The 62,071-nt window shown below is 39.9% G+C and overlaps 1 protein-coding gene, 3 long non-coding RNA genes and 1 other non-coding gene across 5 annotated transcripts; all 5 read right to left on the bottom strand.

Moving 5' to 3' along the window:
- Nucleotides 1–1,683: 1,683 nt before the first annotated feature.
- On the bottom strand, nucleotides 1,684–5,799 carry LOC111025090 (uncharacterized). Its single transcript, XR_015787272.1, has 5 exons — nucleotides 5,087–5,799; nucleotides 4,609–4,908; nucleotides 4,484–4,521; nucleotides 2,069–3,843; nucleotides 1,684–1,958 (listed from the first exon to the last, which is right to left on the bottom strand). It is a non-coding gene; the product is annotated as an uncharacterized LOC111025090 (long non-coding RNA).
- Nucleotides 5,800–10,114: 4,315 nt separating this feature from the next.
- Nucleotides 10,115–10,701, bottom strand: LOC148208597 (uncharacterized). Its single transcript, XM_088119123.1, has 2 exons — nucleotides 10,227–10,701; nucleotides 10,115–10,122 (listed from the first exon to the last, which is right to left on the bottom strand). Exons 1-2 carry the CDS (start codon nucleotides 10,699–10,701, stop codon nucleotides 10,115–10,117), a joined length of 483 nt encoding a protein of 160 aa, XP_087975249.1.
- A 2,658-nt stretch (nucleotides 10,702–13,359) lies between these two features.
- On the bottom strand, nucleotides 13,360–40,712 carry LOC148208595 (uncharacterized). The gene is made up of 2 exons (XR_015788184.1): nucleotides 40,498–40,712; nucleotides 13,360–13,672 (listed from the first exon to the last, which is right to left on the bottom strand). It is a non-coding gene; the product is annotated as an uncharacterized LOC148208595 (long non-coding RNA).
- Nucleotides 30,029–30,135, bottom strand: LOC148208596 (small nucleolar RNA R71). Its single transcript, XR_015788576.1, has one exon. It is a non-coding gene; the product is annotated as a small nucleolar RNA R71 (small nucleolar RNA).
- LOC111025089 (uncharacterized) lies at nucleotides 38,397–40,097 on the bottom strand. The gene is made up of 2 exons (XR_002603446.2): nucleotides 38,715–40,097; nucleotides 38,397–38,627 (listed from the first exon to the last, which is right to left on the bottom strand). It is a non-coding gene; the product is annotated as an uncharacterized LOC111025089 (long non-coding RNA).
- Nucleotides 40,713–62,071: the final 21,359 nt, after the last annotated feature.

Genomic DNA, 62,071 nt, shown 5'->3' with positions numbered 1-62,071 from the left:
GAGTTATTTGTTTTTCCACTGTAATTTTTAAAATAAAGGTTTAAATGTCCCTCAAAAGTAAGTAAGTAGATGCGAAACATATAAAACGCTGTTAATCCTGCTGTGGAACAGGCTATTATTGCGAAAATCGGTGAATACAACCAACTATCATTAAGAATTTCATCTTTGGACCAAAAGCAGGCAAGGGGGAATACCACAAAGAGAAAGGGTACCTAATAAAAAAGCATTTTTTGTAATTGGCACATGCTTTGTTAAATAAGAACCATATTCTGACTTTTATCTGGAGAATATCCAACAACGGATTCCATTGAGTGAATAATTGACCCAGATCCTAAAAACAACAACGCTTTTGAATAAGCATGAGTAATCAAATGAAATAAAGCAGCCCGATAAGACCCTATACCCAAGGCTAACATCATATAACCCAATTGAGACATTGTAGAATAGGCTAAACTTCTCTTAATATCTTTTTGAGCAAGAGCTAAAGTAGCTCCAAATAGTACTGTTATTATACCTATCAAAGCTATTAGATTCATTATGTAAGGTATTACTATAAAAAGCGGAAGAAGCCGAGCGACAAGAAAAATTCCCGCTGCTACCATCGTAGCAGCATGTATAAGAGCCGAAATGGGGGTAGGGCCCTCCATAGCATTAGGTAACCATACATGAAGAGGAAATTGAGCGGATTTAGCAACTGCACCTGCAAATAATAGGACCGCGCACAAAGTAACAAATAAGAAATTAACCTCACTATTATAAATCAAGTTATTGAATATTTTAAACAAATCGCGAAATTCAAAACTCCCCGTCGTCCAATAAAGACCTAAAATCCCTAATAATAAACCAAAATCCCCCACGTGATTAGTTACAAATGCCTTTTGACAAGCATTCGCCGCAGTAGGTCGGGTGAACCAAAAACCTATTAATAGATAAGAACACATTCCAACCAATTCCCAAAAAATATAAATTTGTATCAAATTCGAACTAGTCACTAATCCCAACATTGATGTATTGAACAAACTCATATAAGCAAAAAATCTCAAATATCCTTGATCATGAGACATATAATTGTCACTATAAATAAGAACCATAATTCCAACAGTCGTGATTAATATTGCCATAATACAAGTAAGTGGATCGATCAAGTAGCCCAACTCTAAAGAAAAATCATTATTGATAGTCCAAGACCATACATATTGATAGATATAATTACTATTTATTTGATCAATAGATAGATAAACTGAAAAAATCATAACTATACTTAACAATAAAACACTCGGAAAAGACCACATACGTCGAAGGTTTTTTGTTGCCGTCGGAAAAAGTAGAAGTCCGACTCCTATTAAGATAGGAATTGGAAGTGAGATGAAAAGTATGATCCATGAATATTGATACATATATTCCATAAAAAAAGTATATTTAATTCCTAATTAATTTTTCTGATTCACTAGCTCTTATCTCTTTTCAAAAGGATCAGTATTTTTCTGAATACACTATTATTGAAGTATGTTGTTTTCTGTACATAAAATATTCAGCCAAAGCAACTCTTGTATAAGGGGCAAGGTATTGTAATGTAGCCGGAGAATCCGTCGTTTCGGCTACTATAATAGTGTATTCCATTGCCCCCCTTTCCTATAAAGTAGTCACTACTTGAGCCACAGAAGATGCTTTTTGACCAATAGCTACTATGAATTCAACAACAAATTTATTGAATAAAACTTTATTGAATATTCATTTGTTTTTACACAAAATACAAACTACGAGTTTAGGGCAACACACCCAACAGGCAATCCATGGCTCGGGCATCTTCTCAGTAATTCCTTAAAACGCTCCCAAGCTTCTTGAACTGCTTCGTTCTTGGTCAACGTGTGGCACTTTGCCAAAAATTTCTCCGTCAGTCTGCCCAAGTGTTGATAGAATTTGGTTCTAGTATGTTTAGCCAAGTCCTTGCACCATCCCTGAGCAGAAAAGGAAACATTTTTAATCTTAGTACATCCTCAGAGACACCAGGAAGTTGAAATGCATTAGCTATTTCAATAAAGAATTTGAGATGGGAGTAAGGATCTACGTTAGTCAATCCTCCGAACTGGCCGATCGTCTGTAACATTTGGAACATGACTGGCTTGAGCTTGAACTGTGCGACTTGGGGTACAGGATTATTTATCCCTGAATTTAGGTTGTGGAACGCATGAGTGACATAATTTCGCATGGGTACATCTCGGTTGTCTGTTAGAAGGATCAGATTGGGAATTTCTCGTGCTCAGTTTGCTGCTCCTTCACCTACCATATCTCCATTTATAGGTGGACTTTGTGGCAGTGGAGGATCTTGTGGATTTCTATTCATCTCGATGATCTCTTCTTCAATTTTTACTTCTTTCGCTTTTTTATTTTCACGATCTTTTCTCAACCTCTGCTCACGCCTTATCCTCCCAAGGGTTCTTTCAATCTCTTGATCAAAGGTCAACCACCCAGACCCTGTGCTCATACACAACTCCCTTAAAGGTTAGATATAACAAAAAGTCCAATGACAAAGGTATGCAACAATCACACATGAAACAATTCACTTGAAAAGAATATGATTTGAAAACTTAAGTCCCCGACAACGGCGCCAAAAACTTGTTGGGACTTTCTCTACCTTTAAAAAAGATTAGAAACTCGTGCAAGTGCACACGGTCACAAGTAATACTCGGAAGTAATCCAAGGTCTAATCCTCAGGGACTTGTTGCTTTTCAAAATCAAGTAATGCAATTGTGATTTAGGAAGAAAAATGTGATGAAATGTTGTTGTTTGGGGTTTTAACTAACAAGCAATTTAATGAAACTCAACCTCCTTGTCTCCTACCTTAGTTTTGATACAAAACATGGAAAACACACTATGTTGGGAAAATGCATCAGGCGCAATTCCTTACCTTTCTTGGGATTTGAGTTTTACTCTTTCACTACCACTTTTGGTTACTGTAGAGACTAGGGTAACCTACAATCATATTCCTATGTGTGATTACAATCCTAGAAAATGTCTACCAACTCTGCATTATGGGTCAGAGGGCCTATGTCTGGGACCATGTTTTATGTACTTATTCCTAAGTCACATCTCATATTAGTTTCGTATTATTTTACCTAACTCACCTTTCCCAAGGTTGGGCTTTAGTGTATAAATCAAGTTCCCACTGGCCAAATGGAAATAGACGTAAAGAGAAGTTTTTAGAAACCAGCCCAAAAAAGTGTCAGGCTCAATCTGGCCAAAATCCCGAGCGTGTTGAAAATTAAATCATTTGACTAAGGCATTCCACAAGGAGGTTGATAACTAATTTAGAACATAATTAAATGAAAGTAAATCCACGAAAACATAAAGAAAGTATTTTTCATTGAATTTAAATGAACAAATAAGCTGTACAAGGAGTTCTAGCTTGACCATCTTCTCTCTCGAGCGTGAGGGGAGTTGAAACCCGCTAAAGAACTTTAAAATAATAGAATGAACAAATAACGGAAGTAAGAACTCGAATAAAAGCAATACGAAAGTTAAAAGCGTGAAAAACGAAGAAATGAACAATTAGAACATGAACATAAACCCTAAAAACATGTTCTACAACTAGAGACCGTCTAAAAGAAGATGAAATGAAGCTTGGAAGGGATGGAATTCTGATGGATGGATGACTCCCTTTTATAGCACCATAGGTTGGTTGAAACTCCCCTCCATTTTAAGTGGAAAAAGGGTTGAGATTCACCTAACCACCTCACTTAGACTTGGACTTACGGTTTTGAACATGTGGGAAATGTCCTCCTTGCCCTTCATTAATCAAAACGTGCGTTTTGACAATTTGTCCTCCAAAAATGCGCGAGCAACCTTGCAGAAACAGAATTATGTTATTTTCTTCCAACTTTAACCGCATTTATCTCATATTTTTCCTAAAGTACCATAGTTTGACTTTTATGCAGAAATAATCTATGCATGTTCTACTGTAAGAATATGTGGTTCTTTTGGCAAATAATAATGGGAAAGGGGTAAAAAACGTGTTCAAACAGGGCACCGACACATATTTATGCAGTAAAAAGTCAACTCTAACAATAACCGACAAGTATAATACATGCATTATGTCCAGATATCATTCCATAACACTAAGCTACAACAAGCCAATACATATTATCAAACTAGGAATAACCATAAAGTGTCATCCAACATATCCCAGAAAATCAACAAACCAATCACACTAAGAAAACATAAGATCCAACAGTGGATGCCTCACAACATCCTAGCTAATCACAACTAATCTAGCTTAGCAACCACAGTCAACAATTAAGAAAACCAAGTCCAACATTGACAAATATAATAGTATCATTTTCAGAGTCACGCACAATAAGACACAAAGCCTGCATCGATTAATAAAACACATACAAGTTGAGAATAATGAAAAACAATAACTCAAAGACTTATTCGATAACATCAACACACAATCACTCACGCACCCGCCGCTGGTACTACTTACCCACTGCCACGCTCCTAAATCTTGCATCGATTGAACACCTATGCATAAAGAGATAAAAGACAACCAATTAACACCAACTTTCCATTATAAAAAACAATTCTAAGGAGGTTCAAAGGTTCCATTACCACGAAATTGACATCTATTGGGAGTGGGTAGCTTAGATCTAGTTTGAATAGGTGTAGGTAGCGCGAATCGGGGCTAGAATGGAAGTGAGTAAACGCGGAACACCAAGGACTATGTTTTTTTTCTTTCGACATTTTTACAGCAGCAAAACACAAGGAAAACGCCTCGACAGCCACTGTCGTCGCCACAAGGGTGTGGATCTCCCAAATTAACTTGTTAAGGGTCATTGGTTGTCACCGAAAAATCGAGAGAGCAGCAAAACACTGCCGCCAGTCGTACTCCACCACAAACCACCACAAAAACTGTAGTAGAAAGGTGTCGACCGTCCCGTTATGTCGTTGTTGATGGAAAAAATACATACATGCGCAGCGGAAGTGAGCAAGAATCGAAATAACAATCTAGATGCATAATACAACCTAGGATTAAACATGCATGATCATACATTATGATGCTTAGAGATAAGTAGAGAAAAATACAAACCTTTGTAGCTTTTCAAAAATCTTCAAATAGCTCCAATGAAGGACCACCAAGAGATCTTCCTAGCTATTCTCAAGGCTTGGAATAGAGTGGTGGGACTCTTTTTAGAGAAGGAAAAAATTAGAGAAAAGTGGGGCTAAAAGCAGTTATGTAAGCTTTTTGAAAACACATAAAATAGCCAAAGGTTCCAAGAGCTTTTGATGTTTGAGCAAAAGCCTTCTTAAATAGGCAAATTACATGCAACTCTTGCATGTCAAAGTTCACCAAAAGCTTACAACACATATTCCACTCATGCATGGCATGACTAAGTGTCAAAATGCATGTCTAAGTTCACCAAAAGCTTACAACACACATTCCACTCATGCATGACATGACTAAGTGTCAAAATGCATGTCTAAGTTCACCAAAAGCTTACAACACACATTTCACTCATGCATGGCATGGCTAAGTGTCAAAATGCATGTTTAAGTTCACAAAAAACTTACAACACACATTCCACTTATGCATGCATGGCTAAGTGTCAAAAAGTGAATTTTTGAGATTATTTAAATGTTCCACTCAACAAGTTAGTGAAATTTTCCACCAACTTGGTTAAAAACATTATTTTAATCTACTTTAGTCAACCTTTGACTTTCTCTGGTCAAAGTCAACTATTTGACTTTTTCCAAAATCCGATGTTTGATGAAATCCATGCCTCCGATTATGAATCCGCATTCATAATTTTAATATTTAAATTCTATTTAAATATTTTGTCCAAATTTCTCAAATTGATATCATATATCAATTACTTAATCATATCTCATATGATTAACCTAATTCGTACGATTTGAATTATTCCTTAAAATTATTCCAAGTTTATTCCTATATGAGCTAGCCAGGGGACCTTATGGACCTACAGATCATGAGCTCCAACGATTCGAGATTAACTGATTAAACTCTTTAACCTAGTTAACCAACAATCGTTAACTACGCGGTCACTCCACTAAAGCCCGTAGCTGCACTCTCCTCACTGTAGATATATTATGTCCATTTGATATAACCATGATCGGTAAGTCGACCCTTCACAGGTTGTTCGTAATTACAGCTGGGTCAAAATACCGCTTTACCCCTGTAATTACCTCTTGTTCCTTAAGCCCCACTAATCCTTTGATGAACAATGATTTGTAGTCCAACTATCAAATCAAAAAATCCTCTCAAACCTTTTGATGAGGGTGGCACCAATTGTTCAAGACCTGGATTCAGCCCTTAAGAGAACAACCTCTCTACTATCCCAAAATTGGGTAGAAGTGAATTCCTTCTTGCAGCCTATGTCCCTAGCTATCTACTGGGTCTTACCCCTGAAATGGGAGGCTTATTGAGCCAGCGCTGTTGAGCTGCTCTCACCCATGCAGATCTAAGGATAATCCCGAGTAAACAGAAGTTCATAGTTAACTCAGGATTAAGATCGAGTTACCTAGGCCATCAAAGTTGAGATAGTCAGTTTCAAACAGTAAACGATGTTATAAAGTAAAAGTGACTATCTCATGGTCCGGTCTTTTGCAAACTCTTTGCACGGGACACCCTCACTCGCATGTCTTCACATGAACGAATTAGGATCACATCGTTTGTACTAGCTACAAAGTGGGCCGCATCCATAGTGTCCCCAGAATAAGGCGCCCAACCTTATTCCTATACTATAGACCATTTAGACTATTAACTCAAACTTGATCCATATTTATGTCTCTTACATAGAGTTTGAGTCTCAGGTAACAATCTAGGATCTTTTATTTTATTGGATTTAGATATAGTAAGAACATTTTATTGGATCAATAACTACTTATTGATTAAAACCTTCAATAACAACTTTATTGAATGATAAAAGTATATCTGTCATTTTCAAACTACTAAAACCCAACAAACTCCCACTTGGACTAAAACTCCAATGGTACATTTTATTGAGTTTAAGTGAGAAAATACAAGAAGATTGGGCATACATCAGATACACGCCGAATTATTCTCCCACTTATCCTACTTTACAAAACTCGTAGTCCTAGACTCTCTAGGTGACCCTCAAACACTTTAGCCGAGAGGGCCTTAGTAAATGGATCAGCAAGATTCTCTTCCGAGGCTATCTGAGTGACGACCACGTCTCCCCGGTTTACTATCTCCCTTATGAGATGGTATTTCCGCTCAATATGCTTTGCGCGCTTATGGCTTCTAGGTTCCTTGGAATTTGCAACTGCTCCATTGTTATCACAAAAGAGAGTGATGGGCAGATGTATGTCTGGAACGACTTCCAGATTAGTCAAGAATTTCCTGAGCCACACTGCTTCCTTTGCTGCTTCACAAGCAGCTACGTATTCAACTTCCATTGTGGAGTCTGCAATGCAAGTTTGCTTTACACTTCTCCACACTACTGCTCCTCCATTCAAAGTGAACACTGATCCCGATGTAGATTTTCTAGCATCTTTATCGGTCTGAAAATCAGAGTCAGTGTATCCAGTAAGGATCAGATCCTTAGCACCATACACGAGCATATAGTTCCTCGTTCTCCTAAGATACTTGAGGATATTTTTAACGGCAGTCCAATGATCATATCTTGGATTAGACTGATATCTGCTGACTATCCCTACTGCATAGCATATGTCAGGTCTAGTACATAACATAGCATACATTAAGCTTCCAACAGCTGAAGCGTAGGGAATATGTCTCATCCCCTCAATTTCTTGAGGTGTCTTAGGACACTGTTCCTGAGACAGGTGAATTCCATGTCTAAAAGGTAATAAACCTCTTTTGGAATTCTGCATCTTATATCTAGACAACATTTTGTCGATATAAGTTGCTTGAGACATGGCTAGTGTCTTGTTCTTTCGGTTCCGAACTATTTGGATCCCTAGAACATGCTGTGCATCTCCCAAATCTTTCATTTGGAATTGCTTAGCTAGCCATTTTTTAACGTCAGACAGAAAACCTACATCATTCCCAATGAGTAGGATGTCGTCAACGTACAAAACTAGAAATGCTACAGTGGAATTGACGATTTTCTTATATACATAAGGTTCGTCAACATTTTGCTCAAAGCCATAAGATTTGATCGCAGTATCAAATCTTATATTCCAGGACCGAGATGCTTGATTCAATCCATAAATGGATCTCTGAAGCTTACAAACCTTTTGTTCTTGGCCCTGTTCAATGAACCCCTCTAGTTGGACCATATAGATACTCTCTTCAAGACTTCCATTTAGGAATGCTGTCTTGACATCCATCTGCCAAATTTCATAATCATAAAAAGTGGCGATGGACAAGAGTATCCTAATCGACTTTAGCATGGCAACATGAGAGAAAGTTTCCTCATAGTCAACTCCCTCTCTCTGGTTGAAACCCTTTGCCACAAGTCGAGCCTTGAAAGTCTGTACTTTCCCGGTATGGTCTCGTTTTCTCTTGTAGATCCATTTACAACCAATTGGCTTTACGTCATTTGGCTGATCTACAAGAACCCAGACCGAATTGGAATACACTGATTCCATTTCAAGGTCCATGGCTTTTATCCATTGGTCTCGGTCCACATCATTCATCGCCTGTTTATAGGTTGATGGATCATCTATGCCGTCATCTGGTATGACGATTTGAGTTTCAGTTAAACCCAAGTAACGGTCAGGCTGAAGAACAACCCTCCCACTACGTCGAGGCATTCTCAACTCTTGAGAACGATGTGACTGACCATAAATGTTAGTTCCATTAACTACTTTAGTTGATGAACTAGCTCTTTCTGCAGTGTTTTTGGACATCTCATTCAATACTAGCCTACTGCGAGGTTGATGACTCCTAATGTGGTCTTCCTCTAAGAATGTGGCATTTGTCGACACAAATACTTTATTCTCTTGAGGATTATAAAACAAACCACCTTTTGATTCTTTTGGGTAACCTACAAATAGACATAATTTTGAACGTCGTTCCAATTTCTTAGGGTTTTGCACCAACACGTGTGCTGGGCAGCCCCAAATCCTAAAGTGACGTAAACTACCTTTACGCCCTTTCCATAGCTCATAAGGTGTATCAGAAACACTCTTAGAGGGAACATTGTTCAAAATGTAGACAGCGGTCTCTAATGCATGTCCCCAAAAGGAATCAGGTAATTGAGCATAGCTCATCATAGAGCGAACCATGTCTAACAAGGTTCGGTTTCTTCTTTCAGATACACCGTTCTGTTGAGGCATATTAGGTGCAGAAAGTTGTGACTGAATTCCATGTTCTATCAAATAGTCTTGGAATTTCAAGTCCATGTACTCTCCACCTCGATCCGATCGAAGTGTCTTTATTGATTTACCTAATTGGTTTTCAACTTCTGCCTTATATTCCTTGAACTTTTCAAGGGTTTCAGACTTGTGATGCATTAGGTAAATATCACCATACCTAGAATAATCATCAATGAAGCTGATGAAATATTCATACCCACCTCGAGCTCTTACGTTCATCGGTCCACAAAGGTCTGAGTGAACGAGCTCTAAGGGTATCGTGGCTCTAAGACCTTTTCCAGTAAAAGATCTTTTAGTCATCTTTCCCTCAAGACAGGACTCGCACGGTGGTAAGGAGTCATCTTCTAACTTATTTAGAAGTCCACTCTTAACCAGCTTCCCAATCCTATTGAGATTTATATGTCCAAGTCTTAAGTGCCATAAAAAAGCGTTAGAAGAAACCTTTTGTCTTTTATTATGAGTTTCGACAGTTCTAAACATCTCAGTCATAAAGATAAAATTTGCTCTGGTTGGTCTTAACTTATATAAGTTGTTTTCGATTATAGCAGAACAAATTTGAATACCTTTTCTGAATATGAACGCTTCATTAATTTCAAAGGATATTCTATACATTTGTTCTAATAAACATGAGATAGATATTAAGTTCCTTTTCATAAGAGGAACATACAAAACATTTTCTAGTAAAATGTATCTATCGTCAAAAAACAACTTTAAATCTCCCACTGCTTTGGCTGAGACAACATCTCCAGTTCCAACTTTGAGAATTATCTCGCCATCTTCCACCTTCTTCCAGGAACTAGTTTCCTGAAATGAGAAACAAATATGGTTAGTGGCTCCTGAATCAAGTATCCAGGTGGAAGTATCATACTCCACTAAACATGTTTCAACAACTAGTAAATCGTATTTACCTGTCGTTGCTTTCTCTGCTGCTTCATCAATGGTGGCCCCGTTCACTTTAGCAGTATTGAAGTGGACCATCATGTCCAGGACATGTTCTCTAACAGAGGTCCCCTCCTTCATATGCTCATTGTAAACATATTTAAGTGCCTCGTGCCTCAAGGTCGATGAAGGTTCCCCAAACATCGCCTTTAATGAATCCATGATTTCCTTTGCAGTCATCAAGGGTTCATGTTTCTTCGCCAATACATCAGTCATGCTGGCAAGAATGTAGACACGGGCCTTATCGTTGGCCTTGACCCATCGATCAAATGCTTCCCGAACATTTCGGTTGGCATTTGCGACAGGGGTTTGTGGACATTCCTCAGTTAAGACGAATCGTAGGTCATCGACGACTAGTATCGTATTGAGATTTTTTTTCCACGTTGAATAATTGACCCCGTTTAGTTTTTCCGAAGCTAAGAGTTGAACTATTGGGCTATTCATGCTGAAAAACAAACATACTTTATATTAGTTTCTAAATCCAATTTTAAGTTTAGCAAATTCTAATAAAGTACCCAATTTTTATTTATATTTGCAACGATACTTCAATGGTTTAGAACAGCCTCCACCGAGAGGCAGTCAACCATTCCTCCATTGAATTAAGACAATCTTGACCAAATGCTAATACCAGAATAACTGTTATTCCTATAGCCTTTAGTTATCGTTTGGTTTGGTCAAGAATATACTAACTCTTAGTAATTCTTGTAAGTGTGACCTTCCACTTTTAGACTTCTAAGATTAGGATCAATATGCTCCCGAAATTGGAAAGTCAAAATTGAAAACGAATCTAAGAAATCCTATCCTTTTAGGAGTTCGCGGTGTTCCGAATCCTATAATACCACCCTCCGATTGGTAAGGTCGCTCCAGGGCAGACATGCAGGCGCATTATAGGACTATCACGGTGCGACCTAATGGAAGAGACCGTAGGATTTTGTTGACACTAATCCTTCACCCACTTACTATGAACTACTTCCCCTATTCACCCTGTTCATAACCCATGCAAACACTCTCCGAAGGGAGGCCGCTCCCACGGCGGCACGAAGCCAAGCATGGATCTCACGCTGTGAACTCTTAGGGACGCTAGAGCTAATAGTACGTTACTAATCTTCAGCTGAAGTGTTCTAGACGGTTTTAGGGTATATTCACTTTAGGCATATATTCAGGCTAAATAAACATATCCTAAGTCTAGGTGATTCATCCAAATATAACTCTTATATTGGATTTAAACCTACGATGTCTAGGTGATAAACCAATTTTATTACCTCACACCGCTCACGCATGCTCATGAAATTGGTTAACACAACTCAAGAACCGACTCAATCTCTAGGTAGGGGGTGTTCCGTAAACCGTCAACTTAAATACCCCCAGCCTTAGACAAGATTTTATCGGGTGAGTGTTCATGTTTTACCAATTTATGAGTAACGACCTAGTTTTTGCCTATGAAAACTTTTGCATCGGCCATTTAACCCTAAGTGAGCATGCATATTATCTTTATTATGGATTTTAATGTCTATCTCTTTTATAACACTTATAAACTATAGGCATGCTCCATAACCATACATTCAAATCATAATTTGAATCTATCATGCATACTATACATTATAACTACTTATAAGATATCTCATGCATGATACATGCTTAATCCTATGGTGGGATTTTAAATCTAAATGGCATACATTATGCACATTCAATATAAAACGTTTAATTCATACATTCATAATGCATAATTATCAACAATTAAATTGGACCGGTTTTGGCATCCTTACAACTAAATTAAACTAAATTATTACAAAACAATTTTGTAGAAACTTGAACCGGCCTTGAACCTCTTCAAACCGGACCTCCAAGAACCCAAACCGGCTTGAAACAGCACGAACCGGACCAAAAAGGGAGGAAAACCGAACCGGGTTGAAAGCTTTGTCCCAGGCGGGTTTGAAGCTAAATTTCAACCTTTATCTCTTTGAATTTGACCAATATTACAACCTAATTCCAACTCTAATGACTTCGGAAAAAAAATAATAACAAATAAAAGGACATAATTACAAGCCAAAATTAAGAGGATTGCCAAAACCGTAATATATCCAATTTAATTCAACCACAACATTCATCAAATGAATTTGTACCCACCATATGCAAATGAATGTTATTCTAGATGCTCTGATACCACATGATGGAAAAAATACATACATGCGCAGCGGAAGTGAGCAAGAATCGAAATAACAATCTAGATGCATAATACAACCTAGGATTAAACATGCATGATCATACATTATGATGCTTAGAGATAAGTAGAGAAAAATACAAACCTTTGTAGCTTTTCAAAAATCTTCAAATAGCTCCAATGAAGGACCACCAAGAGATCTTCCTAGCTATTCTCAAGGCTTGGAATAGAGTGGTGGGACTCTTTTTAGAGAAGGAAAAAATTAGAGAAAAGTGGAGCTAAAAGCAGTTATGTAAGCTTTTTGAAAACACATCAAATGGCTAAAGGTTCCAAGAGCTTTTGATGTTTGAACAAAAGCCTTCTTAAATAGGCAAATTACATGCAACTCTTGCATGTCAAAGTTCACCAAAAGCTTACAACATGGTGGCCCCGTTCACTTCAGCAGTATTGAAGTGGACCATCATGTCTAGGACATGTTATCTAACAGAGGTCCTCTCCTTCATATGCTTGTTGTAAACGTATTTAAGTGCCTCGTGTCTCAAAGTGGATGAAGGTTGCCCAAACATTGCCTTTAATGAATCCATGATTTCTTTTGCAGTCATCAAGGGTTTATGTTTCTTTGCCAATACATCAGTCATGTTGGCAAGAATGTAGACACGGGCCTTATCGTTGGCCTTGACCCATTGATCAAATGCTTCCCGAACATTTCGTTTGGCATTTGCAGCAGGGGTTTGTGGACATTCCTCAGTTAAGACGAATCGTAGGTCATCGACGACTAGTATTGTATTGAGATTCTTTTTCCACGTTTAATTGTAACGCCCAGAATTTCCCACACACTTCTAGGTCACGTTAACTACCCAACTGCCTAAACCCGATCCCAAACACGAGGTGTCAACTCCCTGTACTATACATATATAAAACCAAGCTTCACCTCTCATCAATTTAACAATGAATCAATTCTATAGAACATCAATCAACAACATCCATGGACAGCCTCACGAGGCAAATTTATTATTCCAACTAGACAAAACTCAATGAATGGTAGAAAACTAAAACAAACATCTATCCCGAAATAAAATAAACAACAAGTGGGAACCTCCCAATTATTCAGATAAGATCAAATAGTTTATCGACCAAAATATAGGGTCTTAACCATCTAAAACTTAAGCTAAGCAAAAGTAACTACGCAGCCTATGGTCCTCGCTCGTCATGTCTCCTCCGTCTCATCACCATGGTCGCCAACAAATCCTTCACCTGAAACAATAATTGCAGCGGGGGGGGGGGGGGGGGGGGGGGGGCTGTGTATATAAATATACTCCGTAAGTAGCCCTCACCAACACACACACACATCATGCTCAACAAAATCATGAAAACATTCATAGTCATGCTCTTCATCACATTATGCAATCAAACATAGGCACACTCTATAACATTCGGCGACAACCACAACCATGAACAAATTAACTACCGACCTCGAGTCTCCCTAACATCTCAAGTACCTCTACGATTATCACAGCTATCCTAGCCCTCCACAGTTCAATTCTTCGAGTAGAGTCGGCCCCTGACCATTTTTACCCAGAGCCCCGACACTACCGCATCGGCCCTCGACCATTTTTACCCAAGGCCCCGATGACTTCACCATTTATCGGCCCTTGACCATTTTTACCCAAGGCCCCAATAGCTTTCCTCCCAAAAGACTCCTCGCATCAACCCTCGACCATTTTTACCCGAGGCCTCGATACTCAATTAGTGACGTATCAGCCCCCGACCATTTATACCCGAGGCCCTGACACTCACACATTCACTTTCTCCAAGAGTCCAACTCTCACCAGAGTCTTACCATATACTTTCTTAAGCCATGACCCATGCTTCTTTCAGCTCTCAAACACAATTCAGTATGCTTCCACAACATAAACAACATTCTAATGATGGAATGATAAACCAATCATGCTTTCAGAATATGACATTTCTTAACAACAGCTCCACAATGAGTTTTGTCAGAACAAGCATAACCAAACAAATTTTAAACAATTAGAGCCCAACACAGTTCACCCAAAACACTTAATATCCAACATCAATATTCAATAAGCATTGCTAGATATAATAAACACACGAAACACGCCGAACAATTCATACATATTCAAACAACAAACATCCCCACAGCAATTCTCAGCAGTTTAGCAAAGCAGAAATTACACCATTATCACCGACAAATATTCAACAATACTCCAAGAATACAGATTACCACAACCGAGAGCTACCTAACACGTCAGCGTATCAAAAATAATATCGAACATCACAAAAACAGCACATTAGAGGCCATCTGACACACATTGATGCACGCACACGCTCCTTGTCTACTTACTCACAACCGCGCCCTTAAGTTTTGCGTTGATCTCACACCTAAGCACTAAAACATAAAAATACAGCAAGTTACGTACACTATTCAGCCTTCGAAATCAATTGAAAAAGGGTTCAAATGACTCATTACCACCAAAATCGACTTCGTAGGGGTGTGGGTAACTTAGATCTAGCTCGCCAAGGTGTGGGTAGCCTAAATCGGGCTTCGAACGGTTGTGGGTCAATGCCAAAACGTATCGAAACGAGGAAATCGCTGCAAACTGCTACTGCTCGGGTGCTGGCTGTGAGATTCGAGGTCGTCGGAGGGAAACACGTCGGATCGGTCGCCGATGCTGTCCGGTCCAACATGCCGCCGTCCGTCGCTATACCTACTGTAGCCGTTGGAACGCCGTGGGTCGCCGATCGCCGCTGCTCGAACGCCGCCGAGGAGAAGGTCGCGTCGCCGCTGCTCAACTTTTATTTATATTTGCAACGATACTTCAATGGTTTAGAACAGCATCCACCAAGGAGCAGTCAACCATTCCTCTATTGAATCAAGACAATCTTGACCAAATGCTAATACAAGAATAACTCTTATTCCTATAACTTTTAGTAATTCAGGTAAGTGTGACCTTCCACTTTCAGACTTCTAAGATTAGGATCAATATGCTCCAGAAATTGAAAGTCAAGATTGAAAACGAATCCAAGAAATCCTATCCTTTTAGGAGTTCGTGGTGTTCCGAATTCTATAATACCACCCTCCAATTGGTAAGGTTGCTCCAGAACAGACATGCAGGCGCATTATAGAACTCTCACGGTGCGACCTAATGGAAGAAACTGTAGGATTTTGTTGACAGTAATCCTTCACCCACTTACTATGAACTACTTCCCCTATTCACCATGTTCATAACCCATGCAAACAGTCTCGGAACGGAGGCCGCTCCCAAGGCGGCACGAAGCCAAGCATGGATCTCACGTTGTGAACTCTTAGGGACGCTAGAGCTAATAATACGTTACTAATCTCCAATTGAAGTGTTCTTGATGGTTTAGGGTATAATTTCACTTTAGGCATATATTCAGGCTAAATAAATATATCCTAAGTCTAGGTGATTAATCTAAATATAACTCTTATATTGGATTTAAACCTACGATGTCTAGGTGATAAACCAGTTTTATTACCTCATACCGCTCACGCATGCTTATGAAATTGGTTAACACAACTCAAGAACCGACTCAATCACCAGGTAGGGGGTGTTCCGTAAACCGTCAACTTAAATACCCTCAGCATTAGACAAGATTTTATCGGGTGAGTGTTCATGTTTTACCAATATATGAGTTAACGACCTAGTTTTTGCCTATGAAAACTTTACATTGGCCAATTAACCCTATGTGAGCATGCATATTATCTTTGTTATGGATTTTCATGTCTATCTCTTTTATAACACTTATAAACTTTAGGCATGCTCCATAACCATACATTCAAATCATAATTTGAACTTATCATGCATACTATACAGTATAACTACTTATAACATATCTAATGCATGATACATGCTTAATCGTATGGTGGGATTTTAAATCTAAATGGCATACATTATGCACATTCAATATAAAACATTTAATTCATACATTCGTAATGCATAATTAAATCAACCATTAAATTGGACCAGTTTTGGCATCCTCACAACTAAATTAAACTAAATTATTACAAAACAATTTTGTAGTACCTTGAACCGGCCTTGAACCCCTTCAAACTGGACCTCCAAGAACCCAAACTGGCTTAAACTAGCACGAACCGGACCAAAAGGGAGGAAAACCGAACCGGATCGAAATATTTGCCGCAGGCGGGTCTGAAGCTAATTTTCAACCTTTATCTCTTCCAATTTGACCAAAATACATCCTAATTTCAACTCTAATGATTCCGGAAGAAAAATTACAAATAAAAGGACATAATTACAGGCCAAAATTAAGAGGATTGTCAAAACCGTAATACATCCAATTTAATTCAATCATAATATTCATCAAATGAATTTGTACCCACCATATGCAAATGAATGTTATTCTAGATGCTATGATACCACATGATGAAAAATATACATACATGCGCACCGGAAGCGAGCAAGGATCGAAATAACAATCTAGATGCATATTACAACCTAGGATTAAACATGCATGATCATACATTATGATGCTTAGAGAAAGGTAGAGAAAATTACATACCTTTGTAGCTTTTCAAATTTCTTCAATTAGCTCTAATGAGAACCACCAAGAGGTCTTCCTAGCTATTCTCAAGGCTTGGAATAGAGTGGTGGGACTCTTTTTAGAGAAGGAGAATTTGAGAGAAATATGGAGCTAAAAGGAGTTATCCCAAAAAGCTTACAACACATACTCCACTCATACATGGCATGACTAAGTGTCAAAATGCATGTCTAAGTTCACCAAAAACTTACAACACACATTACACTCATGCATGCTTTGGTTAAGTATCAAAAAATGGATTTTTCGAGATTATTTAAATGTTCCACTCAACAAGTTAGTGGAATTTCCCACCAACTTGGTTAAAAACATTATTTTAATCTTCTTAGTCAACCTTTGACTTTCTCTGGTCAAAGTCAACTATTTGACTTTTTCCGAAATCTGACTGTTTGATGAAATTCATGCCTCCGATTATGTATTCGCATTCATAATTTTAATATTTAAATCCGATTTAAATATTTTGACCAAATTTTTTCAATTGATATCATATATCAATTTCTTAATCATATCTCATATGATTAATCTAATTCGTACGATTCGAATTATTCCTTCAAATTATTCCAAGTTTATTCCTATATGAGCTAGCCAGGGGACCTTATGGACCTACAGATCATGAGCTCCAATGATCCGAGAGTTTAACCTGTTAACCAACATTCGTTAACTACCGGGTCACTCCACTAAAGCCCGTAGCTACACTCTCCTCCCTATAGATATATTATGTCCATTTGATATAACCATGATCGGTAGGTCGACCCTTCACAGGTTGTTCGTAATTACAGCTGCGTCAAAATACCGTTTTACCCCTGTAATTACCTCTTGTTCCTCAAGTCCCACTGATCATCCAATGAGCAATGATTTGTAGTCCAACTATCAAATAAAAAAAATCCTCTCGAACCTTTCGATGAGGGTGGCGCCAATTATTCAAGACTTGGATTCAGACCTTAAGAGAACAACCTCTCTACTATCCCATAATTTGGGTAGAAGTGAATTCCTTCTTGAACCCTATTTCCCTAGTTATCTACCTGGTCCTACCCCTAAAATGGGAGGCTTATTGTGCCAGCGATGTTGAGCTGCTCTCACCCATGCAGATCTAAGGATAATCCCGAGTAAACAGAAGTTCATAGTTAGCTCAGGATTAAGCTCGAGTTACCTATGCCATCAAAGTCGAGATAGTCAGTTTCAGAAAGTAAACGGTGTTATAAAGTAAAAGTGACTATCTCATTGTCTGGTCATATGCAAACTCTTTGCACAGGACGCCTCCACTCGCATGTCTTCACATGAACGAATTAGGATCACATCGTTTATACTAGCTACAAAGTGGGCCGCATCCATAATGTCCCTATAATAAGGCACCCAACCTTATTCCTCTACTATAAACCATTTAGACTGTTAAATCAAACTTGATCCATATTTATGTCTCTACATAAAGTTTTAGTCTGACGTAATAGTCTAGGATCCTTAGTTTATTGGATTTAGTTCTAGTAAGTACATTTTATTGGACGTATAACTACTTATTGACTATAACCTTCAATAACAACTTTATTGAATGGTAAAAATATATCTGGCATCTACAAACTCTGAGTTTTTGGACATAAACTCAACAGCGCCGCCATAAATGGTCGAGTTTCTACGACCCTATTACTATCGAAGTGTCGTGGGTGCTGCAAGGGAGTCACCGGAGAGTTGCTAACTTCATGGGTCCACCATTCACCGCCGGTCCAGGGCTTACACGCGTCGCTGACGATGGAGGCTGGGAGGCGATGGAGAGAATGACTGAGGTTATGCTGAACGCACTCACTAAGCGTGGTAACAATTCTATAGATGCAAGCGCACACCTGTCAGAGTAATATAAAATGGATGGAGTATCCAAGTATCGATCCTCAAGGACTTCTAAATAAATTCCAAACTCTAAAGTTTTAATGAATAGTGAACGTTGAAATGAGTGATTCTTGTAAAATGGGAAGTGGTCACAAATAATGGTTTTGGATTTGGGATTTGGTCTTATAATGGTAAAACCTAGCCCGAATTACTTCAAGTTAGCCAACAAAGAATCAAGGATACGCTAAGGACGATATGCATTTTACTTTAGGAACCAACGACTACGCTTTTCACTTGACTTATGTCTAAGCAAGTTCAAAGTCCTAAGACATTCCCTAATATGTCTATTATGAGAGATATCTTAGTTTTAGGATGGAAATAGTCGCAACCTCGGGTTAAGGTCCTATGTCTAGGCTACTTAACCGGAACCCTTATGTCTAAGGCGCTCCTCTCCTCGGTTTAACCACTCAACAATGCAAATAAGCAACCTTTTCAGTATTGACTTGTTAAGACTTACAGTGGCCTTCTCTAAATCCTAACTTTTTGGGAAAACATGTTGAGCAATGAGTGGAAAGCAAAAACACTACTTCTTAGCAACCTTTTTTAGAAATAAAAGGCTAACTATCCATAACCGGGCTAAAGACGGGAATTTAGAAAGACATATTGAAGAAAATACAGCAAGTAAAATGGTTGAAATTGAAATGCATGTGTGAAAAACAAAAGTTAACTAACGGAGAGTTTTGCCCTTCTCTTTCAAGCAAGGGGGAGTGTCACGTGCTCTTTCCTCCAAAAACACAATTCTCTTAACTAAAAATAAAGTAAAAGGCAAAGTAAAGATAAGCTAAGTGCTGGATTTTTATAAATTTGAATAGGTAGAAAATAACTAAGTAACAACGGAAACAAAACAAAGCTCAATAAAGGAATGTAAAGTGCTCGGGATTTAAAAACTAAAAGCAACTAATGAAAGCAACTCACAAGTACTTAGAAAGCAACAAAGAAACACTAAGAATGATCAAGAGAAGGAAGCAAGGCTTGATGAATTTGGTGGAGAAGCTGCTGGAATTTATAGTTGTGCAGAATTGGTTAGGTAGATCCTAAAACGCTGGTGGATCACCCATTTCCAACTCCTTTGACTGACCAAATCATGCTCAAACTGATAGTGGAACACTTCTTCTACACGTATGCATCAGTTGGAACCACCAAAACGCATTGGAAGACGCATTTCATTAAGGGCAAAGTTGGAAGAAAACCAGGATTTCTGCAGCCTACCAGGCGCCTGGCGCCTCCAATGAAGGTTTTTCCGTCTTTTTGCTTCTTTTGATTAATTTTGTAACGCCCCGCGTTCTCTGACTTGTCTTTTTAGAGATAAATAGTGTCTTTGGATTTTTTTCCCCTAAGCTGATAACCTTAATTCTTGGATTTTATAATTTTGAAATTCTAATTTTTGGTTAAAGTAGAATTAAGTTTAATTTCATTGGATTGAGATAATTTAAGTTATCGACCTGTGTAGGAGATTTTTAATTAAATCTTAAATTCAGGGGTTTTAGGATTTTTCTTCATAAATTCTACTTTTCTTTGAATTATTATTCTTGGGTTTTAGAGTTTAAGTTAACTATTTTGTTTAAGGTCGTGGGTTTTATTTGTTTTTTTTAAACTATAATTATTGGGTCATTGTTTTATTTAGTTTGGCCACCTTCAAGGATAAAGGTTTGGGCTTTTAGGTTAAACAAGTTAAAGAAAATGTTGGAAAACAAAAGAAACCCTAAAACACCTTTTCTCCTCCCCCTTCTTCCTCTCCTTATCCAGCCGCCCCCCCCCCCCCCCCCCTCTTTGATTTTCGTCCAACTCTTCCTCGATCTTCCGCCGGCCACCCCTTCTCCGACAAACGACAGTCCCTCACGAACGGAAACAGCAACAGCGACACGACTCTCCACCACGAACCAGCAGCGGCGGCAGCTGAACCTCTCCACGGCCACCGCACCTTCGACGAACGGAAACTCCGCGGCCACGAATGGCGATCTGTGGTGGGAGCTCGTGACCTGCGACGGTGCTTACCGGACAGAAGATACCCACGACGAACAGAGAAGTTTCGGCTCCTCCTCCGGCGAACTGCAACGACCAAGATCTGTCAGCGCCGGCTTCTTGCAACGTCTCCTCGCGGCGGCGCACGACGAACGGTCAGATCCACGGCAGCCCCGACGACCTGCTGCTACAGCCTCAACCCCGGCAACGTGCGCAACTCCCGACGGCTGTCTCCGGCGAATAGCAGCTCCGGCGACTCGTTCTTTTTGCAATCCCGACGCAAACAGTAGCAGATTCGCGAGGATATCTTCGTTCTGATACATTTTGGCATTGACCGACACCCACACGGACCTTGATTTGCGTTACCCATCGCTTTTAGACATCGGGACGGCAAGCCTAAGGTCTTTTGAACTCAGATTGGGAGCCCGAACCCCCTCGACGTCGACCCACTCCTAACCAAGAGGTTTTAGGGTGAGATAATAGGAACCCTTCGGTGAACTTGGTAGCGCATTAGAACTTTGTGGTAAGTAGTTTCTTACTGGAGGGATTGGTTGTTGTGTGCTGATATGATATGGTTGTTTGTTCGTGTGCCCATTTGTGATACTTGCATGTCGCTTGTCGTTGTTATCATTTAGTAAACGTCATTGTTGATAAAACTGTTGATATATCTTGGGAAAAGTATGTGGTTGTGTGAATAAATTGTAGCCAGGTAATCCTGGATGACTATGATTGAATTGCTATTATGTTCTAATTGGTTTTCATGATGAAATTTGTATACCGGTACTATAATCTGTTGTTTCGAAAGCGTATTGAATATTTATGAGAAATCGGTTGTGTTTGATGTATGCTGCGTATTTATCAATTATATTTTGGGTTAAGTGGTTGTTTGTGCTTTTTCTGTGAACGATGCCTGCTGGAGCTGTTGGATCATGTTGGACTATTTTAGATTGATTGGCTTTTACATATGATCATTTTGGTGTATCGCATATTGGACTGTTATGAGATTGTTGATGCATGAGGCATGGCGTAGTAGCAAGTAGGACTCTTATGAGAATTTTGGGACATAACAAAGTAAGTAGCACGGGGGCGCGTGTGTGCATTGATGTGTGTTAATAGAAATTGTTCTTGCTGATTTTACATTATAAACATGTTTCTCTTATTATTTTAATTGTTGGACAGGTTTGTGAGGTCGATGCTGTTATTGTAAATTGCGGTTATTTTATATATTGGATATGTATATGACTGGTATTCATGTTTGTTGTCTGCAACTTTAGGAACTTACTGATATTGTATGGTTGGTTGGAAGTGATTAGGATTTGTTATGTTGTGAAAAGCATGTTATGTGAAGAATGTCATAGGGTTGTTTGTTGAAGCTTTGTGTGCGCTATGCTGTGAGCAGGTTGGTTGTTATCAAACTTTGTGTTATTGAGACCCGTGATGCATTGAAATCTTACTAGTGGTTGTGTTGTTGTTGGGCTTTGTGGTGGTTGGTGTTATTAGGGAAGTAGTACTGAAATCCTGGTTGGAGGCTAGAAATGATATGTGGGTTATGAAAGTTACGAAGTGAATGGGTGAGTGTCAGGGCCTCGGGTATAAATGGTCGAGGGCTGATACGTCACTAATTGGGTATCGAGGCCTCGGGTATAAATGGTCGGGGGTCGATACGCCAATATTGGATAAAGATGAGCGTCGAGGCCTCGGGTATAAATGGTCGGGGGTCGATGCGAGGAGTCTTTCGAAAGGAGAACTATTGGGGCCTTGGGTAAAAATGGTCAAGGGCCAATAGACGGTGAAGTCATTGGGGCCTCGGGTATAAATGGTCGAGGGCCGATGCTGCAGGGTCGGGGCTCTGGGTATAAATGGTCAGGGGCCGACTCTGCTCGAAGGAGTTAACTGTGGAAGGCTAGAGTAGCTGTGATAAGCGTAGAGGTACTTGAGATGTTAGGGAGACTAGAGGTTGGTACTAGTAGTTAATGTGTTCCTGGTTGTGGTTGTCACTGAATTTTATAGAACGTGTCTATGTTTGAATGCATAATGTGATGAAAAGCATGACTGTGATTGTTTCATGATTTGGTTGAGCATGATGTGTGTGTGTTGATCCTTTAATAAGCATGACACGTTGTTCCTTGATAAGTATGCTGTTTGTGCGTGACCTTTCAGATAAGGGCTGCTTACTGAGTACTGTGGTTGTACTCATCCCTCTTTTTCCCCTCCAATTCGCAGGCTAGCTCTTGGGATGGTGATGGCGAGAAGGAGGCTTGATCAGAAAGACCATTAGCTATGCTGTGTGCAATTAAATTTCTTTTAGTTAGGATAGTTGTGGCCATTTAATGTTGTAGTTGAGTTGGTAGTGGTTGGTTTTGTTTAGTTTTATTGTCTAAAGGATGTCGTAAGGTTGCCGATTCATTGTTCTTTTAGAGCATTAATTTTGTTAGCCTCTTGAACTATGGGATTGTAATCCACTTAGGATATTTATGAATACATTTGTTTAAGTTGATCGTACTTGAATTAGCTTTTGCTTCATTGCCATTCAAGATGTTAATATTCATTTAGTGGATGGTTTATAGTTAGTAAGGTTTCCTTGAAGGGTTTGGTTAATGTGAAGTCGGTATTAAATGGTTTATTTGTATAGGATGTGAGTTTCTCTTAAAACATTAGTGTTGTTGTTCTAATTGTTCAAGCTCTCGTGAGTGTTGGAAATCAGAGTAGCGCAGCAGAAGCGTGGTAGTTTTATTGCTTAGTGTTGTTGTGAAGAAAATTCTCTTGTTTATGTGAAAATTTTAGGTAGGCTTAGTAACGGTCCCTGTTTGGAAATGGTGAAATTCTTGGGGCGTTACAAATTTGCACTCCCAAATGGTCCTAAAATGTCATAAATACAATATAAGCCAACCACAAACCATCATATATGAATTTTGCATGAATTGGAACTCAAACGACCGAGAAAAAGTCTGAAACAAAGTTAAAAGATAGTGAAAACAGCATCTAAAACCTTCTTTTTACGCATGTAAACAAGCGTAATCAGAGAACACCAACAAGGAAGGGGGTCGGCTATAAGGCGTTGAGGAAGGAGAAGATGGACTAGGCTTAGGGTTTCTTTTTCCTTTCTCTTTGTTTTCTTTTCTCTTCTCTTTTTGTTCTACTTTTTTTTTCTTTTCCAAAACATAAAAATAAATAAACCAAAACTATGTTAATGTCCTTATAAATAAGGAGAACTTTTTCTTAATCCTTTTGTTAAAAGGAAAATTACTCAAACAAAAACTTGGGAAAATAATTTAGGAGAGTAACTTATATTTAAAACACAATAATAAAATCCAAAAGAATTAAACTTAAACACAATAATAACTTATATTTGAAAACTTAATTTAGCTTAACTAACAGAATTAAACTTCAATTATAATTCACCCAAAATTAGAACTCCAAATTAGAAATCCAAGAATTTAATTATCAGTTTAGGGGAAAAATTTAAAGAACCAATTTAAAACTTAAGATAAAGATAACTTGAAAACTTAGGATGTTACAGACTACCCACTTTACAAAAACTTTCTTCCTCTAAAGTTGACTAGTCACACAATTCTAAACACTAGGGTGTTACAGGCTACCCACCTTAAGAACTTTCGTCCTTGAAAGTTGACTAGTCAGTGATCCTCGGTGTTTGTCCAAAATCTTCTTAGGCTGCTTAGCTGCTTCCTTGCAACAACTTTAATAAGGAAAATTTCTTGCCTCTTGAAAGTTTTAGTTTCTCTAACCAAGATCTTAATAGGTCCTTCTCTAGTCATGAGAGTTTTAAGCTACCTGAGCTAACTCAACTCACTGTCTAAACATTTGCTGGTCGTTGTTCATCTTTTTGCCTTTATAGGAGTTGTTTAACTCTTGATGGACTTCACCTAAAGCGCTTTTCTCACTTTCACTATTTAACTGACAACTAACACTAAGCCTGAGGTATGAAGACCTACAATGAACAATCCAATGGTTCAAATTTAACTTGCTTACCAATACAAGCAGAGGCCCAACGTCTAATTCTCCTGGTGAACATCAAGTCTCCCTTTGACTTTAAAGCAAATCCTAAACTCTGATGGGTTCAAAGAATAATAAAGAACTTTTCTACACTACTTAAATAACGAACAACAAATAATCCCACAGTTCCAACTCCAAGGTCACTCGCCAACACGTAATAAGGAACAATGAAATGACTCACCTTGAGCCACCACACAAGCAAAAACTCAACAAACTAAAATACCTCCTACAACGACAAAACCAAGGGAAAGGGAAAGTCCCAACAAGTGCTTAAAAGATATAAAACTTAGGGAAAAGAGTTCCTTCTACCACAACCTCCACATCTTTTACTTCTTCTTGAGTGAGTGCAAGGACGTCTTCCTTTTGTCCACTCCTATGCACTGGTGCCACTGGAAGCATCTTTTGAGATGTGGTCTAGGTGTTCGAACTAATCATCGAACATTCTCTAACATAATGGCCCACCTTCTTGCACTTGAAGCATACCCTTTTTTTCCTCCAGCATAGCCCAGTATGACGTTTCTGACAAAATGAGCACAATGGGCGAGTACCTTACTCTTGTGCCTGTTGCCAAGGGGCTGAAGAGGTTTGATCGGGGAGTGACGAAGAAAACTTCCTCTTAACTCCCGAGGATGGATCAACATTCTTTTGAGATAGTGCTTCCTTGGGAACGTCTTTATCCATAAACAAGGCACCCTATTCGCCGCAACGCAAGTGGTTGGTTCCCTGAAGTCACTGACTTGCTGACTTCTTAGCGTAGTCATTTGGTACACTTTTTTATTTAAGAAAATGGTACTAAGTTACTAGCAAGGTTGTTAAGTGAAATAGTACTAGATTACTAGCAAGGCTACTAGTACTAGGTTACTAGTCAGTTGGTTCCCTTGGGAACGTCCTTATCCATAAACAAAGTCTTTAATCAAAGGCAACAACCAAAGACTTCTACAAGAAGCACACATTAGTTAAGCACAAAACTATCTATGCATCTAAGGGAGACTCTTATGCCTAGTAAAGCATCAATAACAACAATACATAAGACAAGCAAAGCAAGCATAAGCAACTCCTGTAAATTTTGAGAGTATAACAAGTCTATAAGTCAATAATCCAATTGTAAGATAACAAGCTCACGTATCTGGTGATGGAGAGGAGACTAAGAAAGATCATAACACTAAACGACCTAGGTTTTAGGCCAGTCTACAGGACCAACTCCGCTCTGATACCAACTGTAACGCCCCCGAATTTTGATAACTTACACAAGGAACATTACTAAACTTATTTGCTCTATACTTTCTCCCAAGGCATAAAGGCCACTAAACGAACCTAATAATTTAACGTTTTATTTACTAATTCAGCCTTTTTATTTGCTCAACATAAACCTATGAACACTACACTTAACAAATGAACGAAACAACTTGTCTTCCATGGACAAGAGACACATAACTCTCCTATTTAAGTCCAAACAAAGCTAAATCGAGTAAACGAGGATAGACCAACAACCTACTCGACAAAAGCATAACCCTGCAAGATGATAACAAATCAACTAAGCAATTAAATCCACCATGCTAGCACTATGCCACTCTGATAATAACATCAAAGTAAAACAATGAATCCATTCTTCAACCTTTCCAAGTTAGCAAATCCAATACCATTAAACATACTCCCTAAGCTTCTCAACAGAACCAAAGGCCCCAGGAAAAATATATTTTTGGCCCCTGAGGTTTGAGGTAGGTGTCTACTTGGTCCTTGAAGTTACAAAATGAACACTTTTTGTCCCTCAGGTTTGAGGTAGGTGTCTAATTGGTCCCTGAAGTTTCAAAACGAACACTTTTGGTCCTTGAGGTTTAAAGTAGGTGTCAACTTAGTCCCTGAAGTTTTAAAATGAAAACTTTTGGTCCCTGAAATTTGAGAAATAGTTCTAAATGCTCCATCATTTTTCTTACCTTTAATTAACTAATATTAAAATGACGTGGCAAATTACAATTAAATTGTTTTTGTAGTTGCTGATGTGGCAAACTATGTTAATTAAATAATATATGTGTAGGTTATGATACTTTTCTCTCCTCTCCTCATCTCTTCCTCTCTCTTTCTCCTACCATTTTCTGATGACCACCACGTCTTTGCCGCCACCGTCCATCATTTATACCGGACATATATTATTTAATTATATAATTTGCCATATCAGCAACTACATTAAACAATTTAATTGTAATTTGCCACGTCATTTTAATATTATTTAATTAATAATAAAAAAAGATCAAGGATCATTTAGAATTATTTCTCAAACTTCAAGGACCAAAAGTGTTTATTTTAAAACTTTAGGGACCAAGTTGAAACGTACTTTAAACTTCAAGGACCAAAAGTGTTCGTTTTGAAACTTCAGGGACCAATTAGACAACTACCTCAAACTTTAGGGACCAAAAGTGTTCATTTTGAAACTTGAGGGACCAAGTAGACACCTAACTCAAACCTCAGGGACCAAAAATGTATTTTGCCCCAATCTTTACAAGAGTCCAGACTTAAAAGAAAAGTCATTTAAAACATTCTAATAACTCCTTGAACTTCACACAAATCAATGCTCAAAACAGAAGACATAAACTAAATCAACAATCACTCCTAACAACTTATTTTACACAACTTAAAACTAAACGGAAGCTAGTTATGGACCTTCTTCTCGAGTCTCCTTCGCACCATCACCATGATCGTAACTCGCAACCTCACTTGAAACAATAATTGCAAGGAGGCTGAGTATATAAAATACTCTGTAAGTAGTCCTTTCTAACTAATCACAAACAACAGGCTGAGCATACTGATTACGCTTGTTTACATGCGTAAAAAGAAGGTTTTAGATGCTGTTTTTACTTGTTTTAGTTTTGTTTCGGACTTTTCTCGGTCATTTGAGTTCTAATTCATGCAAAATTCATATATGATGGTTTGTGGTTGGCTTATATTATCTTTATGACATTTTAGGACCATTTGTGAGTGGAAATTAATCAAAAGAAGCAAAAAGTAGGAAACATCCTCATGGGAGGCGCCAGGCGCCTGGGAAGGTTGCAGAAAACTGTTTTTCTTCCAACTTTGCCCTTAATGAAACGCGTCTTCCAATGCGTTTTGGTGGTTCCAACCGATGCATACGTGTAGAAGAAGTGTTCCACTATCAGTTTGAGCACGATTTAGTCAGTCAAAGGAGTTGGAAATGGGTGATTTACCATCGTTTTAGGACCTACCTAACCAATTCTGCACAGCTATAAATTCCAGCAGCTTCTCCACCAAATTCATCAAGCCTTGCTTCCTTCTCTTGATCATTTTTAGTGTTTCTTTGTTGCTTTCTAAGTACTTTTGAGTTGCTTTCATTAGTTGCTTTTGGTTTTTAAATCCCGAGCACTTTACATTCCTTTATTGAGCTTTGTTTTGTTTCCATTTGTACTTAGTTATTTCTACTTATTCAAATATATAAAAATCCAGCACTTTGCTTATCTTCCCTTTGCCTTTACATTATTTTTAGTTAAGAGAGTTGTGTTTTTGGAGGAAAGAGCACTTGACACTCCCCCTTGCTTGAAAGAGAAGGGCGAAGCTCTCAATCCCGAGAAAAACTCTCTGTTAGTTAACTTTTGTTTTTCACACATGTATTCCACATTCAACCATTTTACTTGCTGTATTTTCTTCAATATGTCTTTCTAAATTCCCGTCTCTAGCCCAGTTATGGATAGTTAGCTTTTTATTTCTAAAAAGGGTTGCTAAGAAGTAGTGTTTTTGCTTTCCATTCATTGCTCAACATGTTTTCCCAAAAAGTTAGGATTTAGAGAAGGCCACTGTAAGTCTTAACAAGTCAATACTGAAAAGGTTGCTTATTTGCATTGTTGAGTGGTTAAACCGAGGAGAGGAGCGTCTTAGACATAAGGGTTCCGCTTAAGTAGCCTAGACATAGGACCTTAACCCGAGGTTGCGACTATTTCCATCCTAAAACTAAGATATCTCTCATAATAGACATATTAGGGAATATCTTAGGACTTTGAACTTGCTTAGACATAAGTCAAGTGAAAAGCGTAGTCGTTGGTTCCTAAAGTAAAATGCATATCGTCCTTAGCATATCCTTGATTCTTTGTTGGCTAACTTGAAAATTCAGGCTAGGTTTTACCATTATAAGACCAAATCTCAAATCCAAAACCATTATTTGTGACCACTTCCCATTTTACAAGAATCACTCATCTCAACATTCATTATTCATTAAAACTTTAGAGTTTGGAAATTATTTAGAAGTCCTTGAGGATCGATACTTGTATACTTCATCCATTTTATATTACTCTGACAGGTGTGCGCTTGCATCTATAGAATTGTTACCATGCTTAGTGCGTGCGTTCAGCATAACGCCAGTCAAGTTTTTGGCGCCGTTGCCGGGGACTTTAGTTTTAAAATTATTTTCAAATTCTTTTAGTTTTTATTTTTTTGAATTGTTGTTGGGTGTAATTTCCATCCACCGTTTTTGTTCTATATTTTTGGTCGTTTATCTCACAAGGGTAAGTTAAAGTGCATGACCACAAGATCTTTTCTTCTACCCCTTGACCCTGAGATGGAGCGGACCCTTCGAAAAACTCGAAAGGAGCAAAGACTTCGAAAACAACTAGAAAAGCAAAAAGAGAGAGAAGGTGAAATCAGTCCTGAAAGTGAGGTAGAGAATACGAGCACATCAATGGCAGATATTCCACCTCGTGATCCGGTTGATCCACCTGCTGTTAACGGTAATATGAGGGATCATGCAAGAAATGATGAATTCAACCATATCCAGATGGCGGACAACAGAGACGTGGCAATGCGAGAATATGCCGCCACGGCTTTTCAGAACTTTGATTCAGGGATAGTCAACCCTATTCCAGCCCACGCAAACTTTGAGCTTAAACCAATATGTTCCAAATGTTGCAGACAATTGGACATTTTGGAGGACAGGAACATGAGGATCCACATGATCATCTGAAATCATTCATTCAAATTGCAAATGCATTTCGATTACCTGGTATAATAGACGATACTCTTAGACTAACACTTTTTCCATTTTCTTTGAAGGACCAAGCTAGAGCATGGCTCAATGCATTTCCATCGAGATCCATCACCACATGGGGGTTGTTAGTGGAGAAGTTCTTAACAAAATTCTTCCCACCTACTCGCCACGCTGATATCAGAGAGGAGATCATCTCCTTTAGACAGTATGATCGTGAACCTGTTCACGAGGCGTGGGAAAGATTTAAAGAACTAATCAGGAAATGTCCGAACCATGGCTTGCCGGCATGCATCCAGATAGAACATTTCTTTAGAGGTTTAGATCATCCTACTAAGATGATGCTAAACAATGCTGCCAATGGAGCCTTTACAAAGAAGACATTCAACGAGATAGTCGAAATCCTAAATGACTTAGCTTCACACAACGAACTATGGTGTTCGCAAAGATCTAGGGCAGCACCAAAGAAGCAAGATCCAGCTAGAGTTTTGGCTCTGGACATTGCGACCTCGATGCAGAAAGAGATGGTTACAATGAACCAGAGGCTGAAAGAGATGGCGTTGGGAATAAAGAATCCATTAGCGACGCCAACACAACCTGTGCAGTCGGATTATTGCACTCCTGCCCCTGTTTGCCAAGTCAACGATCTCATTTGTTCATTTTGCAGTGAAAACCATATTTATGATAATTGTCCACATAATCCTGCTTCCGTTTTTTATGTAGGACATGGGAACAATAGGAACTTTAACCCATATTCGAACACCTACAATCCAGGTTGGAGGCACCACCCTAATTTCTCATGGGGAGGTCAAGGAGGTTCGAGCGGTTTTAATCAAGGGAGCCAGCAGAACAAGCAGCCCTATGTTCCACCTATACAGCAATACATCCCGCCACCGCAACAGCAACACAATCAGAGAACACAGACTCCACCAGTTCAAAATAACAACTCAAATCTTGAGAATATGATGAAGGAGTACATGGCCCGAACCGATGCAGTGATACAATCCCAAGTGGCATAATGAGGAATTTCGAGACCCAATTGGGACAGCTCGCCAATGAATTGAAGAATAGACCACAAGGTTTTTTTCCAGGCCATACTGAATTACCCAAACGAGAAGGGAAAGAACAGTGCAAAGCTGTCACCCTTAGGAGTGGACTGGCATATGATGGACCAACAATGCCAACAACAGATGTACAGATTCCGTCCACTGAACCAACTGTAAAGATACCAGAAAATCCAACAACACCAGAAAAAGAAAATTTAGAAAAGGTAATGAGGACACCCCGAGTGTTCCTCCACAGGTACAACCTTCTTTTACCCCTACTCCCCCGTTTCCACAAAGATTAGTTAAGAAAAATAATGATTCCCAGTTTAGAAAATTTTTAGATATTTTAAAACAATTGCATATAAATATACCATTAGTAGATGCTCTAGAACAGATGCCAAATTATGCTAAGTTTTTGAAAGATATGGTTTCTAGGAAGAAAAAGATAGGAGAGCATGAACTGGTAGCCATGACAAAATGTAGTAGTGAAGCTGTAGGCAGCCCGCTACCCATGAAATGTAACGATCCTGGCAGTTTTACCATTCCATGTTCCATAGGAGGAAAAAACTTAGGCAGGGCATTATGTGATCTAGGCGCTAGCATTAATCTTATGTCATTATCAGTTTTCAAATCTTTAGGCATAAGAAAAGCTAGACCTACTACGATTACCCTCCAACTAGCACATAGATCTATCATAAGACCTGAGGGAAAGATAGAAGATGTTTTAGTCCAGGTGGACAAATTCATTTTCCCTGCGGACTTTATCATCCTAGATTGCGAGGCGGACTTAGACGTTCCCATTATTTTGGGAAGACCATTTCTAGCAACTGGGGATACAGTTTTTAATGTGAGGAAGGGAGAAATTACAATGAGGGTAAATAATGAAGAAGTTAAATTTAACGTTCTAGACGCCATGAAATTACCAGGAGACTTTGAAGAGTGCTCTGCTATAACTAGCTTGAATCCTGTTATGTTTGATGAGTTTTATGACTTGTTAGTTACAGAGATTGAAGAAGAGCTTGATAAGATAGCAGAAGGATCGGAAGATGTGACTAATCCTGTTGAAAAAATACAAAAAGAAGAATGCAAGTCGTTACTTCCGTCCATAGTGGAACCACCCACTTTGGAGCAGAAGCCATTGTCGTCGCATTTGAAATATGCGTATCTAGGGGATAACGACACTTTACCAGTTATTATAGCTTCCAATTTATCACCTAGTAATGAATATTCTTTATTGCAGATTTTGGAGAAGCACAAAAAGGCCATTGGATGAACGATAGCAGATATCCGAGGGATAAGCCCGGCCTTTTGCATGCACAAAATCTTATTGGAAGAAGATGCTAAGAACTCTATTGAGAGTCAAAGGCGGTTGAACCCGAAGATGAAAGAGGTTGTAAGGAAAGAAATTCTTAAATGGCTTGACGCCGGTGTTATATACCCAATATCCGACAGCAGCTGGGTAAGCCCAGTACAGTGTGTACCAAAGAAAGGGGGTATAACCGTGGTAGCCAACGAGGAGAATGAGCTCATCTCAACCCGAACTGTGAGTGGGTGGAGAGTTTGCATTGACTATCGCAAACTCAACAAGGTAACGAAGAAGACCATTTTCCTCTACCGTTTATTGACCAGATGCTCGACCGTCTGGCAGGTAAAGCGAGGACGTTACAATTGTTGGAATTAGAAGAACACAGGCAATTTTCTTATGAGAATGCTAAGCTGTTTAAGGAAAAAACTAAACAGTGGCATGATAGGCGTCTTCGACCAAACAATCTTCAAGAAGTCATCTGGTTCTGTTATTCAATTCTAGGTTGAAACTTTTTCCTGGGAAACTTAAGTCTAGATGGTCTGGTTCCTTTAAAATTTTTAAAGTCTACCCATATAGGGCAGTGGATCTAGTTGACTCTAAGGGAAGTATTTTTAAAGTAAATGGGCAGAGACTTAAGCCTTATTTTGGAGAACAGTGGATAGAGGAAAAACCTCTATTCAATTTTCAGGTCAATAAATGTTTGCGAAAAATGTTTTTCCTTCTTATCCGTTTTTTAAAGAACAAAAGTAAAGGAAGGAAGTTTTTGTATCTTACATTCTTTTTGTTTAATTATAAAAAGTTTTTCTTATTAAGAGAATGTTTTTGAAAACATTGAAAAAAAAAGGGAAAGAGGAAAAAAAAACAAAAACAAAAAGAGAATATTACGCAAGCGCCTGGCGCCTGCCGTTTGAGAAAAAAAAATCACGCAGGCGCCTGGCGCCTGCCCTGTTTTTTCCAGCATTTCGAAAAATATTAGGGAATGTTCCAGTTGTGGAAGAGAAGAATATTCGGAGAATTATCGCTCATGCGCTACAAAGAAGGGAAGGTACTGGGACGTCTCCTACATCGGAGATCCGTCGTCTTCGAGAGGAGAACCAACAGCTGCGAGATCAGGTTCGAGAAGTCGTGCAACATATCTACAACTTGAGGGTTTCATTGGATTTTACGGTTTTACCTTCATGGCCTCCAGCGGTAGCTGCTATCCTTGGTCATCCATCTTCCAGTACTGACACTGATCCTAGTCCACAACCTCCAACTTCATGAAGGGGAGGTTCTTTCTTTGCTATTTTTTTTGTGTATTACTATTTTTGGTTAATGACGTAGTTTGCATATTCTAGCATTACTACGCATGTTTTTTTTGTATTGATTATGTTTCGAGCTCAGCTGAAGCATGAATAAAATAGTATCGTTTATCTTCTTATCACTTAAAGTCTGCCTTCACTTAACCTTAGTTTAGCTTTCCACATGCCTACTTTGAAGCATCTGTGCTGTGCATGTGATTTCATGTCAATGATGATTATAAGAGATTGTTGAGTTTTCTGTTCTATGCCTGACTAAGCTTTGAGCTATTTCCTTCGTTTATATGATAAACTCATTTTCTTTTATGTCTTTTTGATCTTTACAAACTTTAAGCTTTTTATTTGCCCCTATATAGGAAGTCCTTGTCCTTTTTACTGTTAAACCTTTTTCATCCGATGCAAAAGTCTTTTCCCAGTGAGGACACTGTCTCTCTTAAGTTTGGGGGGACAGTCGTTGTGTCAGTCATTGTTTCAAAACGATAAAGTGTTATTTATATTTGAAAAATCATGCTATTTTCTTTTGAAAAAGAGTCAGTTGGAAAGAAAGAAAGTGTTGAAAAGCACTTAGCTTAAAAAATAGAAAGAAAAAAAAAATGAAAAAAAAAGTTGCAAAAGAGTAAAAAGAGTCTTGTTGAGAGAAAATAAGAGTGGGGAAAATACTTGTGTTAGAAAGAAAAGAGTAGAGTGGTAAAAACAATGAAAGTTAAAGAAAATGTATTTATGATTTTCGAGTCCTACTGTAGACACCCATTTAGTTTTAGGTGTTGACATTGAAAATAGCAGTAAGGATGGTGATAAGTGACTTCAAGTTTCTCATTGTCGTCGTCTTATGACCTAGCTGTTAGTTTCAAAGTCTTTCTACGAGTAGCTGTGGTTGAAACCGATGTTAGTGTGTGGAAACCTCAGGGGCTAGTAGCCGGTCTTTCAGATGTAAAAGTCTCAATGTAAAAATGGAGTGTGCAGATTCCTTAAGGATATTTGAAAACGTTTTCTGTTTTTGAAAGGAAAAAGGATTTTGAAAGAGAAAATTTTTATCATTTCAAACTTGGTTTATACTGACTAAGCTTACAAAGGCAATAGAATGGTAGGCTTTGACATCTTTTCCCTGAGACAATTTATGATTGAACATCTCGGTTGCTTTTGCTTTACCTTGTCCATGTGTTAGAAAGCTGATTAAAGTTGCTAAGTTTTGCTTGAGGACAAGCAAAAAGTTAAGTTTGGGGGTGTGATTACGCTTATTTACATGCGTAAAAAGAAGGTTTTAGATGCTGTTTTTACTATGTTTTAGTTTTGTTCCGGACTTTTCTCGGTCATTAGAGTTCCAATTCATGCAAAATTCATATATGATGGTTTGTGGTTGGCTTATATTATATTTATGACATTTTAGGACCATTTGGGAGTGGAAATTAATCAAAAGAAGCAAAAAGTAGGAAACATCCTCATGGGAGGCGCCAGGCGCCTGGGAAGGCTGCAGAAAACTGTTTTTCTTCCCACTTTGCCCTTAATGAAATGCGTCTTCCAATGCGTTTTGGTGGTTCCAAGCGATGCATACGTGTAAAAGAAGTGTTCCACTATCAGTTTGAGCACGATTTAGTCAGTCAAAGGAGTTGGAAATGGGTGATTCACCATCGTTTTAGGACCTACCTAACCAATTCTGCACAGCTATAAATTCCAGCAGCTTCTCCACCAAATTCATCAAGCCTTGCTTCCTTCTCTTGATCATTTTTAGTGTTTCTTTGTTGCTTTCTAAGTACTTTTGAGTTGCTTTCATTAGTTGCTTTTGATTTTTAAATCCCGAGCACTTTACATTCCTTTATTGAGCTTTGTTTTGTTTTCATTTGTACTTAGTTATTTCTACTTATTCAAATATATAAAAATCCAGCACTTTGCTTATCTTCCCTTTGCCTTTACTTTATTTTTAGTTAACAAAGTTGTGTTTTTGGAGGAAAGAGCACGTGACACTCCCCCTTGCTTGAGAGAGAAGGGCGAAGCTCTCAATCCCGAGAAAAACTCTCTGTTAGTTAACTTTTGTTTTTCACACATGCATTCCACATTCAACTATTTTACTTGTTGTATTTTCTTCAATATGTCTTTCTAAATTCCCGTCTCTAGCCCGGTTATGGATAGTTAGCTTTTTATTTCTAAAAAGGGTTGCTAAGAAGTAGTGTTTTTGCTTTCCATTCATTGCTCAACATGTTTTCCCAAAAAGTTAGGATTTAGAGAAGGCCACTGTAAGTCTTAACAAGTCAATACTGAAAAGGTTGCTTATTTGCATTGTTGAGTGGTTAAACCGAGGAGAGGAGCGCCTTAGACATAAGGGTTCCGCTTAAGTAGCCTAGACATAGGACCTTAACCCGAGGTTGCGACTATTTCCATCCTAAAACTAAGATATCTCTCATAATTGACATATTAGGGAATGTCTTAGGACTTTGAACTTGCTTAGACATAAGTCAAGTGAAAAGCGTAGTCGTTGGTTCCTAAAGTAAAATGCATATCGTCCTTAGCATATCCTTGATTCTTTGTTGGCTAACTTTGATGCGAATCCAACCACGGATCCATTGACTATACCCGGGGGACCAATTACAAGAAGCAAAGCAAAGAAGATTCAAGAGGTTTTCATAATACATCTTCAAAGGCTAGCTAATGCACACGAGGAGACAAAGATTTCTGAGGCAAAAATTCTTTACAATGTTAATTTAATGAGTCAAGAAGAGAATGGAGCAAAGATGGCACGGGAAGAGTTGTCTATTTTGAGAGATGGCACGGAGGACAAAAAAAGTGTGCAGATTGGTGAACAGGTGCCTTTGCAGATTGCACCTCTTGGGAGTTTGTGATGTCAAAGCTTGTCAAATCTCATCCAAACGTAAAGTGCCTCCTACATGTGATTTCCAAGACAATTTAAAGCAATTTTACGTTTTGGGATTCACATTTAGTTCTCTAGTTTGATGTGCAATCATGTTTTAATTTGCATGTCTTATTTTCTAGAATTTGCATTAAATAGGATTTGAAAGACTTTTGGTGTTCCTCATGTTGAACAACCCTTTGGCCTATTTAAAGGCTTGTAATCACCTTGTTTTGGGAGAAAAAAACATATTGAAGTTCAAGAACTTTTGTTCCTTAACACTTTTGGTGTTGCTTCTTTCAAATCTTGCTTTAGGTTTGATGTTAAACCGATTCATTGGATTAGTCTCGATCAAGCTAATTCTGGAGTGAGTCGTCTTAGGATCTAGGAGTGACCATCGTAGATTCTAAGTCCGATCTAAGAGTGATTCATCTTCTAACCTTACTCTTGGTTGGAATCATTCGGTAAGTTAGTCGTTTTTGTGAATGTTTGCAAGGATCCTAGAAGGACCTCTAGCTTTGTAAACCCGAGCAACCTTGGCGCTTATCAAACTTGAAGTAATTCATGCTAGGTTTTACCATTATAAGACCAAATCCCAAATCCAAAACCATTATTTGTGACCACTTCCCATTTTACAAGAATCATTCATCTCAACATTCACTATTCATTAAAACTTTAGAGTTTGGAAATTATTTAGAAGTCCTTGAGGATCGATACTTGGATACTTCATCCATTTTATATTACTCTGACAGGTGTGCGCTTACATCTATAGAATTGTTACCACGCTTAGTGCGTGCGTTCAGCATAACGCCAGTCACATACAACATTCATTATAAAATATTAAACTGACATACATGCATCAATAAATTATAACACTCATTAACCCACACATGCAGTAAAAGTAACCCCGACCACAAGACCCGCTAGTAGCCCTCACTAACCGTACACACATAGCATGCTCTTAATCGCAACTATCATCAAAATACGATAGCTAGTAACCATGCAACGATAGGTCATAACGGTTATCCATTCACACACACAAGCATACAAGGTATCAAGACTCACGTAACTTCGACCCTGCTGATCTCTAGCTCCTCCTAGCTACTTCAATCCCATCACATTATGTTAGTCCTCCAAGTCTAACTCTTCGAATCCTATCGGCCCTTGACCTTTTGTAGTCAAGGCCCCGACGCTTCTCTTCAGAAGCATGGTGTTCGACTTTGACCTTTATACTCAAGGTCTCAAACTGTGCATTGACCCTTGACCTTTTGTACCCAAGGCCTCGACAACTACTCAACGTATTGGTCCTTGATCGCCACCACGTCAAGACCCAATACTACTCATCAAATAGACTGATCATGCCGACCCCCGACGTTTTGTACCCAGAGCCTTGACACTCATCTCTACCAAGACTCGACCTTTTGCACCCGGAGCCTCGACACCCAGTAGTGACGTAACAGCCTTGACCATTTGCCCTCGAGACCTTGAACTGTGCATCGACCCATGACCTTTTGTACCCAAGGCCTCAACGACTACTCAGCGTATTGGTCCTTGACCGCCACCACGTCAAGACCCAATACTCATCATCAAATAGAATCATCCAATATCCTTTTCGTTCCAAACTAACACCAACATTCCATTCCTAATTGTCAATAAGGATCCTAGCACAAGTCATCACATCATGCTAGTCATAGCAAGAAAATCCAACATGTTTATATCAAGTGAAACGTAACCACAATCAGTCGTTCCATAATATTAGGCATTCTACTCACTAGCAACAACAGACCACTTTCGATCATGCTAAAAGATGAGGCAAAGCCAACATATTTTAACCGACAAGTATAATACATGCATTATGTCCAGAGATCATTCCATAACACTAACCTACAACAGTAGTACATATTATCAAACTAAGAATAGCTATAATGGATCGTCCAATATATCCTAGAAAATCGACACACCAGTCACACTCAAAAAACATAAGATCCAACGGATGCCTCACAACATCCTAGCTAATCACAACTAATCTAGCTCAGCAATCACAGTCAACAATTAAGAAAACCAAGTCCAACCTTGACAAATATAATAGTATCATTTACAGAGTCAAGCACAACAAGACACAAAGCCTGCATTGATTAATAGAAGTAGACATACAAGTTGAGAGTAATGAAAAATAACAACGCAAAAACTTATTCGATAACATCAACACACAATCACTCACGCACCCGCCCCTAGTACTGCTTACCCACTGCCACGCTCCTAAATCTTGCATTGATTCAACACCTATGCATAAAGAGATAAAAGATAGCCGGTTAACACCAACTTTTAGTTATAAAAAACAATTCTAATGAGGTTGGAACGTCTCATTACCTCGAAATTGACTTCGATTGGGAGTGGGTAGCTTAGACCTAGTTCGAATAGGTGTGGGTAGCGCGAATCAAGCCTCGAATGGAAGTGAGTAAACGGCGAACACCAAGGACTATGTTTTTTTTCTTTCGACGTTTTACAGCAGCAAAAAAGAAGGAAAACACCTCGACAGCCGTTGTCGTCGCCACAAGGGTGTGGACCTCCTAAATTAAGTTGCTAGGGGTCGGTTGTTACTAAAAAATCAAGAGAGTGTCAAAACACTGCCGTCAGCCGTACTCCGCCACAAACCGCCGCAAAAACTAGAGTAGAAACGCGTCGGCTGTCCTTCTACGTCGTTGTCTGCCCTGCTATGCCGTTGTCCGCCTTGCTACGTCACCGTGGGGAGAAGAGAAGTCGCCGCTTGAGGGGTTCGTAACAGATCGAGTCGCCGGATGTGAAGCAAAAACCACCGGAGGACAAATCCCACTATCGTCGGGTCGTGAGTGTTTGCCGAAGAACTGCGCTGCCGTAAATGGTCGAGTTGCTACGGCCCTGCTGCCGCCGAAGAGTCGTGGGTGCTACAAGGGAGTTGCCGGAGAGTTGCTAAGTTTGTGGGTTCACCGTTCGCCGTTGGTCCAGGGCTTACACGTGTCGCTGACGATGGGGACTGGGAGGCGGCTGAGAAACACTAACGAGGAAGGGGTCGGTTGAGGAAGGAGAAAATGGAGTAGGCTTAGGGTTTCTTTTTCCTTTCTCTTTGTTTTCTTTTCTTTTCTCTTTTTGTTCTACTTTCTTTTTTTTTTTTCCTTTTCCAAAACATAAAAATAAATAAACCAAAACTATGCTAATGTCCTTATAAATAAGGAGAAAATTTTCTTAATCCTTTTGTTAAAAGGAAATCCACCAAACAAAAACTTGGAAAAATAATTTAGAAGTATAACTTATATTTAAAACACAATAATAAAATCCAAAAGAGATAATTAAATTTCAAAAACTTTAGGTTAAGATTTAATTAAAAATATCTTCCCAAAATTTGAAAACTCGATTTAGCTTAACTAACAAAATTAAACTTAAATTATAATTTACCCAAAATTAGAACTCTAAATTAGAAATCCAAGAATTTAATTATCAGCTTAGGGGAAAAATTTAAAGGACCAATTTATAACTTAAGATAAAGATAACTCGAAAACTTGGGACGTTACATATACTATCCCGGTTACATCATACCAACATTGGATGTTTACTTTTATAGATTTAGACAATGCTATGTTATAAATTCAACAACAGATTTATTGAATATGAAACCACAACTTTATTGAATATAAATTTATTTTTACATTATTACAAACTACGAGTTCAAGGCAACACAACCGAACAACAAATATAAAAATATCAAAGAAAAATTTAACTCACCCATGTGGTCATTCATTTCGAAGAAACCATATAGGCTTAAATAAGAAATTTCACCTCCATACATTCATTGCATAAATCTCAAACCGAAAAAGAAAACAAGAAAAATAGTTAATCAAATAAGCAAAACAACTTCAATCGGCAAAATCCTAAGGTTTGCATAGCAAATAGAGAAAAGTCATACAAGATTCAGATGAATTTCAATCAATCAATAAGAAGAACAAAGAGCTAGGGTTTCAACAACGAATTTAAGAAAACTTCAACACTATGTATATATAGTAGAGAGATAGAGAAATTTACATGAATCAAATCAATATGAACAGACGAGATTTACATGAATCTAAAATATATGGGTTCAATACCTTTTAGAAAAAAAACTATCGAGTAAGAAAAGTACCTCAAAATTGGAATGGAGGAGGCTGAGTTTGAAGGTTCGATTTGGACGGGGGATTCGCAGTAGAGAGGAAGAAGGAATGGGGGGATTGGAGGGGCGGCGGGGCTAGGCGACAGTGGCGGGACTGGGTGACGTTGTTGGTACTCGAAAGACAACGAGAGGAAGAGACTTCTAATGGGGAGAAGAAAAAGGGGATTAGGGATTTTAAAATCACTTCTCCCAACATTTTATTAATACAATTGGATGCAATTTAAAATTGTAAAAACCTTTAGTTGGGTTATTATTTAAAAAAATAAAGATTTAAAAACTTTTTAATTTTAAAATAAAAGAATACTTTTAAAAATAACATATCCGTAGACTCTTACATACAACTGTCAGCTAGATTCACTTTTCCCAACTATTTAGAAAAATAGTCTGGAATCGTAATATTTAAAAAAAAATTAAAACAATATTGCCTGGCAATTATTAAAATAATTGTGAAAGTCCACTTTCCTGGCCCTTTCTCAAAAGAGTCGGGAATTGTAATATTTGAAACAAAAATTAAAAACAATAGCTCCCAAAAATTTATTAAAATATTAGTGTAACGTCCACTATGCCGATTTTTTTCTAAAAATAATCGGGAGTGGTAATTTTAAAAAAAATTAAGATCAAATTTTGTCCGGCTATATATTAAAATAGTCAGAAATATAAACCTCTCCAAAAATTTCAGAAACCGTCGTAAGTGGTAATATATAAAAACAAAAATTTCACCCGACTCTTAGGCAAAAACGTCAGTAAGAGTAACTTCACCTGACTATTCTTAAAATAGTCAGGAGTTATATTATTTTAAAAATTAGGAAAGAACAATATTGTAACGCCCCGCGTTTTACTCAGGTTAGGTTACCCTCGAGTCTCGGGGCCTCTTTTCTTAGAAATCTTTTTAATTTAATTTAATTGTTTCATTTCATTTTATTTCGAGCTGATGCGGTAATTGTTGTGAGTTATTGGCGTGTATGTACTTATTTAATTATTGTTTAACGAGGAGTTTGCTTTCTTTGGCAATTGTCCTGGGTCGTTGGACCAACTACTTAATTCTATTATTGGATATAATTAAACTTAGGAAGGTTGGAAATAGGATTCTACTATCTTGTTCATGGGCTTTGTTTTGTTTGAACAAAAAGTAATTGGGTAAGTGGGCCTTCCTTATTTTGAAACAAAAGAGAAGTAAACGGAAAACCTTAGCCCAAATGGGTCTTTTTTTTTTTAAAACAAAAGAAACGTGAAGAGAAAACCGTAGCCCCCAAACCCATCTTCTTCGTGAAACACCCCCCCCCCCCGATTCCTTCTTTTTGTTCTTTCTTCTACTGTCTACCCATTCCTCCTTGAAGCGTGCTCAACGGTCGGTGACCCTCGACGCAGTGGCACCCATCGTCGGGCAGCAGCAGGCGGCGGCAGTGCTGTTTCCAGGGCATTTTCCATGAGTGCAGCCTCCCTCGCGAGCGGGGTTCGGTCTCCCTTGGTGGTCAGAAATCGCGGCACGAGTCCCTGCTGCACACAGTGTCGTGGGTATCGATTTGGTGAGTTTCTATTGATAAAATAGCTCGGACAGCAGCAGTTTTTGCTTTTGGCGCCTACCCATAACCATTAGAAGCTCGATATACACAACCCATATTTATTCGAGTTAGGCGAACTATTGTTTTGCGATTATTGTTATTATTCGAGTCACTAGTGCACTTTAGATTACTGGACCAAATGATTGTTTTCTTTTAATTGGATTGCTAGCCACTGAGGCGGGCATGAACTTTTTAGGAATTGGTTGTGTTACGAGCCCCTGATTATCTTTAAAGTAACTGTTTCACGTCCTTGGGTTGAAGGGGAAAGAACAGGGTAATGATCGCATTATCTCAATATTTCAGGTTGTATTTTCGAAGGCATTAAACTTTACGTTACCTTTAATGGGGGGATGAATAGGTATTATAGTGACGTTATCTCGTTATACGTAGTGAAATTTGGGGGCATTACAGTTGGTATCAGAGCCGAAACGTTCCTGTAGACTGACCTAGTAACTAGAGTGTTTAGGAGTAGTGATCCTGATCGGCCTCCTTGTCGTCACCAGGTACGCCTCATGCTTGTTTCTTGTGAACTTATACGTCCCGATCATGAATTTCTTTTGCATTTAATTTTTTCCTCATCAGTTAAGGTCGTAGCCCTGCCTAATTAGGCCTAGGGTGTTCACTAACTGTACTAGCTAGAATGTAATTGACCTTGCACTTATGTGGAAGTTTCGACTGCCACACTCCTGTTGGTCTATGCGTAGAGTAACATGCTAACGTCTTGCTTGATTGTTGTGCCCTTTCATCCAGACAATGCCACCCCGTCGTAGTATGAGGTTGCGTGCAGGCGTCGACCCAGCCCTCGGAGGTGAGAATGTGGCAGACCCACCGCCCTCTCCTACTGGTGATCAGGCAAGGGTAGTTCCTCCAATTCCTCCAACAGCCGCTCAGGGGTGGGTAAATCCCCCAGTTCCCCCGACAGTTCCCCAGGTAAACCCTCAGGTGGCGTTGCTTGCGGAGGCGTTGCAGGCACTGATCAATAACACAGCAGGGGTTGGCGGTGCACAAGCTCATCCACCCCGACATTTTCATACTCCCCAAAGCGAGGCCCAATTCATCAAGGATTTCAAGCGTTACGGACCCCCTACCTTTGACGGGGGAAGTGAGAGAGCGACAGCAGCAGAATGGTGGGTCAGAGAGTTAGAAGCCCTTTACGCGTACCTAGGTTGCGAGGACCAATTCAAGGTTAAGGGTGTGGTTTTTATGTTGAGGGGTGAGGCCCTGAATTGGTGGGACTCAATAGCAGTGGCAGAAGATCATGCTAATGTACCAGTTCCGTGGGCAAGGTTCAAGGACTTATTGTACGACTACTATTACCCGGAGACTGTGAAAGATACGAAGGAGGCAGAATTCCTCCATCTCGCCCAAGGAACCTTAACGGTAGCACAATATGAAAGGAAGTTTACGGAACTCTCCCGTTTTGCTCTAGAATTCATTCCTACTGAGGCAATAAAGATCAAGAGGTTCGTTAAAGGCTTGCGCAAGGGGATCAGAGGACCAGTGGACCTTTAGCGACCCGCCACCTATGCTGAAGCAGTTAGAGGCGCCTTAATTATGGATAGGGATGTTTCTAACAAGGCCCAACCTCTGCTAGAAGTCGGTTCGTCTTTAGGTGTGAAAAGGAAAGTCCCTCTGACTTATGTCGACCAGCCATTTAGAGCACCCCAGCGCCAGGCTCAGCAACTGGGCATGCTGCCAGTATGCCCCTCCTGCCAGAGAAGACATGCGGGGTAGTGTTGTACGGGAATTAAGAGTTGTTTCAGGTGTGGGAGAGAAGGGCATTTTGCAAGGGAGTGTCCCATGTCGGCTGCAAATACCCAGAGGCTACGCCAGAGGGCTCCCTCAACAGTTTCGACGCAGGGAGGTAACCAGAGGGCTCGCGTCTTCGCACTTACCTGCAAGGAAGCGGCGGATTTCGAAACCATTGTCACAGGTATTTCTTTCTCACTCTGGGTTTTTTTTGTTTTTTTGGTATTGCGTGCGGTGTTTATGTCTTTACCTTTGCATTATCTTCTAGTTACGGTCTTAGTCGATAATGTGCCGGCTTATTTATTGTTTGATTCTATGTCGAGTCACACTTTTATTTCCACGGCGTTTGTTCGTCAGGCAACCCTCGAACTAGAGCCGTTAGGGTTTTTGTTGTCAGTTTCTACGCCATCAGGGTCAGTTATGATTGCTAGTCAAATAGTTAGAGTAGGCGAGTTATCCTTTAACAATCAGACCCTAAAGGCAAGATTGATCCAGCTGGACATGCAGGATTTTGACATCATATTGGGCATGGATTGGCTAGCTACCAACCAAGCCAACATTAATTGCCCGAGAAGGGAAGTCTCCTTCCAACTACCTTGGGGTCGGAACTTTACGTTTAAAGGAGATACATGTGGAGTTCCAAGGGCAGTTTCGACATTGAAGGCAAGGCGCCTATTACAGAATGGTGTTTGGGGTTATTTGGCCAGTGTCGTAGACATTAGTAAGACTCCACCCAGATCGTCTCCGTCCACGTGGTCAAAGAGTTCCCAGACGTGTTCCCTGAAGACCTACCGGGGCTACCCCTGTCCTGAGTTGTTCGATCAACGAACTTTCAAGGACGAAAGTTTTTGAAATGGGGAAGTCTGTAACGCCCCGCATTACTCAGGTTAGGTTACCCTCGAGTCTCGGGGCCTCTTTTCTTAGAAATCTTTTTAATTTAATTTAATTGTTTCATTTCATTTTATTTCGAGCTACTGCGGTAATTGTTGTGAGTTATTGACGTGTATGTACTTATTTAATTATTGTTTAACGGGGAGTTTGCTTTCTTTGGCAATTGTCCTGGGTCGTTTGACCAACTACTTAATTCTATTACTGGATATAATTAAGCTTAGGGAGGTTGGAAATAGGATTCTAATGTCTTGTTCATGGGCTTTGTTTTGTTTTAACAAAAAGTAATTGGGTAAGTGTGCCTTCCTTATTTTAAAACAAAAGAGAAGTAAAGGGAAAACCCTAGCCCAAGTGGGTCTTTTTTTTTTAAACAAAAGAAAAGTGAAGAGAAAACTCTAGCCCCCAAACCCATCTTCTTCGTGAAACACCCACCCCCCCCCCCCCCGTTTCCTTCTTTCCGTTCTTCGTTCTACCGTTTACCCCTTCCTCCTCGAAGAGTGCTCAACGGTCAGCGACCCTCAACGCAGTGGCGCCCATCTCCGACGGACGGCAGCAGGCGGCGCGGCTCGGGCAGTAGCAGGCGCGCTGCTCCGAGCTGCAGCGGCGCGTGGCATCGAATAGCAACAGACGCGCGGCTTCGGGCAGCAGCGGGCGTGCACGCAACTTCGGGCAGCAGTAGGCTGCGGCGGTGGGGCGTGGGTGCTGTTTTCGGGGCGTTTTCTGTCGGTGCAGCCCCCCTTGCGAGAGGGTTCGGTCTCCCTTGGTGGTCGGAAATCGTGGGTCCTTGCTGCACACAGTGTCGTGGGTATCGATTTGGTGAGTTTCTGTTGATAAAATAGCTCGGACAGCAGCAGTTTTTGTTTTCGACGCCTACCCATAACCATTAGAAGCTCGATATACATAACCCACATTTATTCGAGTTTGGCCGGAGTTACCCGCACCTAGACGAAGTCGATTGTTGGGGTAACGGATGTTGCAAGATCCCTTATAATGAATTTCGATGGTTGGAAATTTTGTGTTAATTATTTTTGTTTGTCTATTGTTGATTAGGTGTTGAATTGACGCAAGATCTAGGAGGATAGCAGTGTGTAAGTAGCACCAGGGGGCGAGTGCGTGCGTTATTGAGTGCTAATGGAATGGTTTTGTGCTGATTTTTAGTTAGAATAATTTATTTCGTGCATATAGAAATTGTTAGTCTTGCTTTTGTGAACGCCTAGTGATTATTGTTGAGTTACATGTTACCGTTTCTATTGTTAGACATTATGAGCATGCATCATTTCTTATCGTTGGATGTGACTGGTCAGTTCTGATTATTATGGTTGGGAGTGATTGACCTATGACGTTTAGTTTTATGTTGTTTAGTTGGAAGCTGTTGGGTTAGTGTTTTGTTTGGTACGATTAAAAACATGCTGGAAAATTGTGTTGTGACTCGAAATGTGGGTGAGATGCAAATTTAGCATGAGAATAAGCAATCAATTCAAGAGATGCATTCTTAGGATACCATAAGTGAGTCAACAGTTTCAAGCAAGTATTTAAAAATTCTTTTAATAGCATAAGAGTGTGATTATTTAAGACATGATTGAAATCTAGCACACATGCATACACTTAACATAATATCCAGTCCACTCGCAGTTAAGTAAAGAAAATATTCGATCATATCGCTATAAGCTTTTATATCTACATTTATACCTTTTTCATCTTTATCAAGGTTTGTGGTAGGGCTCATCAGAGTCTTTGCTATATTGATATTATCGAACTTGAACCTCTTGAGTAGATCTCTTGTATACTTTTCTTGATTGATGAAGATTCCCTCTTTAAGTTGTTTGATTTGAAGCCCAAGGAAGAACTTGAGTTCACCCATCATGATCATCTCGAACTCATTGTACATACACTAAAAGAAAATTCTTCACATAATGAAGGGTTAGTTGCACAAAAAATAATGTCATCTACATAAATTATACTAACAAAACATCGTTTTCTTTGGTTATAATAAAAAGTGTAGTATCAATAAGTCCCATTTTAAAACCTTGTTCAAGCAAAAATTTACACGCTCAAATGATCATACAAAGCTCTAGAAGCTTGTTTAAGACCATAAAGAGCTTTCTTTAATTTAAAAATATGAGTTGGATTTTCAACACTTTTAAAACCAGGAGGTTGTTCAACATATACGTCTTCCATTATAAAACCACTTCAGAAAACACTTTTGACATCCATTTGATATGAAGTAAAGTTCTTATGAGATGCAAATTTAAACAACATTCTAATATATTCAAGTCTAGCAACATGAGTAAAAGTTTCCTCATAATCTAATTTTCTTCTTTGTTATTGTGGTACGACTTAGAACCCTTTATGCAAGTGTACACAATCGTTGTAGCAAGTGACAAAAATATCATATCCACACGGATTGATAACAAAACACTTCAACAATTACTTAAGAAAATAAACAAATTAACAAAATATGTTTTGAAGAAGAAAAAACTAAAGGAACCCAAACAAAATAGTGGATAGATGATTTACTGAGTAAAAACAGGTAAAAACCATGCAGAACCAAACCGATTAAAGGAAAATATGCAAATAAGAGGTTAACTACTGATATTTAAAAGGGTAAGGGGGAAGATGATTCGTGACTCTTTATGGGCTACTCTAACGATGTTATAACATTAACGATGTTGATATACTGGTCAAACAGACACGAAATCTTCCTAGATTTCCAGATTTTCTGTTATTCATGTTTTGCATCATAATGCTGCAACAAAACATTCAGAATTAGGTCATTCTTAATAACTCTCAACATCATTTGCAAATGCAGGGATGTTAGTGAATTTGAAATACTATTTGCACAAAATCAATGTAGAGTGAGTGTTAGTGTGGCTATCCTTAGATAATTTATATGGAATTCTTGCACAAAGAACTCTCTTTTGGAGAGTTATGTAACTAACTCTCCAAAAGAGAGTTCTTATGTAACTAACCTAGCTTTATTTCTAACAATATTACTAGACTCATCCATTTTATTTCTAAACACTCATTTATTACCAATCACATGATTATCATTAGGACGAGACACTAATTCCCAAATACTATTTCTTTCAAATTGATTTAACTCATCTTGCATAGCAATTAACAAGAATTCATCAGCTTCAGCTTCTTTAAAAGACTTTGGTTCAATTTGAGATACAAAAGCAACGTTATTTAAAGCATTTAAAGAAGAGCGAGTTCTTACCTCTTGGGATATATCACCTATAATTAACTCCTTTGGATGGTGAGTTGAGAAACTCCAATCCTTTGGAAGAGTTTCCTCAAGCACTTATTAAGTCTCATTTACTACAACTTCTAAGTCCTTATCTTTAAAATTCAAATCCTCAAAAGGCATTTTTAACTCATCACTAGGAGAAACTTGATTAGCAAGAATATGCGATTCATCGAAAACAACATTTATCGACTCTTCAACTACAAGGGTTCTTTTATTAAAAATTCTATATACTTTACGACATGTCGAATATCCTTAAAATGTGTCAATGACATTTTTTAACTCAAACTTTCCAAGTTTCTTTTTATTTTTCAAAATAAAACATTTGCAAATCAAAATCTTTGAAATAGTTGATATTAGGAGTTTTATCATTAAAAAGCTCATAACGGGGTTTATTCAAAATTGACCTTATTAAAACAGAGTTCATCACCTAAGAGGCAGCATTAACAGCTTTAGTCCAAAAATTTTGGTCAATTATACTCATTTAACAAAGAAATAGCTAATTCTTGCAAAGAACGATTTTTCCTTTCTACAAGACTATTTTGTTGCGATGTTCTTCAAGAAGAAAAATCATGAGAAAACCATTTTCATCACAAAACTTTTCAAAAGCTGCATTGTCAAATTTTCCTCCATGATCGTCACTTCTAATTTTCGTAATCATAAAACCTTTTTCATTTTGAATTTTCTTTGAAAAACTAATAAAGGGTTTTAAGGTCTCACCCTTATGAGATTAAAATAAAATCCAAGTAAATCTTGAAAAATCATCAACTATAACAAAAGCATAATGTTTTCCACTTAGACTTGGAACTCTAGTAGGTCCAAATAGATCCATATGTAATAGTTGCAAAGGCCTAGAAATAGAAACCATTTTTTTTTTTTGTTTATAGGAAGACTTAATTTGTTTACCCATTTCACATGAACCACAAACTTTGTCTTTTTCAAAATTCAATCGTGGAAGACCTCGAATAAGAGATTTCTTGGAAATATTTATAATTAAATACATGCTAGCATGACCTAATCTTCTATGTTACAGCCAAGAATCATCATGCATAGCAGACAAGCATTTATTATTAACAACAGGGCAGTCATTCAATTCAATAGTATAAACATTTTTTTCTCTATTTCCTATAAACAGTATTTTTCCATCACAAGCATTTTCAATTACATAATTTTTATCATTAAATACTACTTTATAGCCTTTATCATATAACTGACTAATACATAAAAGATCATGTTTTAAACCATCAACAAGCAACACATTCTCAATCAAAAAATTTGAATCATTATTAATGTTACCTTAGCAAATGATTTTACCTATTTTATTATCGCCAAAGCTAACGTATCCTCCATCTTTCTTTTCTAGATGTGTGAATTTGTGTGATCTCTAGTCATGTACTTTGAACACCCACTATCCAAGTACCACTTGTTCTTTATTGATCTCAAACATACCTAGAAGAAAGCTGATACTCAAGATGTAACTTTAGGTACCCAAGCTTGTTTGAGTCCTTGAGGGTTAGTAAGCAAAAATTTAAGAACCCATTTTTTTTCATTTAATACACAATTTTTCCTCAAGTTACAACCATAAATTTTATTACCATGTGTTCCACATGCATTACAAACAATAGTAGACATTGCATTGAACTTTCTTTAACAAAGTTGTTTACAAATTACCACTTTTATTAAAGATAGCTCGTTCTTTTCCCATCATCATATCTAAGTTCTTTTTACCATTTGCAAATAAGTTCTTTTTACCATTTGTAAACTTTAAAAGAGTAGATGATATATCTTTATTTTTTACTTATACTCCTACTTTCAGTATGCAAATTTAACTTAGACATAACAAGATCTTTTCTAAACATCTCATTTTCTTTATTCAATCTATTATGCTTAACTAATAAATCATGGTTCTCATGATCTAGCTTATAAATTCATCTTTTTAAGAGCTAAATATTTACTACCTAATTGTTCAAATTATTCTTTAATGTCATTATAAGCATCTATTAAGCTCATCAAAAGGACTTTCAAGACATACCTCGTTGCCGTCATCTTCATCTCCAAAAGCCATGAAACAAAGATTACATACTTCATCTCACCGCTTTCAGAATCACTTCCTTCGTCACTTTCATCCTAAGTAGCTTTCATAGTAGAGAACATTCAGATCTTACATGTCCATCCTTTTTGCACTCGTAGTAGATGATAACGTCTCTAGTGCTATTTTCTCCTTTAGTATCTTGACTATTGGTTTTCTTTGGAAATTGCTTCTTTTTAAAATGCTTCTTGAACTTCATGGATAAGTAGGCAATTTCTTCTTCATTCAGTTATTCCTCACTTTCAGAAGCGCCTTGGAATGATGTAGACTTTAATGCCAAGCTTTTTTTTTTTTTTGACATCCTCTTTCATATTGCATTTCATGATTATCTCATGTGTCATGAGAGATCCAATGAGCTCATTCAATGGAAGTTTTGAGAGGTCATTTGTTTCTTGAATCGCAATCACATTGGGTTCCCAAATTTTTGTTAGAGATCTGAGAATCTTCCTCATGTTCTCAGTTGTAGTATGTTCATTTCCTAAACCTTTCAAAGCACTGCAAAATGCATAATATAAAAAGAATACGAATTGGCCCTTTAAGCTTGTAGAAATGATCGGGCAGTACTCCCCACGATTTCGATCCAGAGTATGCGCCTATTCGTAAATCTAGTAAACATTTTAGTAATAGACTCGTTAGCATCCATTTTAAATGACTCATAATTATGAACAAGCATGCTAATTTTCGATTCTTTTACTTGATTTGTTCCTTCATAAGTTACTTCAAACATATCTCATATTTCTTTAGCAGAGTTACATGCATATACTCAATTAAATTCATCAGCACATAAAGCACAAAACAAACAGTTCATGGCTTTAGCTTTAGTAGATATTTTTCTTTTAATATCATCATTAAACTCATCTTCATTTTTAGCTACATCAACATTATCAACTTTCTTAATAGGAATAAAGGGACCTTTGGAAATAATTTCCCACAAGTTATAATCAATTGAAATCAAATAAATTCTTATCCTAGTTTTCCACCAAGTATAATTATTTCCATCAAAAAGAGGTGGCCTACTGGTAGAATGACCCTCATTAAAACCATTAACCCAATGTTTGCCATAAGCTCAAACAAGTAAGTTTTAAGTAACGTTTCAAAGAAAATTAATTTAAAATCAAGAAAAGTAAATTTTCAAAGAGATTAGATTTCAAAAACAAAAGTATTTCAAAGATTTATGCTAAATAAAATAAATTTCTAGAATTTAATAAATGAAGAATTTTTTTTTTTCAAAAGTCAAATTTTGAGGAAAATTATTTATTAGTGAAATAGGCTCAAAAACTAAAATTTTAAAACTTTTCTTAAAAAATAAAGGAAATTACAGATTAAAAAAAGTTTTAGAAAAAGATGAAATTTTTAAGAATGAAACTTTTTAGGAAAAAAATAAGCTACTTATTCTCATACGAATTGTAGGATTGAATGACAACGCTAGGGGTGGGGGTGAATAGGGTTGTTTACAACTTTTTCAAAATTAAAAATAAATTGAAGAGGAACAAACAATATGCAATCAACAAAAGAAGATTAATAAAAAGAAAAAAATTGAACAAAATATAAAGGAAACCTATATGCAATCTAGCAAAATAATTCAAAGTAGATAAATACTCAATTTAAAAGAGAGAAGAGAAGAGAGTGGGTGACACTGAGAATTTTTATAGTGGTTCGGAAATTTCTATTCCACTTCCCAATACTTGTTCTTGGGTATTTTACTGCAATGGTCTTCTTACGGGTGAGAACCAAACCGATCAACCATCTTTTTATCCTATGTTAAAGAGAAACCCACAATCCTTTTTACTAATTCAGGATCCAATCTATTATATTTTCTCACAACCCAAGGTGTATCTACAGCTTAATACAAATCCCAATTTGAAAACAAAGAATGCAAAATAACACAAGTGGATTACACAAAATTTTGCACCAAAGTAATGGCTAAAAAGCCACACTCTAATGTATCTCTCACAAAAACAATGAGCAAGTTATGTGTAGGAGAGAGTGGAGATTTTGCAAAAGTTAAAGAGGAGAATTTGAAAAGAAAGATATTTGCTTTGATATTTGGCGTAGAGAATGGTAAAATTTGGTAGCTTTAAAATATAGAATTTTAAAGAAGAATTTTGGCCATTGGATTTAGGGTAACAAGGATGAACGGTGTAGATTAAGGTGAATGATAAGGGAAAAGAATAAAAGAAATTTATGGAGATTTAGAGAAATTTGTGGAGATTGAGAGTGATTAAGGAGATTGAGAGATTTGTGGGAATTTGATTTGTGGATATTGAAAGTGCCACATGTCGTCTTCTCATTTGTTCGATTGTTGGATGCCACATTAGCATTAGTATGTCTTCTTGATGCCACATATCAACTTCTGAGTCGTCCAGCTGTCCATGTCACCTACTAGGTAAGATTTTTCTCCTGACTTGTTTTGACTATAACTTATTCGTTTCGACTTCGATTTGTGTGATTCAAAAGGTGTTGGATTTGTCTTTTCGAACTCTATGTTATAGACACTTTGAAACGCTCAAATTATTAGTTCATACTTGATTTGTGATCATCTAAATATTTAGTTTTATTGAAACCATAAAGCTAACACTACAATCACTCTCACTAATGTCAAAGTAACTAATATTATAAAATTACATGTTTGGCAATAATTATCAAAGTGACTTTGAAAAAAAAAATCCAACATCACTTTGAGTGATTCCTAGTCAATCACTTGAGAGCTAATGCCCAAGGGATTTTTGGTAAAAAAAAACTAATGGTGTGTTTGGGAGTGATGGTATAATGAGTGATTTTGGAAAAAAAAATTTAAGTATAATTGATTTTCCAAAATCACCATCCAAGTGATACCTACAAATCAATCTAAAATGATTTTAAATTTTACTAAAATTAAAATTTTAGTTTGCCAAACATGATCGATTGAAATGAAAGTGATTTTGGCAATGACAAAAGTGAGTTTGGCCATGTCAAAATTACTCACACCCTTGATAGTAAACTAGTTTTAAAATAACTAATGTTTTAAATTTCAAATTTGTCTTTGTAATTCATCTTATTTTCATATTACCATTTGAGAAATTTTATTTTTCTTATTTCTACAACTTTCGTCAGTCTCTAATTTTATTTATCTTTGCTTTTGTTTATTTTCTCTAAAATTTTTCTCTAAAATTCTTGTAATCTCTTTCTAAATTTGTAGTTCTCATCTCAATTTTTTTATGAGTCTAAAATCTTTGTCTCTCACTATCTAAAATTTATCTCCTTAAGATTTTTGTTCATGGAACAATTTTTCTCTCTCTAAAATTTTTATCAAATTCTCTCTAATCTAAACTTCAAATATTAATCCTTCAAAGTCACTTTTAATTATATAAAAACCTGTTGAAAAAGTGTATAACTACATGTTAAAAAAGATATAAAAATAACTTTTATAAAATCAATTATCATTAATTTTCTTATGCTAAAATCTCATTCCCAAACAAAGCTTAAAAGTTGTGGGAGAATTCTATAAATAGAGAAGTCCCCCACATATCAGAGAATCCATCAGTTGGAAAATTCATATAGCAAATATAAGTGTTTATGCAAGGATATGCACAACAGTGTATTTCAGATTGCAGCTCGAACTCGACCTCCGGACCGATCTGAATACTTGGGCGAACCTACACAAAAAGGTGAGCACTCCGACGATCAAGTCAGTATAGGTCGGATTCCCAGTTTAGTTCGAGGTCAGAAATCATCGTATCTGATCGTGGAGTGAAGTCCTCTACTTATGGGTGGTAGTCCCGCTAATCTCGCAACGGTTACACCCGGTAATCTCGGGACTGTCGATTACACCCTATAATCTCGGGACCGACGGTTATACCCGATAATCACGCCCCCACCGAGCTTCCCGGTAGGTCGGACCTCGGCCAGGTTCACCTCGGCCCTCATACTTAGCATCTGTCAACGTTAGTGGTGGTGATCTCGGCCGTCCGAGCTGGGCATGACTCACGAGTCATCTTGGAGCACCAATAGGGGTCCTCCACGTGTCCAGGGTATTCTCTTCCCCAAACATTGGCCCCCTCTCTGTTTGGTCAGATCTCGACCTGGCAGAGAAGTTCATTCGACTTGCTTTGGACGCGTGACGACTTCCTATTCGTGGAAAAATATAACCGTTGCGGTGAATTTATCGTCGGAATATTCAAATATTCCGACGCTTCGGTTCTCAGGGAGGATCCTGGCCGCTCGTTGATTACACGTGTACGGTGGGGAAATTTTTCCGACGGGCTATAAATGCCCCCAATCCTTCAGGTCATACCTTATGTTCCCTGAAATCTTGGAGTTCGATCTGAAGGCAGCTCGAACCCTTGGTAGGTCGGTCTCTTCCCTCACTTTCTCTTTCGAACGTAGTTGCCATGTCGTCCTCTTTTAGCAGCAACTTAGGATCCGATGAGGATTTAGCTCGTAGGTTAGAGTCCGAGCTCGAGGAGATAGAAAACTTTAGGTTCTCCGATGACGGGGAGGATAGTGATGCCTCCACCTCGGGTCAGGGTTTGGAATACCCTTCTAGGATACCTGAGCACTACCTCGGATCCCTTCGTAGGGGGTTCGCTATCCCTGAGAACATCCTCCTTAGGATTCCGGAGGAGGGGGAGAGAGCTGACAATCCTCTAGAGGGATGGGTCACTCTCTACTTCAAAATGTTTGAGTACGGCCTCAGACTTCCCCTTCACCCTTTCGTCCAAGAGTTTCTTTTCCGAACTGGGCTGGCTTCGACTCAAGTGGCCCCCAATGGGTGGGGTGTCATTTTCGCTTTGGCCATCCTTTTTTGGCTACGAGCTCGGGATAGTGAAGAGGCCGAGCTGTTGGACGTAAACCAGCTCCTCGCGTGCTTCGAAGCGAAAAGGGTAGCTAAGAAGCCTAGTCGGTTCTATATGTGCGCAAGGAAAGGCACAGGCGGTATAGTTAAGGGCCCGACCTCCATCAAGGGATGGGTGAGGAAGTGGTTCTACGCTTCTGGGAATAGCTTGCAAAGGACGAGTCAGGTCGTTCCTTCTTTGACGTTCCCACTAGGTTTGGGAACCTAGGTACGGAGTAGTTCTTACTTCTTGTGATAACTTTCTTTCTTGTTATTCAGGCCTGACTCAAATTTTGTCTTTGTGCAGTTTCAATCCGACCAGTCCCCGAGCTTACGCAAGCCTCTTTCGACACGCTGAAATATTACAAGGAGCGTTTCCCGAAGGGTAGGAAGGTCGGAACCTTGGTGACCGACAAGCTGCTGCTTGAGTCTGGGCTGCTAGATTACAACCCTGCAGTTCGTCCCATTGAATCCTCAAGGCCGAACTCCGAACTTGGTATGCCGAGCTTGCTTCCCCCCTTTTTCCTCTAACCTTGTGTTGACCCCTGTTTTTATTTTGCAGCCATGGTTTGCGGATTTGCAAGCAACGTGAAGCGCAAGTCCAAGGGCCGAGCCCATGCTCTTGAGGCCGCCCAGAGTTCGAAACCTGCCACCCCTGCTGTGGTAGGGCCAGCCTCGGAAGATCCAGCCCCAGTGATCGAGCTGGAGTCTTCTGGGGGTCCTTCGAGGGAGAAGCGCCCCAGGGATCAGACCGAGGCGGTGGACATCTCGCCCTTGGGCGAGGAGGTGAGGGAGGAAGTCCCTCTGAAGCGAAGGAGGAAGAAGAAGAAGACCACCTCCCCCTTGGAGGTCGGAGCTCGTGGGGTCTTGCCTGCGAGCTTCGCAGATCGGGTGGACGATCCTGAGGCCAGGACGGGCAGGACGTCCGATGTGACGGCACGGTTCAGAGTTGAGCCGTCAAGTTCTGGGGTGAGGGACCAGGTGTCCCGCATCTCGGCCGCAAGTTTGGACGCTGCCTAAGGAGGGCGTCCAAATTTGTAAGTGACCCAGGGTCCGTTCTGCAGAGGACCATCGACTACGCCGCTGAGGTAAGATTGGTGTTTTTGCTCAATTTACCTAACAGGTAGCTCGGTCTAACTTCTTATTTGTACCTTTTCTCAGGTGTTTGTTGCTTCCATTCAATCGGCTCTGGCCGTGAAGGCTGAGCTGGATGAGAGGGAAGTTCTGGCAGTGAGGGAGAAAGAGGAGTTTTCTGCTGCCTTGGAGGCTGCTTCCTCCACCATGAAGGATGAGCTGCTGAAGGCTCACTCTGAGGTGGAAATTTTGAAGGCCGAGGTGGAGACCAAGGCCGAGCTGCTGAAGAAGGAAGAAGACAGACGCAAGACCCAGCTCCGAGCTGCCCATGCTATCATCAAGGGCTTGGAGAAGGAGAAGTTCCAACTCCTCAAGGAGAAGGACGACATGCTCCAGGCGCTTGAAGCTAAGGAGGAGGAGCTGAAGCATGCGATTGCCGAGCTGGAGACGGTGAAGGAGCATCTCAGCAATGGAGCCCTATTGGAGGAATCGTTTAGGCAACATCCTGACTTCGATGGATTTGCCAAAGACTTCTCTGACGCGGGCTTCAAGTTTCTCATGAAGGGCATTGCTTCCGACATGCCTGACCTTCAGATCGATCTCGGTGGTCTGAAGAAGAGGTATGCTGAGCAGTGGGCGTATGGGCCTAGTGGCACCCCTGGCCCCCAAGCGTTGGTGGATAAGTACGTCAGAGATCTGGACTCTGACTACTCCAACCTCGAAAAGGATCAGGTCGGCACCACTCAAGAGGGCGCTCCTCAAGCAGGCTCTTAGGCGACCACCCTTCAAGAGGCTTTTTGCTGTCCTTCTTTTCTTCTTTTTTGTTTTTTGTTTGTAAGTGTCAGGGCAGAGCTGCAAGGTCTATAAGCCTTGGCTCTGCTCTCCATTCAATAAAGAAGCTCCCATTTGTTTTTACTTTGTTGTTGGCAACATCTTTCCTTTCTTTGCTTTTTCCTTTGAACTGCAGGCATTGTCACCTCGCACCTCTTACTTTTGAGGTCGCGCCTTCAATTAAAATAATTTGAAAGTTTGAATTTGAATCTCTGTCTAGCATTCAATGCATTGCACCAACTCTGGATTTTTTAACATCGCACCCTTAACTTAAAAACGTTAAAAGGCTAAAATCCTAAGTCCGTAGCTGTTCTTCATATCGTACATCGTACCCTCAGGTTCAGAGGCTTGATCATTTTGAACTTTTCACATCGTCCCTTTACCTTGAAGGTTTGAATTTTAAGTTCATCAGTGGTTTTGGCATCGCACCTCGTACCCTTAGGTTTTGGAGGATTGAATTTTAACCGACTGCTGGAATGTGATCGCGTGGGAGTCCGTGGCCCCCATTTAATTTCTGGTCGAACTCGGAATCATGAAATGAAATCATCACATTTATTCCGATCATAATTCTTTTGAAACAGTTTTTACAGATCCATTGAAAAACCTTTTGGCATTTCAAGGATAATAACGCTTCAGGTGTTCCGCGTTCCACGGGTGCGCGAGGACGTCTCCTTTCAGATCGGCCAATATGTACGTCCCAGGTCGGACTATGCCCTTGACCTCAAACGGGCCCTCCCAGGTCGGATCAAGGGCACCCACATGGGTTTGGACCCTCCTTAAGACCAGATGTCCGACCTGAAAGGTCCGAGGTCGAACGCGAGCGTTGTAATGTCTGGCCATTCTGTCCTGATATTCCGCCAGGCGTAACTGGGCCATTGCTCTTCTTTCTTCCAACAAGTCGAGGTTGAGGAGCAGCTCTTCTTCATTTGTCGTAGGCTCGTAATGCTCTACTCTGTCAGATGGCATGCCGATCTCAACCGGGACTACAACTTCGGAGCCGAAGGCCAGGGAGAACGGGGTCTCACCCGTCGATTCTCTTTGGGTGGTCCGATACGACCATAGAACCTCTGGTAGCTCCTCGGCCCACCTGCCTTTCTTGGAGTCCAATCTAAGTTTGATGCCTCGTTTGATGATCTTGTTGACTGCCTCCACCTGCCCATTTGCTTGCGGATGTGCGGGGGACGAGCTAAGGTGACTTATGCCAAGCTTGCTGCAAAAGTCTTTGAACTTGGCGTTGTCAAACTGCTTCCCATTGTCTGTCACAATGGCCTGCGGTATACCAAAGTGACATATGATATTTGTCCATACAAAGGACGTGACTCTGGCTTCCGTTATGTGGGAGAGCACCTCGGCCTCGGCCCACTTTGTGAAGTAATCCACAGCAACCACAGCGAACTTGGTCTGGCCCTTGCCCAAAGGGAAAGGACCAATGATATCTACCCCCCACTGCGCGAATGGCCACGGGGCCGAAATGGGGGTGAGCAGCTCGGGAGGTTGGTGGATTATGGTTCCGTAGCGTTGGCAATTGTCGCAAGTTCTAACGAACTTCTTGGCGTCCTGGCTGAGGGTCGGCCAATAGTATCCTTGTCGGATCACTTTGGCTGATAGCGACCGGACGCCTGAGTGATTGCCGCACACTCCTTCGTAGATTTCTCTGAGGACGTACAGGCCCCTTCAGGGGTTAGGCATCTCAATAGAGGTAGGGAAAAGCCGCGTCGGTACAATGCTCCACCTCGGACCACGAACCGGGCTGCTCGCCTTGCCAACTTTCTGCGCTCCTTGGGGTCTTGTGGTGAGTTGCCCCTAATGAAGTCCGCAATCGGGTCCATCCATGAGGACTCTGGAGCGCCGATCTCCATCAGATCTGGCTTTGAGATCGAGGGATTATCTAAGATCTCGACGGGGACCGACCTGGCCAGGTCGGTCTCGTACGCCGATGCTAACTTGGCCAGGGCGTCAGCATTAGAATTTTCTGCCCGCGGAATCCAGCTTATTTCGTAAGTTCGAAACTGGGTGAGGTACGATCTGACCTTGCCCAAATACTTCTCCATTCGGGTGTCTTTGGCTTGGTATTCATCCTTGATCTGGCTCACAACCAGCTGGGAGTCACTGAAGACCTTAACACAAGAGGCCCCCAATGCTTGAGCGATTCGCAGGCCGGCGATAAATGCTTCATACTCAGCCTCGTTGTTAGAAGTTCGGAAGCCGAACCGCAAGGCATACTCAAATCGTTCACCCCCTGGTCCGAGCAAGAGGACCCCGGCTCCGCTCCCCTTCTCATTGGAGGATCCGTCGACATAGACTGTCCAAGGCAGGTCGGACCCACTCAGCTCGGAAGGTGGTGTGAGCTCGGCTATGAAATCTGCCGCTGCTTGTCCTTTCAACGCAGTTCTGGGTTCGAACTGGATGTCGTAATCACTTAGCTCTATTGCCCACTTCATTAGGCGTCCGGAAGCTTCCGGCTTGTGGAAGATACTTTTAAGGGGCGAGTTAGTGAGTACCACCACCGTATGGGCTTGGAAGTATGGTCTAAGTCGTCGGGCCGAGGTGACCAAAGCGAGAGCCAACTTCTCCATCTGAGGGTATCTAGTCTCGGCTTCGGTCATAGCCTTGCTTGTGTAGTAGACCGGGTTTTGCCGCGCTTCCTCTTGCCTGATTAGGGCCGAGCTGACCGCACTGTCAGACACTGCTAGGTACAATTGGAGCTTGTCCCCCGGCATAGGCTTGGCAAGCAAGGGTGCCGAACAGAGGTAGTTCTTCAGTTGCTGAAACGCTTGCTCGCACTCCGCCGTCCATTCAAACGACCCTTTCTTTCGTAAGACCTTGAAGAAAGGGAGGCACCTGTCCGTGGACCTTGAAACAAACTGGTTCAGGGCCGCAATCCTGCCATTGAGGCACTGAAGCTGTTTCAGCGTTTTAGGTGCCTCCATCTCGATCACGGCTTTAATCTTTTCGGGGTTGGCCTCGATTCCCCGGTTGTTTACCATGAAGCCAAGGAATTTTCTCGAGGAGACTCCAAAGGCACACTTAGCAGGGTTGAGCTTCATTTGATATGCCCTCAGAACCTCGAAGGCTTCGGCCAGGTCGGAGAGATGCGACTTAGACTGCTTGCTCTTGACAAGCATGTCGTCCACATACACTTCCATATTCCGGCCGATCTGCTTGGCGAACATTTTGTTCACCATTCTCTAGTAGGTCGCTCCTGCGTTCTTTAACCCGAAGGGCATGACCTTGTAGCAGTACAGACCTTGGTCTGTTATGAAAGCAGTATGACCTTCATCCGGGACATGCATCTTGATTTGGTTGTACCCAGAGTAGGCGTCCATGAAAGTGAGCAGTTTGTGCCCGGCTGTGGCGTCCACGAGCTGATCGATCCTCGGCAGTGGGAAGCAATCTTTCGGGCATGCCTTATTTAAGTTCGTAAAATCTATGCACATTCTCCACTTGCCGTTAGATTTTTTAACTAATACAACATTGGAGAGCCACTCGGGATACGAAATTTCTCTTATGTATTCAGCTTTCAAGAGTTTGTTAACTTCCTCAACAATTACATCACTCCTTTCCTTGTTTACAGGTCTTCTCTTTTGTTTCACAGGTCGGAATGATGGATCTATGTTGAGGCGATGCGTCATAATTCGCGGGTCAATGCCAGGCATGTCCTCATGGGACCACGCAAAGACGTCCGAGTTGGATCTGAGGAAGTGGATTAGCTCTTCTCTGTCGGTGGCCCCCAGCTTGGTTCCTATGCTTACCTGCTTCTCGGGACTAAGCAGTGGAACAAGCTCGAGCTCCTCAGTGGGCGCGGCAAACTCCTTCCTCGGCAGGTCGGCCTCGAACTCAAGCGCCCCATCCCTGAGAGTTTCGAGGGCGCATACCGATGTGCCTTTGAGTGCGGCGGCATAACACTCCCTCGAAGCGGTTTGTTCTCCTCGGACCGTGCCCACACCATTGGGGGTGAGATACTTCAAAACTTGATGAAGTGTTGAAGGAATGGCCCGAAATGAGTGGATGATGGGTCTCCCAAAGATGGCGTTATAGGCCGACCTACCGTCGACTACCACGAACTCGACCATTTGAGTGATCCGGGTTTGGTTCTGCCCCAGCGTGACCGGCAAGTCGATGCAACCCTCTGGGATGATCGATTCTCCAGAGAACCCCACCAGCGGCGTCGGGCTTCTCTTCAATTGCGACCTCGTCCAGCCCAAGGCGAGGTAGGTCGGTAAGGACAGGATGTTAGCGGATGCGCCCCCGTCTACCAGCACTCTCCTAACCACCACATGATCAATCAAGGGAGCAATCACAAGGGCATCATTGTGGGGCAGGTGGACCTCCTCCAAGTCTGCATCGTCAAAGGTGATTGGGCAGGTCTGCCCCTGCTCCCTGATGATGCATACCTCGCGTCTGGCTGCGCGGGCTAATTCCTTTCTTTTATGTCCGGATTGACCCCCGCTTGGCCCTCCAAAAATGGTATTGATGACCGCAGGTCGGTCGGTGCGCCGAGGTGGCGTCCTTGAACGCTTTCGCTCCTCCTTTTTCTCTGCTGAGCTGGTCCCGGGCTTTCCCACAAACTTCTTGAAGTAGCCGTCTTGAATTAGATCTTCAATTTGGCGCTTCAATTCCCAGCAGTCCGACGTGTTGTGGTCGTGCTCTCGATGGAAGCGGCAATACTTGTCCTTGTTGCGCCTCTCTGGGGCTCCCCGAAGTTTCTCCGGACGCTTGAGTAGTTTTTCCATTCCAGAATCCTCGATGTTCGTTAGGATCTCGGAAATTGGAATCGTGGTTGGGGTGAAGCGCTCGTAGGGTCGGCTCCTAGTAGGTCCGTTCTCCGCCCTTCGATACTCAGCTCGGCCGGTGGAGAAGGATCCTTTGTCCTTGGACTTCGGATCTGCCCTTTCATCTTTTCCACTTCTGCCCCGGCCGATCTTTCGTTCAGGTCGGCCGGTTTTGGTTCGGAGGAGCTCCTGTCCATCGATGACTTTCTTCGCCTTCTGGAGCACCTCGGCGAAGGTGGCCGGGGCCTCCTCTCCAAGTTTCACCGTGAGGGCCTCATCGGCTAGACCGGTGAGGAAATAGCACATGGCCGAGTCATCGGAGCAGTGTGCAACCTTCAACTGCTTCTCCTGGAATCTGGTGACATACTCCTGCAGCGTCTCCCCCTCCTTCTGCCTGATGGTGGCGAGATGGGTCGCTGTCTTTTTGTCGTAGTGCCGAGAAGAGAACTGAGCGAGGAACTCCCTTCTCAGTTGAGAGTAGGTCGAGATCGACCTAGCCGGCAGTCTTCAGTACCACAATCG

This window comes from Momordica charantia (genome assembly GCF_013281855.1).
Source record: "Momordica charantia cultivar OHB3-1 chromosome 10 unlocalized genomic scaffold, Mcharantia_2.0 BLBB01000010.1, whole genome shotgun sequence".
Taxonomy (NCBI): domain Eukaryota; kingdom Viridiplantae; phylum Streptophyta; class Magnoliopsida; order Cucurbitales; family Cucurbitaceae; genus Momordica; species Momordica charantia.
This window is presented reverse-complemented; position numbering and strand designations above follow the sequence as displayed.

What these genes read in the sequence shown, in the direction of transcription:
- LOC148208597 (XM_088119123.1), bottom strand. Translation starts at nt 10,701, where the DNA reads ATGAATAGCCCAATAGTTCAACTCTTAGCTTCGGAAAAACTAAACGGG.